Genomic DNA, 72,089 nt, shown 5'->3' on the forward strand with positions numbered 1-72,089 from the left:
TTTTCAATGGGGTTGAGATCTGGAGACTGGCTAGGCCACTCCAGGACCTTGAAATGCTTCTTACGAAGCCACTCCTTCGTTGCCCAGGCGGTGTGTTTGGGATCATTGTCATGCTGAAAGACCCAGCCACGTTTCATCTTCAATGCCCTTGCTGATGGAAGGAGGTTTTCACTCAAAATCTCACGATACATGGCCCCATTCATTCTTTCCTTTACACGGATCAGTCGTCCTGGTCCCTTTGCAGAAAAACAGCCCCAAAGCATGATGTTTCCACCCCCATGCTTCACAGTAGGTATGGTGTTCTTTGGATGCAACTCAGCATTCTTTGTCCTCCAAACACGACGAGTTGAGTTTTTACCAAAAAGTTCTATTTTGGTTTCATATGACCATATGACATTCTCCCAATCCTCTTCTGGATCATCCAAATGCACTCTAGCAAACTTCAGACGGGCCTGGACATGTACTGGCTTAAGCAGGGGGACACGTCTGGCACTGCAGGATTTGAGTCCCTGGCGGCGTAGTGTGTTACTGATGGTAGGCTTTGTTACTTTGGTCCCAGCTTTCTGCAGGTCATTCACTAGGTCCCCCGTGTGGTTCTGGGATTTTTGCTCACCGTTCTTGTGATCATTTTGACCCCACGGGGTGAGATCTTGCGTGGAGCCCCAGATCGAGGGAGATTATCAGTGTGTTGTATGTCTTCCATTTCCTAATAATTGCTCCCACAGTTGATTTCTTCAAACCAAGCTGCTTACCTATTGCAGATTCAGTCTTCCCAGCATGGTGCAGGTCTACAATTTTGTTTCTGGTGTCCTTTGACAGCTCTTTGGTCTTGGCCATAGTGGAGTTTGGAGTGTGACTGTTTGAGGTTGGGGACAGGTGTCTTTTATACTGATAACAAGTTCAAACAGGTGCCATTAATACAGGTAACGAGTGGAGGACAGAGGAGCCTCTTAAGAAGAAGTTACAGGTCTGTGAGAGCCAGAAATCTTGCTTGTTTGTAGGTGACCAAATACTTATTTTCCACCATAATTTGCAAATAAATTCATTAAAAATCCTACAATGTGATTTTCTGGAAAGAAGATTCTCAGTTTGTCTGTCATAGTTGACATGTACCTATGATGAAAATTACAGGCCTCTCTCATCTTTTTAAGTGGGAGAACTTGCACAATTGGTGGCTGACTAAATACTTTTTTCCCCCACTGTATATATAGATATATATATTTCTATTATAATTTTTTTTACAAAAGTTGTTTATTGGGCCTTTACTGGTATTAGCGGATCAATATAGACTTCTGTAAGGTAGGCAAAAATGCTGGCCTCCCAAAAAATTCAGCATCTCAGCTTTGGCAAAAAAGGTAGTTGTATAATTAAGAACAGTATCTTGCAGGATTCAATAGTTGGAAATGTAAGAGTTGTTGCCCTGTCCCTTTCTCTTCAATTGTCATTCTAATGGAATCCAGAAGGAACAAAACCTTGTCCTCAAACATTTACATCAAAAGATGCAAAGTTATGGGCAAAGACACAAAACATCCACGTCAAATTAAATATTTTTGTTGATCAAATAACATGGAAAACAACCACTTTGTGCAGTATTAATTTACCATCCTTACAAACGACTTAATGTAAATGTACATTACTGTTTTCTACATAGGCTGTTCATCTAGGTTTGTACCTGTAGACTTTCCATCACCATGAAGAAAAACAATGCACTATACAGTAATTGAGTACATTGAAACATCAAGTGGTTTGTGATGATGTGATGTGATGATGTGGCTCAGTTGGTCTAGCATGACGCTTGCAATGCTAGGGTTGTGGGTTCGATTCAACAGGGGACCAGTACGAAAATGTACGCAATTCCTCAGGATAAGAGTGACTACTGAAATGGAAAAAAAATTAATAGACCATTTCAGGTTTCACAAATAAATAAGTTGCATTGCAAAGTATTTCAAGAGACTGGAAAACTCAGCAAAGAAAGAAACGTCCTCTCTGTCAACTGCATTTATTTTCAGCAAATTTAACATGTGTAAATATTTGTATGAACATAACAACATTCAACAACAGACATAAACTGAACAAGTTCCACAGACATGTGACTAACAGAAATGGAATAGTGTGTCCCTGAACAAAGTAACAGTATCTGGTGTGGCCACCAGCTGCATTAAGTACTGCAGTGCATCTCCTCCTCATGGACTGCACCAGATATGCCAGTTCTTGCTGTGAGATGTTACCTCACTCTCCCACCAAGGCACCTGCATGTTCCCAGACATTTCTGGGGGGAATGGCCCTAGCCCTCACCCTCCGATCAAACAGGTCCCAGACGTGCTCAATGGGATTGAGATCCGGGCTCTTCGCTGGCCATGGCAGAACACTGACATTTCTGTCTTGCAGGAAATCACGCACAGAACGAGCAGTATGGCTGGTGGCATTATCTTGCTGGAGGGTCATGTCAGGATGAGCCTACAGGAAGGGTACCACATGAGGGAGGAGGATGTCTTCCCTGTAACGCACAGCGTTGAGATTGCCTGCAATGACAACAAGCTCAGTCCGATGATGCTGTGACACACCGCCCCAGACCATGACAGACCCTCCACCTCCAAATCGATCCCGCTCCAGAGTACAGGCCTCGGTGTAACGCTCATTCCTTCGACGATAAACGCGAATCCGACCATCACCCCTGGTGAGACAAAACTGCGACTCGTCAGTGAAGAGCACCTTTTGCAAGTCCTGTCTGGTCCAGCGACGGTGGGTTTATGCCCATAGGCGACGTTGTTGCTGGTGATGTCTGGTGAGGACCTGCCTTACAACAGGCCTACAGGCCCTCAGTCCAGCCTCTCTCAGCCTATTGCAGACAGTCAGAGCACTGATGGAGAGATTGTGCGTTCCTGGTGTAACTCGGGCAGTTGTCCCGCAGGTGTGATGTTCAGACGTAACGATCCTGTGCAGGTGTTGTTACACGTGGTCTGCCACTGCGAGGACGATCAGCTGTCCGTCCTGTCTCCCTGTAGCGCTATCTTAGGCGTCTCACAGTACGTGGCCAGTGCAATTTATTGCCATGGCCACATATGCAGTCCTCATGCCTCCTTGCAGCATGCCTAAGGCACGTTCACACAGATGTGCAGGCACCCTGGGCATCTTTCTTTTGGTGTTTTTCAGAGTCAGTAGAAAGGCCTCTTTAGTGTCCTAAGTTTTCATAACTGTGACCTTAATTGCCTACCGTCTGTAAGCTGTTAGTGTCTTAACAATCGTTCCACAGGTGCATGTTCATTAATTGTTTATGGTTCATTGAACAAGCATGGAAAACAGTGTTTAAACCCTTTACAATGAAGATCTGTGAAGTTATTTGGATTTTTACGAATTATCTTTGAAAGACAGGGTCCTGAAAAAGGAACGTTTCTTTTTTTGCTGAGTTTATATCAAGCAAGTATTTTTATATTCCACAAGTATTATCAAATGAACTGTTTTGTACAGATAATTATCATTGTGACGAGTACTGAGGATACGAAGAGGCAGGACACAGACGCAGGAATTAACAAGGTAAAGGTTTACTTAACAATGAGAAAGAGAATAACAATGCACGCGTAAACGACACGACGCTAACAATTACACATAACAATGAACAAACAGTCCAGGGCTATATAGTGGTGGTGATGAGATGATGAGGTGCAGGTGCGCTGGAGGTGATTAGGGTGCATTGGGTTTCCATTCCTGTGTTTGCCGAGGTGGTGCGCTCAGACCGGTGGCTCAGTAGACCGGCGAATCAGAGCACCGGAGGGGAGCAACGGGAGGAGACGTGACAATCAGACTCAAGTTCTATGTCATGGAGCTCCGCCCCATAGGGGAGTACAGGTGTCCCTATAAAAGGGGATGCTTCCCCTCAATCAGCCTCCCATTATCTTCAGCGACTTGGACTGGACTGAAGAAGCCGAAGAGAAGAAGAGAAGACTCAGGACGATCCCGCAGTCGATTTCCAAAGTCCGGAGATTTCCCACCCCCAAAAGCTATTTTCAGAGCTCAATGTCGCTGCTCCTCCATGGCGGCTGTGGACTCACACAACTTATGTGTCATGTGCTTAGGATCACAGCACACTAGGAGCGGCCTCATAGATCCCCCACTATGCGCCAGCTGTGCCCTCCTTTCTTTAAAGGAGAGGAAGCAGAGATGGGCATTTTTTTCAGGAGGATATCCCTCTAGAGGACGTGCTGTTGGTGTTAGCCTCAGCTTCTGAGGCATCAACTGAGGGCGCCAACTCAGGAGATGACAGGGATATTGGGGATGAAATGGATATTCCATTGGAACAATCCATTACACTGACCCAGATGTTTAAGACCCCTTTCCCTCAGGAAAGTGTGAGGTCATTTACATCCTTGGGCGATGACGACACGGGCTCTGAATTTTCAGCAGCCCCATCCTACGCCACAGCCTCTCTGCGCTCTGATTTCCCAGGGCTCATTGAGAGGGCTGCTAAGCGGCTGGAGATTAAGGTGCCCCCCATTCCCTCCAACCCGGAAGTGGACATGCCACCGCCGGCGAGAGAGGTCGTTAGAGCGTCATCCTGGCATCACCCGAAGGGCGGCCAAAAGAGACGCCGTTTATGACATGGCGAGGGGGAGAGAATGGAAGACGGCACAGCGCCTTGTTTGACTGTGCCCACTGTTCCCCCCCACCCTACTGTTGAGGGTATGGAGGAAACTGCGTGTTGTGGTTCTAATAAAGAGATGGCTCCAATTGACTTTGTCACAAGAGAGCCCCTTTTCCATGATACACCCGAGACCGTTCAGGTTCCTTTACTCTCTCTCTCTCTCTCCTCCTCACCACTCTGAGTGTAGCACAGCCCACCACGGGTGCGTAGCATACACATGAGGCAGGTGTGAATAAGGTAACGAGGCAGACATCTTTGATGAGCCGCCTTGTTATACCTCATAAAAACCTCACACCACAGACTCCTAGGAGTGTTGTGGTACAGGTTTCACATAGTAACCTGCGTACACAGCCAGTTACTGGAATGATGACGCAATCGCCATTGGGAGACGGCGCTCTGACTCAGGCGAGCGCCTCAGTCAGTTCAGACCCGTGCTGCGTTCACGGAGGGCTGGGACAACGAGATTACGAGTATAACCAACCTGTCGGCGCCCCCGTTTCTCTCAGAATGCGCTCATGTTTCCTCTCCCTTTCATGGGAGGCCCGCCTTGGGCTGTTCCACCACTTCAGTGTCGGGGAACAGCGGCGGCGAGGGCCGTAGAGGAATACAGGTCCTTCCTACTGAATGCACCACAGCTTCGCGCTCTTCCGCTTTCTCAGCATTATTGGGAGTGGCAGCGAAGCTGTACCCTCTCCCCCTGGCTAGACCGGACGCTGGAGAAGGGTTATGCCATCTAATTTCATCGGACCCCTCCCCCATTCAGGGGAAACGCAGGAAAAAGTCACCGATCTCGTTACAGAGATTACGGAACTTTTGGCGAAGGAGGCGGTCACAGTAGTTCCCTGGGAGCAAAGGAACAGGGGGCTATATTCGCCCTACTTTCTGGTGCCCAAAAAGACAGGGGGAATGAGGCCAATATTGGATCTACGCGTTCTCAACGAGAGCGTAGCCAAACGGCCCTTTCGAATGCTGACGACAAAACTTCTGCTGGAATGTGTCCAGAGGAGAGACTTTTGTACAAGCATAGACCTGAAGGACGTGTACTTTCATGTGCCGGTACATCTGCGTCACAGGAAGTTTCTGCGTTTCTTTTTTCAAGGGGCGGCGTACGAATACACGAGGATGCCATTCGGGTACACCCTGGCACCTCACACGTTTTCCAAATGTGTGGAGGCGGCAATAGCACGGTTACGTCGTCAGGGGATAATGGTTTTAGCCTACCAAGACGACTTACTGGTTCTCGCCCCATCAGCAGAGCTGGTGATCACACACACGACACAGACAGTAATTCATCTCACGCATCTGGGGGTTTGCTCTGAATTGGAAAAAGAGCGCGCCCTGGCCCAGTCATCAGATGGTCTATCTGGGGATACAGCTAGACACTGTAACGATGAGGGCTCGAATTTCGGATCCTCGATGGGCTACCCTGTTGCTAGCCCTACGAAGGTTTCATCCGAATCACACGGTAACGGCGCTTTCGGTCATGTCACTCTTGGTCTCATGTCGTCGGTCCATTCCGTGGTTCCGCTGGGACTTATGCCAGTAAATGGAACGTTTTTTCACAGTGTTGTGTCACAGAGAATGTGGACTCCGTGTGCTGTCAGGTCGAGAGCATACTCTCATTCCTACAGTTCCTATTTGATAAGCAGCACTCACCCGCCACCATTTACGTGCTTGCGGCGGCGATTTAGGCTTGTCATGAGGGTTTGGCAGAGACACTGTCTTCAGCCACGCTCTAGTGAAACGTTTCGTATTGGGAACGCGGCGGCTTAGGACAATGCCTAGAGCCACGCTTCCTCAGTGGGATTTGGCTTTGGTACTCAAGCGCTCTGCGAGCCACCGTTCGAGCCATTGAATCAAATCCCCCTTAAGATGTTATCTTTGAAGACGACACTGTTGCTTGCTTTGACCACTGCTAAACGTGTCAGTGATTTGTGCGCTCTTTCGACGAGACCCGACTGCCTTGCCATTAATGGCGATTGAGCAGGGCAGTGTTAAGTCTTAACCCGGCATTTACAGTGGGGGGAAAAAGTATTTAGTCAGCCACCAATTGTGCAAGTTCTCCCACTTAAAAAGATGAGAGAGGCCTGTAATTTTCATCATAGGTACAGGTCAACTATGACAGACAAAATGAGAAGAAAAAATCCAGAAAATCACATTGTAGGATTTTTAATGAATTTATTTGCAAATTATGGTGGAAAATAAGTATTTGGTCAATAACAAAAGTTTCTCAATACTTTGTTATATACCCTTTGTTGGCAATGACACAGGTCAAACGTTTTCTGTAAGTCTTCACAAGGTTTTCACACACTGTTGCTGGTATTTTGGCCCATTCCTCCATGCAGATCTCCTCTAGAGCAGTGATGTTTTGGGGCTGTCGCTGGGCAACACGGACTTTCAACTCCCTCCAAAGATTTTCTATGGGGTTGAGATCTGGAGACTGGCTAGGCCACTCCAGGACCTTGAAATGCTTCTTACGAAGCCACTCCTTCGTTGCCCGGGCGGTGTGTTTGGGATCATTGTCATGCTGAAAGACCCAGCCACGTTTCATCTTCAATGCCCTTGCTGATGGAAGGAGGTTTTCACTCAAAATCTCACGATACATGGCCCCATTCATTCTTTCCTTTACACGGATCAGTCGTCCTGGTCCCTTTGCAGAAAAACAGCCCCAAAGCATGATGTTTCCACCCCCATGCTTCACAGTAGGTATGGTGTTCTTTGGATGCAACTCAGCATTCTTTGTCCTCCAAACACGACGAGTTGAGTTTTTACCAAAAAGTTATATTTTGGTTTCATCTGACCATATGACATTCTCCCAATCCTCTTCTGGATCATCTAAATGCACTCTAGCAAACTTCAGACGGGCCTGGACATGTACTGGCTTAAGCAGGGGGACACGTCTTGCACTGCAGGATTTGAGTCCCTGGCGGCGTAGTGTGTTACTGATGGTAGGCTTTGTTACTTTGGTCCCAGCTCTCTGCAGGTCATTCACTAGGTCCCCCCGTGTGGTTCTGGGATTTTTGCTCACCGTTCTTGTGATCATTTTGACCCCACGGGGTGAGATCTTGCGTGGAGCCCCAGATCGAGGGAGATTATCAGTGGTCTTGTATGTCTTCCATTTCCTAATAATTGCTCCCACAGTTGATTTCTTCAAACCAAGCTGCTTACCTATTGCAGATTCAGTCTTCCCAGCCTGGTGCAGGTCTACAATTTTGTTTCTGGTGTCCTTTGACAGCTCTTTGGTCTTGGCCATAGTGGAGTTTGGAGTGTGACTGTTTGAGGTTGTGGACAGGTGTCTTTTATACTGATAACAAGTTCAAACAGGTGCCATTAATACAGGTAACGAGTGGAGGACAGAGGAGCCTCTTAAAGAAGAAGTTACAGGTCTGTGAGAGCCAGAAATCTTGCTTGTTTGTAGGTGACCAAATAATTATTTTCCACCATAATTTGCAAATAAATTCATAAAAAATCCTACAATGTGATTTTCTGGAAAAAAAATTCTCAATTTGTCTGTCATAGTTGACGTGTACCTATGATGAAAATTACAGGCCTCTCTCATCTTTTTAAGTGGGAGAACTTGCACAATTGGTGGCTGACTAAATACTTTTTTTCCCCACTGTATGCCTGAGGTTATTAAGAGCTCATATAGATCACAGATCGTAGGGCTGTGGGCCTTCTCTCCCCCTCCCCATGTTGAGAGGAGAGAGGAACGGCTCCATCGCCAGTGCCCAGTGCGCTATGTGGAGCGCAAGGCGGCGATTAGGTCATCGCCTCAGCTGTTTTTGTGTGTCACGGTGCTGCTGCACTCGGTAGACCACTTTCTAAACAGTGTCTGTCTCATTGGCTTTGTAAGGCATTGAGACGGCTTATGAGGCTGCAGGGCGGCCATTGCCTCTGGGTAGAAGAGCCCAATCCACTCTATTGCCTTTTTCAGAGGAACAGGTGTAGGGGATAATTTTGCAGCGGCGTCTTGATCGTCACCGTCTCCTTTTATCCAATTCTATCTGTTAGATATGTCTTCTAACTCTCTGTACTCAGTGTAGCTGATGGAAGGACTTGAACTAAGAGAAAAAGATGCAGGACCAAGCGGCAGGGTTCCCATTAGAGACATGACTACTGACTGACGTTATCAGTACAGTAGATGTAATGTGTTTTGACCTGCCCACCAGTGTATAACTGTGTTGGGGCGGGAGGATGAGGGAAATAGTGTTTGTAACCTTATATTGCATTACTATTAAACCGATCTTAAAATAACATTAGAGCATTATTACTGTCTGAGGGTTCAGTGCAGTGTTTGCTCATGTTTTTGTATATTCCTTTACCCATCAATCCTCAGATTGAATGTGGTGAATTGCTGAATACACAAGTTATGATAGCACCTTGGGTTATATAACTGTTGTGTCTGTGATGGAGAGGACATCATATTGTTCCCTCTGCCCACTAGTCTCTGGTTAGCCTTAGACTGAGTGAGGCGGATTTACTGATAACACGGTCTAGGGCGACACCTGTCTGAGGGATCAGAACAGTGTGGTTTCCTGTCCTTTTATCTGCCCGCTAGCCTTTGGATTATTCCTTAGGCTGGCTGCCGCGGTTTTACATCTATTCACCGATATGCAACTTTAATTACTATGTTATACTATTCGCTATGTGCTGGTAAGACAATTCCTTTCACGTAATCTTATCAATTCATCTAGTAATCTAGGTCACTAGCATCAATGTAAAAGATTTGCTTTCTGTCCCTTCCTGGGCTCGAACCAGGGACCCTCTACACATATCGACAACATTTACCATCGAAACCAGTCGCTCCACAAAATCCGCGATCCTTGCATAGCAACTACTTCCAGTTCATAGAGTAAGTGATGTCACAAATGAAACCCCACTAGCTCTCACCGCTAACTAGCTAGCCATTTCACACCGATAACATTCAACCCCCTATGACTTTGTTCTCCACAGCAACCACAGATCCCTAGTACACGTAACTTAACCCATTATGTCCCTTGCAGCTTTCTCACGTTTCAGCAAGACACAGTTGCTAACACCCGCAGACAAAACATGGAAATTCTAAAAAAATTTACTAGCAGACCAAATAACATCCATGCTCAAACCACGTTCTGCATTTACCTCTATCGTAGGGTTTAAAAACTAACGTAACAACATTAACCATCCTAAATTGCTGTAGTAACGTCATGTTTGGTTCAGTTTATCTATTACGATAGTATGTCCATAATACTTCAAACAAAGCTACATTATCCCTAGGGTTTGTTTAATATTCCTATTATTCTCTAAGTTCCCTTGCTTCACTTTTCATGAATATAAGACATTCACTTCTCCATGCGTCGTAAACTATATCCTATTTCTCTTGTAATCAACTAAAATCATAGCCACTTCTCATATGAAACCATCACTCCTCCATTATCAGAATATAGCAGATGTACAGTGGGGAAAAAAAGTATTTAGTCAGCCACCAATTGTGCAAGTTCTCCCACTTAAAAAGATGAGAGAGGCCTGTAATTTTCATCATATAATTTTTTTCTCCAGAAAATCACATTGTAGGATTTTTTATGAATTTATTTGCAAATTATGGTGGAAAATAATTATTTGGTCACCTACAAACAAGCAAGATTTCTGGCTCTCACAGACCTGTAACAACTTCTTTAAGAGGCTCCTCTGTCCTCCACTCGTTACCTGTATTAATGGCACCTGTTTGAACTTGTTATCAGTATAAAAGACACCTGTCCACAACCTCAAACAGTCACACTCCAAACTCCACTATGGCCAAGACCAAAGAGCTGTCAAAGGACACCAGAAACAAAATTGTAGACCTACACCAGGCTGGGAAGACTGAATCTGCAATAGGTAAGCAGCTTGGTTTGAAGAAATCAACTGTTGGAGCAATTATTAGGAAATGGAAGACATACAAGACCACTGATAATCTCCCTCGATCTGGGGCTCCACGCAAGATCTCACCCCGTGGGGTCAAAATGATCACAAGAACGGTGAGCAAAAATCCCAGAACCACACGGGGGGACCTAGTGAATGACCTGCAGAGAGCTGGGACCAAAGTAACAAAGCCTACCATCAGTAACACACTACGCCGCCAGGGACTCAAATCCTGCAGTGCCAGACGTGTCCCCCTGCTTAAGCCAGTACATGTCCAGGCCCGTCTGAAGTTTGCTAGAGTGCATTTAGATGATCCAGAAGAGGATTGGGAGAATGTCATATGGTCAGATGAAACCAAAATAGAACTTTTTGGTAAAAACTCAACTCGTCGTGTTTGGAGGACAAAGAATGCTGAGTTGCATCCAAAGAACACCATACCTACTGTGAAGCATGGGGGTGGAAACATCATGCTTTGGGGCTGTTTTTCTGCAAAGGGACCAGGACGACTGATCCGTGTAAAGGAAAGAATGAATGGGGCCATGTATCGTGAGATTTTGAGTGAAAACCTCCTTCCATCAGCAAGGGCATTGAAGATGAAACGTGGCTGGGTCTTTCAGCATGACAATGATCCCAAACACACCGCCCGGGCAACGAAGGAGTGGCTTCGTAAGAAGCATTTCAAGGTCCTGGAGTGGCCTAGCCAGTCTCCAGATCTCAACCCCATAGAAAATCTTTGGAGGGAGTTGAAAGTCCGTGTTGCCCAGCGACAGCCCCAAAACATCACTGCTCTAGAGGAGATCTGCATGGAGGAATGGGCCAAAATACCAGCAACAGTGTGTGAAAACCTTGTGAAGACTTACAGAAAACGTTTGACCTGTGTCATTGCCAACAAAGGGTATATAACAAAGTATTGAGAAACTTTTGTTATTGACCAAATACTTATTTTCCACCATAATTTGCAAATAAATTCATTAAAAATCCTACAATGTGATTTTCTGGATTTTTTCTTCTCATTTTGTCTGTCATAGTTGACCTGTACCTATGATGAAAATTACAGGCCTCTCTCATCTTTTTAAGTGGGAGAACTTGCACAATTGGTGGCTGACTAAATACTTTTTTTCCCCACTGTAGGTAACTATCCTTTCTACGTAGGCTACAAGTAATACCAAACACATGCCATAATTGGCCATCATATGAATTACACTCCAAAACCCAGATTTTAGTCAGTACCATGTAACCGATGCCTTTTGAAAAGACAATAAGTCCCCCAAATAGCCCAACTACAATGGTTTGTAGTCTTAACCTCTGGTACATAATAACGACACAATTACAAGAAAATATATTTCTTTGCAAAGATCTCACATGCTCAAAATGAATAAATTAGCAATCAACGAGTCAAATCCACATTCATTGATTTGGAAATAGATCTGGCGATTTTAATAAAACTGATTATGTTTCCCTTGCGACATAATGAAATTCCTCTATTACATCATATTCGCTCCATAATGAGTTTTATTTTGATGGAAAGCCTAAATTGGCTTTGTACAATATTATAACTTAAATCTTTAACCACATTACTCACGGTCAGTTTATTCCTTAAATCTTATCTCGATCACATTATCCAACTACGGTACAAACTTAGAAAACCCATATTAATTACTTTTCCACCCACGACGTACGTCTACGTTGTGGGTGAACAAGCCAATATATAATTATTATTCCAATTATTATTTTATGAAATCTCTACTAATCACCTACAGTACCCATACGTAAAATGGATCATATTTTCACATTTGTCACAAACTCCATATAGACCGTTAGAAACTTCTAGGTACTCACATCAAATAATACTTTAGTTAGTTTAACAATCCTCATTCATTCTCCCAGCGGAACAAAAAAAACAGACTGTAATTTCCAAGGACACTGCCATTCCTGTCCCAGAAAACACAGACTTTCCACTACTCTCTAAAAAACGTCAAACTCTATTTACCATTCCTTGATATTCTATGACCTTATTATGTTATATATCGTAATTTCTTATCCAAACTTATATCAAATTATCATACCCATTTTTATAACTTATTTTGCACCCTTCATATTGAAATTACCTTCTGCTCTTTGTTCATAAGATAGCCAATTTTGTCCCATTCAATTACCTAACTTTACATTACTTTTACAAAATACTTATTCTAACTGCAGATTTGCCTGTAATAATTTCATCATTTCCTGTCTCTCACTTCGAATTAAATGAAGCTCTGATTTACTCTTAATGGTGACTTTTAAAAAAATATTTGTATATACCGGTGTACTAAGCTGGCCATTCATTACTGTTATTAGTACATGCAATTATTAGTAATTAAATACTTATATCAAAATCTCCATCCTGATATGTATTAAAATGTAGTTTTCCTTTAAATGTCATTTTGGTGCTATGATTCAATATGTTACATTTCATCAGCTCCCTCTCCTGGCCGTTTTGAGTATTTCATTTTATGATGTCCTCCCACAGCTAAAAGGTCCGTAACCTATTCTTTTATAATGTCTTACACACTATGGGACTAAAAACCCACTCTATTCCATTTTATGATGTATCCTAGCTCACATCAAGGGTTCCTTGCCCACTCATTTTATAATGTACTGTTTTACATTAATGGATTAATCCACTCTCTCTTCATGATGTAATAGGTGCCCTGCGCCTATTCGTTTGTCCACTTATTGCCTTTACTCAGTATTTTAAACACACTATTTTTGAATCATAACACCATATCATAGCCAATTTGATATTCTTCTGACATCCCTTACATAACTCAACACCACTCATCGTCCCCCTTTAAAAATATTGAATTTTAAAGGTCCGTTACAGCTAAGCCTTACCACAGATAAGCAGATTTTAACATAATAAAAACATGAAAGTCTGCTTACCTGATAGTTTGGCTGTGAACTGCATCCTGTTCGTTTAGACGCCAATCTGTTATGATGATGAGTTTCTCGGGTATCAAAGAAACAAGGATGCAAGAATTTACTTAGACATTCTGTGGAGATTTTATACCAAGTATTTATTTGATCACGAGCTTGTGGATTCATCTAACAAACGGACATAGCTCTGCCCTTTGTCATTTGAACTGCCCACACACACAAATCTCACAGCTTTTATACTCTTGGTTATCCTTCCTTTCTCATACATCTGGCAACCATCATAGTCACTCCCTTTCTCTGTTGTTATTACACTTTACCCCAAGTCATTATATCCTGTCCATCAATCATACTACCATAAACATCAGTAATCTCCTTTGACATAAGGAATGTAGACTTCATGCCCCCAAACCAATTATCTCGTAACTCTACCTCAGTCCTCACAATACTATGCCCTAACATCATAACACTATACAAAAACACTGTCATGGTAAGCACAAATAAAACATCACAAATCACCCAGAAAACAGTTACATTCCTTCAAAAATAAGTTCCCAATCAATACTTTAAATTGAAATGTATTTTGAATTTTGTTCCAGCAATACGGTGCATTAAAACTAAAAGCAGATTTACCTAGGTCTGTGGAGACCCTAGGAACCTCAAGAGTTAACCAATCCTGTGAACGGGTTAGGCAACTCAGGTGTCATACTTCAACAGCAAAGTTAGATAAGAAGGAGGTTTATGAAGTAGGGCCTCGTAAACAAAAAGGGAGTAATTTAGAGATCTTTGGGTCTTTTGCGAAGTCTAGACAACCTTTAAATACAGGATACAGTGATCAGTATCAAAAATGTCGTATGTAACAAGACGAAGGGCACTATGGTAGATGGCATCCAAAGGCTTAAGAGTAGTAGCAGCTGCACTTTGATGAATAATATCACCATAATCAAGAACAGATAAAAAGGTTGACTGAATAATCTGCTCCCTACTGCTTAGAGAAAAGCACGATCTGTTTCTATAGAAAAAGCCAGCTTTAAATCTTAGCGTCTTAACCAGCTCATCTATATGTTTTTTAAATGTCAAATCCAAAATGCGTATAGGTCTATTTATATGCGGGAACACGTTTGATTGGAGAACCATCTAATGAGTGAACATGTAATTCATCTGAAACATTCTTATGAGAGTTTAAAAACAACATGAATTTAGTTTTGCCGATATTAAGCACAAGTTTTAAATCAGCAAGGATTCCTGCATAGCTATATAATCTGACTGTAGTTTTGACACAGCCAGATCAACAGTCGGGGCAATAGCATACAGTGCCTTGCAAAAGTATTCATCCCCCTTTGTGTTTTTCCTATTTTGTTGCATTACAACCTGTAATTTAAATTTAAACAATTCTAAAAAATAAATAACGGAAAAGTGGTGCGTGCATATGTATTCACCCCCTTTGCTATGAAGCCCCTAAATAAGATGTGGCGCAACCAATTACCTTCAGAAGTCACATAATTAGTTAAATAATGTCCACCTTTGTGCAATCTAAGTGTCACATGATCTCAGTATATATACACCTGTTCTGAAAGGCACTAAGCAAGGGTCACCACCAAGCAAGCGGCACCATGAAGACCAAGGAGCTCTTCAAAGTGGTAGACATGTTGTGTAAATCAAATGATACAAACCCCCCAAAAATCAATTTTAATTCCAGGTTGTAAGGCAACAAAATATGAAACATACCAAGGGGGGTGAATACTTTCGCAAGCCACTATATATACATTAACACTATGCCATCTAATTGCAGTCGCTGTGCTGATAATATACAGGATAAATATCGCCTTATGGTAAGGATAGCCGTGTTGCAAGCCCAGCTTCAGATGCAATCTTTAGGAAAGGGCAATTTAAGTGTAGGAAAGGAAGAAACAGCGTCTGTGCCACCAGTAAGTACAGATATTAGTATAAATCTCCCTTGCACAGTCCCCGCCACCAGACAATTTTCTCAAAGCTTCTGGAAAGAAATGCTGTCGGCATGCTCAACCAGTGTCGCTCATTCAGCCGACAGAAACTTTAAGCCGGTTCTCCCCATTAAGCAACGAGTCGGAGTCAGAGGCCGAGCCTTCTCAGGTCTCTCCTCCACCCGTTATGGGGTCTGAGCCACCGATGCCTCCCACCATTAGCTCTGACAAATTGAAAACCCTAGTCATTGGCGACTCCATTACCCACAATATTAGACTTTAAAATAATCATCCAGCGATCATACACTGTTTACCAGGAGGCAGGGCTACCGACGTAAAGGCTAATCTGAAGAGGCTGCTGTCTAAGGCTAAAACGTAGAGGGATATTGTTATCCACGTCGGCACCAACGATGTTAGGATGAAACAGTCAGAGGTCACCAAGCGCAATATAGCTTCAGCGTGTAAATTAGCTAGAAAGATGTGTCGGCATCAAGTAATTGTCTCTGGCCCACTCCCAGTTAGGGGGAGTGATGAGCTCTATAGCAGAGCTCACAACTCAATCGCCTCTCCCAAAATATAGAATTTGTATATAGTTTGCCCTCTTTCTGGGACTCACCCACAAACAGGACCAAGCCTGACCTACTGAGGAATGACAGACTCCATTCTAGCTGGAGGGGTGCTCTCATCTTATCTATCAACATAGACAGGGCTCTAACTCCTCTAGTATCACAATGAGATAGGGTGCAGGTCAGGCAGCAGGTTGTTAGCCAGCCTACCAGCTTAGCCGAGTCTGCCACTAGCACAGTCAGTGTAGTCAGCTCAGCTATCCCCATTGAGACAGTGTCTGTGCCTCGATCTAGGTTGGGCAAAACTAAACAAGGGGGTGTTCGCTTTAGCAATCTCACTGGAATAAAGACCTCCTCCATTCCTGTCATTATTGAAAGAGATTGTGGTATTTCACATCTCAAAATAGGACTACTTAATGTTAGATCCCTCACTTCCAAGACATTCATAGTCAGTGAACTAATCACTGATCATAATCTTGATCTGATTGGCCTGACTGAAACATGGCTCAAGCCTAATTTATTGACTGTGTTGTTTTTTTTGTTGAAAGACTGCATTTTCGTCTTTTGAGCTTCTAGTCATGAAATCATTGCCTCTTACTTAATCACTTTTTATAGCTACTGTTTCCAGGCCTCCTGGCCCATATACAGCGTTCCTCACTGAGTTCCCTGAATTCCTATCAGACCTTGTAGTCATGGCAGATTATATTCAAATTTTTGGTGACTTTAATATTCACATGGAAAAGTCCACAGACCCACTCCAACAGGCTTTCGGAGCAATCGTTGACTCAGTGGGTTTTGTCCAACATGTCTTCGGACCTATTCATTGCCACAGTTTTGTCCCGTGGAATAAATATTGTGGATCTAAATGCTTTTCCTCATAATCCTGGACTATCAGACCACCATCTTATTATGTTTGCAATCGCAACAAATAATCTGTTCAGACCCCAACCAAGGATCATCAAAAGCCGTGCTAGAAATTCCTGGACAACCCAAAGATTCCTAGATGCCCTTCCAGACTCCCTCCACCTACGCAAGGACGTTGGAGTACAAAAATTGGTTAGCCACCTAACTGAGGATCAAAATGTAACATTGTGTAATTCCCTAGATGCAGTCGCACCCCTAAAAACAAAAAACATTTGTCACAAGAAATGAGCTCCTTGGTATATGGAAAATACCCGAGCCCTGAAGCAAGCTACCAGAAAATTGGAACAGAAATGTCGCTCCACCAAACTGGAAGTCTTCCGACTAGCTTGGAAAGACAGTACCGTGCAGTATCGAAGAGCCCTCACTGCTACTCGATCATCCTATTTTTCCAACCTAATTGAGGAGAATAAGAACAATCAAAAATAAATGTTTGATACTGTCACAAAGTTAACTAAAAAGCAGAATTCCCCAAGAGAGGATGGCTTTCACTTCAGCAGTGATGAATTCATGAACTTCTTCGACGAAAAGATCATGATTATTAGAAAGCAAATTATGGACTCCTCTTTGAATCTGCGTATTTTTCCAAAGCTCAGTTGTCCTGAGTCTACACAGAACTGTCAGGACCTAGGATCAATGGAGACACTCGCATTTTTTAATCCTGTATCTCTTGACACGTTCATGAAAATAGTCATGGCCTCTAAACGTTCAAGCTGCATACTGAAACCTATTCCAACTGAACTACTGAAAGAGCTACTTCCTGTGCTTGACCCTCCTATGTTGAACATATTAAGTGGCTCCGTATTCTCCGGAAGTGTACCAAGCTCACTAAAAGTGGCAGTAATAAAGTCTCTCTTGAAAAAGCCAAACCTTGACCCGGGAAAATGTAGAAAACTATCGGCCTATATCAAATCTCCCATTCCTCTCAAAATGTTTAGAAAAAACTATTGCACAGAAACTCACTGCCTTCCTAAAGACAAATAATGTATACGAAACGCTTCAGTCTGGTTTTAGACCTCATCATAGCACTGAGACTGCACTTGTGAAAGTGGTAAATTACATTTTACTGGCATCAGACCATGGCTTTGCATCTGTCCTCGTGCTCCTAGACCTTAGTGCTGCTTTTGACACCATCGATCACCACATTCTTATGGAGAGATTGGAAGCCCTAATTGGTCTACACGGACAAGTTCTTGCCTGGTTTAGATATTTTCTGTCAGAAAGATATCAGTTTGTCTCTGTGGATGGTTTGTCCTCTGACAAATCAAGTGTAAGTTTCAATGTTCCTCAAGGTTCCGTTTTAGGACCACTATTGTTTTCACTACATATTCTACCTCTTGGTGATGTCATTCGGAAACACAATGTAAACTTTCACTGTTGGTGAACCCCAAAATTGCCTACCCTGGAAGCCTGTGTTTCAGACATAAGGAAGTGGATGGCGGCAAATGTTTTACTTTTAAACTCGGACAAAACAGAGATGATAGTTCTAGGTCCCAGGAAACAAAGAGATATGCTGTTGGATCTGACAATTAATCTTGATGGTTGTATAGTCGTCTCAAATAAAACTGTGAAGGACCTCTGCGTTACTCTGGACCCTGATCTCTCTTTTGACGAACATATCAAGAATATTGCAAGGAGATATTATTTCCATCTTCGTAACATTGCAGAAATCAGAAACTTTTTGTCCAAGAATAATGCAGAAAAGCTAATCCATGCTTTTGTCACTTCTAGATTAGACTACTGCAATGCTCTGGAGGCAGGGTTTCTCCTATGGAGCTCAATTTTTATGGAATAGTCTGCCTATCCATGTGAGAGACGCAGACTTGGTCTCAACCTTTAAGTCTTTACTGAAGACTCATCTCTTCAGTAGGTCCTATGACTGAGTGTAGTAGTCTGGCCCAGGGTTGTGAAGATGAATCTCTCCACTGGGATTATCTGCCTCTGACCCTATTACGGTGGCTGAGTCACTGGCTTCCTAGTGCTCTTCCATGCCGTCCCTAGGAGGGGTGCGTCACTTGAGTTGGTTGAGTCACTGACTTGATCTTCCTGTCTGGTTTTGCGCCCCCTTGGGCTCGTGAGGTGGAGGAGATCTTCGTGGGCTATACTCAGCCTTGTCTCAGGGTAGTAAGTTGGTGGTCTGTTGAAATCCCTCTAGTGGTGTAGGGGCTGTGCTTTGGCAAAGTGGGTGGGGTTATATCCTGCCTGGTTGGCCCTGTCCGTGGATATCGTCGGAAGGGGCCACAATGTCATTCAAGGGTTTTTCTTTATTTTTACTATATTTTTTACATTGTAGAATAATAGTGATGACATCAAAACTATGAAATAACACATATGGAATCATGTAGTAACCAAAAACATCTTCAACCAATCAAAATATATTTTATATTTGAGATTCTTCAAATAGCCACCCTTTGCCTTGATGACAGCTTTGCACACGCTTGGCATTTTCTCAACCAGCTTCACTTGGAATGCTTTTCCAACAGTCTTGAAGGAGTTCCCACATATGCTGAGCACTTGTTGGCTGCTTTTCCTTCACTATGCCGTCCGACTCATCCCAAACCATCTCAATTGGGTTGAGGTCAGGAGATTTTGGAGGCCAGGTCATCTGATGCAGCACTCCATCACTCTCATTCTTGGTAAAATAGCCCTAATTGCGTAAAAGCAACTCTGTGCAAATTGCAGTGGGTTGGTTGGCTGATTGAGCGGGACACAAGGTCAAGCAGTCTGAGTATCTCCTATCCTGTATTCCTGCCTCGTCATTGTGAGTCTGCAACGGGCTCAGGTTGTTGAGAATTTGCGCATTTACTGTATATACACCAACTGACTGCGTGGCCGGCACCGCCGGTTATGTTGGAGAGCAACAATCTGCTGAATAGCAGCCAAATGCTGTATTATTGTTGTTCCACTGACGTCTGACAATGGCTTGGCGTTTGTAGTGTTCCAGGTGTTTCCAATTTGTACCGGATAAGATTCAGCTTGGGATAAAACTAATCTTGACAAGATGTTACAAATATATATTTCAAATATTACATTAGATCCTATGAAACATTTATCATCGTATGATCATTACCATTTACATAAAAATTGTTTTAGAATGATATCCGTGCACTTTGGCTGCTCTAGGAGTGGTCTGGATCACTCGTAGATGTGCAAGGGTTTCAAGAGCCTTCGTTACGAAGGGTGTGTTCGTAAATTCACTCTGGAGTGCCAGAGTGCGCTCGTTGGTAAATTCAGAGCTGTTGTCAGATTGTCCATTCGTAAATTCAGAGCATTTCGCTATCAGAGCGTTCAGAACGCATACTGGACGCTCTGGCCGAGGAGTAGGGTTGATCTGAGTGTTCTGACCTTACAATGGCAGTCAAGCACCCAAGCTAACTGGCTAAAGTTGGCTAGCTTGCTAGCTACTTCCAGACACAAATGGGAGAACACCTCACGTTGACCATTTTACTCGCCCTAGCAGAGCTTGTTAGGGGTGTTTCCATGTTATCTAGAGCATTGGTGACTGTAACTGTGCTGCTGGCAACAATTGAATTACGCTGTTTTGCCAACCTTTACTGACATCGGTCTAAGGCACTGCATCTCAGTGCTAGAGGCGTCACTACAGAACCTGGTTCGATTCCAGGCTGTATCACAACCCGGCCGTGATTGGGAGTCCCGTAGGGCGGCGCACAATTGGCCCAGCGTCGTCCGGGTTTGGCCGGGGTAGGCTGTCATTGTAAATAAGAATGTGTTCTTAACTGACTTGCCTAGTTAAATAAAGGTTAAATAAAAATTAAATAAATACAAATATTCAACTGGTGTTGCGCATTCGTAAATTAATCAGTTATTCTGAGCTCTGGCACTCTCAGACAAGAGTGCTCTGAAATCGGAGTAGATAGCCAGAGTGAATTTACGAACACACCCGAAGGCTCTGGGAAACACCTAGGCTACTAAAGATACATCGTAAGATGGTTCTAACGATGATTTTAATGCTATTTGAATGCTCTGGGAAACGAGGCCCAGGGCCCGGTTTGCCAAAAGCATCTTAAGGCTAAGTTCATTGTTAGAACCATATCATACCTTATTGTTGTTGTAGCTTATAGGCTCATCACAAATGGCCAGATCCTGACATGGGCAAAACTAACTGTTCTCCATGGGTTATGACCACGGTATAGAGCCCCACACTGGAGGTGTCATAATACCCATAAAACCTAGCGGTCAAATAGGGAAATCATTCCAATCGTTTTTTCCACCATTCATTTTAGAAACACTAAAAATAAGGGCTATGTTTCGTGTAGATTTACCCTGGCGTGGTGTTTTGATAACCATGTAAATCTCTCTCGGACAAGATTACTTTTATCAATATATTCTGCTCTATTTACTCTCAGATTCGAATATGCTAATTAGCATCATGCAAGACTACAAATCCCTGGAAGCTCCTGCACATCATCTCTAGCTGACACCTTTGCTAACAGGTATTGTGTCAATTTAAAACTTGCACAAGATAGTTCACAGAATTGTCCATTTAAAGAAATTTAGCCAATTTATTAATGACTAAATTTTGCTAACATTAGATAGTTAATCCAAATATTCTTACCATTGCCTCGATTTGGCAGTCTCATCATGGCATTTGTAGTTATTTATGATAGCCACATTAGCATTTCATTTTTGTGGGGTAAATACAGGCAAAAATAATTGATAAAAGTGACCTTGTCCTAGAAAGATTTACACGGTTATCAAAAATCAAAGTGTTTCTAAAATCCCCTCTGGGAAAAATGTATGGTGGAAAAACAATTGGGACCATTTCCTTGTTTGTCAGCTAGGTTTCATTGGTATTATGACTCATACTGTGGTATCATTTGTCATTGGTATAGATCATTCACCTGACCATGGCTGACTGCCCATATGGTCATGTTGTCTAAGCTTGTAGGAACTGAAGCTTGTGTTGATCTGTGGCATGTTATAGAGCCTATACACAATTATATAGGCTACAGGTTAGTCGTTAAGGTTGTAAAAGTTATGGAAGTGACTGTCTCACTGACCTAGGCCAATTTGGACTGGTCATATGACCGACTACAGTGACTGTCAATCACCAAATCATTGGAATGAGAAACATAAAAACAAAAAAAACATTTATCTGTTTATTGGATTACATTTGCAGATCAAAAACATCATTTTTTGTGTTGTTGTGATGGGTTATTGTAAGGAGTCAGGCGCAGGAGGGTAAATCACTGAATAACAGGATTTATTCAGGAAAACAGAGTTACACAGTAATGTGTCAAGACAGTCCAGTGCGCTAAAGAAGCCTATAGCCACAATCCCACCATGGAAATGTGGAGGCAATTACATGGAGGCAATTACTTCCTCATATGCGTTTTCCTGTTCTATTGGTTTTCTTTCAACTTTCTTTCATTGTCTAGCAGCCAAAGGCATTTTCCTAGTCATATTAGCAACCCATGATAGTTGTTGCAACTTTAGATGTCCCCTCTTTCTACATTTCTAATGGATATTTCCACCTCTGTCCAGGAAACCGCTTGCAGGTGCATTTTGGAAAGGTGTTTTCCCACAAATTGTGTTTTGGAACATTTGCAGATAGACCTATGGCCTTGTGCACATTGCTGCGCCAAAAATTTGAATAAATAATATTTAACATTTTAAGCTAAACATTCTGATCTGTTCCATCAGCCTTATTCATTGATATGGCGTATACCTCCACTACACTACTTTGATATGTATCAGTGGGGATTAAAGCTAAGTAACATAATACAAAAAATCCCCATCAAAATCCTCCAATTAAAACTAGATATTGTTTTTTTGCACTGGCTGCGTCTCAATCCACCACATCCGCCTATGGCGTCCTTCCGCATCTGTGGTGTTTGTCAGACCTTGAGACATCCCGACCACTCTATGGAAAGGGGAGAGTCTCACGAACACAATGGTGTTCTCCGGTGTCTCCGTTTTTTCATTGCATTACATTGAGCAATTGGATGTCCCCTTTAGCCTGGTGAGGGAAATGCCCTGACGCTGCCCAAATGCTCTGTCTAAATGCAAATACACTTTGCACTCAAATACAGTTTTAGAAACATTTGGAACTTTCAAATGAATGAGAAAAAAAATTAGACTACAAAAGATACACTTACTGTATGCTGTTTAGCAAAGTTGCACCCGGCCGTGTTTTGAGTAACACCTGTTTCGGACCGGAAATGTTGAATGGAATGGTATGGTCTAATGGAAATGCCAGCGCAAGGTGAGAGGATGTGTCCGACCTTGGCCGGAGGCTGTATTACGGCCGTGTGCAACGTTGCTAAACTGTGTACAAGTAAGTATATTTTGTATTTGAATTATTCTTTCTCGCTGTTATGAAGGTTTTACGTTCCAAAGCATGCAACCCATAGATTACAAGTCATTGCGCTAACACAAGTTAGCATTGGCTCGCGAAACTAACTTCCTTCATACTGGACAGAGACATAAAATGGTATCCACGAGTTCATTTGACTCTGACTCATTGCCAAATTCCTGAAATTTAACGTTTCTAAACATTAAAACAGAGAGTCAGGATTTTAGTTAACATGGAGCCAGCTGTGGTCAATCCCTTCAACTGAGAACCCAAAATTTATGAAAATGTATGCACTTACTAACTGTAAGTCGCTCTGGATAAGAGCGTCTGCTAAATGACTAAAATGTAAATGTAAATGTACTCTACGACTCTTCTGAAGGTAACCGGTATAAGTTTAAATATATATATATATATATATATATATTTCCTGAACTTTCTTACTGTATATCTCCTAGATATAGGACAGACACTTCAAAACCTTTTTCCTTATGATTTATTTTTTGACTGTCTTTTTTGCCATTTATGAATGTGTTATTCAATGCGTTTCTATGGGCTATAGTAGTAAAGGCCAAATTCAATATTTGATCAAATAATTGTTTTATATATATTTTTTTATACCTAAAGGGGTCCTAAAATATTCAAAAATAAAATACAAAATCAAATAGCTAAATTACCATCTTAAAACAATTCCATATGTCAGCTTAGAACCCACCCCAACGGCTTAGACTCTTAAGAAACAAGCAATGCCCACTGAAAAACAAGTTGGTATACCAATACCCTCCACCACACTACTGCATAATGTCACATTCACATCTAGTCAGAAATAGGAGACTCTGAAATTTCAGACTTGCTAACTAGTTGTAGTTAATCACGTGCCGCGTTAAACAAATCAGCAAATAAAAAATTTCAGCATTTCCTAGCTCGTGAACGCGGCATAAAACCCAGCCCTGAAACAAAATGTAGGCTGTAAAGAATTTGCACGTCATCTCATAGGAAGACACATGACTCAGGGAAAATCTGAAGTCTAGCATTCGGATATGGCACTTCAAGCCCAAATATATCATACTTTGACTAAAACGATGACTTATTGACTTACATCTTTGTGCAACATCATGGGTAAACTCTGGCTATCTTCTTTCAGCTCGAAAAAGTGGATTTCTACTGGTGCGGCATTTAAAGGCCCAGCTAGTCTAAATTGTATCAGCTGATGAAACGAACACTAAGTGTGCAAAAAATGTGTTGTGTCATTTCCTGATAGTTGCTGGTTGAAAAAGCAATCTACACAGGACCTTCTAATCAGCAGGTTTGCATGGGTGGGAGTGTCGGCTTTCGATGGTGACATCAACATGCAGTAAATTGGTTAATAGACCAATAACAAAGAGAGATCCAAACCTCTGCCAATAACAGCTAGTTTTCCCCTCCCTACCAAGACAATATTCAAAAATACGCATAAAGAAAATATGCACATTTTCCCAACAGTGGTGTCTTTCCAGCAAGCTGACCTGTTGCGGATAGAAATCAGTGCGTGATGACATAGTGCACACAAAATGTACTTTTTTGCATACGGGTTCATGTACTGAATAAAAATCGAATTACATCGCATTTTCAACTCTACCGATAGTTTTGCCACAAAAACTGTTGCGTTAAATAGCAAATGTGCCTACTCTGGTCTCGGCACATGCGCTCTAGCCAACAGCTGGCAGATACAGTGTGGGTAGGCTGTGCAGGTGAACTAGCCTACATGAGAATATTTTTATTGTCAAACAGTAGTCAAGCTTCGACCATAATGCCACCAGAATAAGACCCTCGATATTTACGAACAAATTATGGCAGCATTTATAAAATTGTACCGAAACTTCCTGTTTCCATCACAGCTGTCGTGATTTGATTTTATACAGTATGACTTACTCGCATAAAAACTGGATGGAAACTTGGTTAGTCCTAGCAAAATTCTTGCTTGAGAATTATTTTTAGGCTAAACAGCTATTTCTTTCAACAATTATAATGGAAATCTATTACAGTAATATATATATTTTTAAATAGCTGCATTGGGCCTTTAACTAGTCTAGATCCACTTGTAGGTTCTTGTGATTCAGCTATATGCCTCAATCCCAGATGAATGAGAGATATTGCACCATCTTGAATGATGAAGTCCCATTTTTCCCATTCATTTGGAATTACAGGATTTAGCTGAATCTTCACAACTGAAGATGGGAGGTGGGACATGGACTCTTATCTAAATTAGGCAATTCATTCTGGAGTGAACCATCACTTTACCCTGTACACATATTTATTCACATAAGTGAGCTTTAAATGACACATTCAAGTGCTAGTCGGAAGTAGGAAACTCAAATGTTAACTGGTTGAACGCAGCATGTGTAACTGCAAACAGTTAGCAAGTCAAACATTTCTGAGTTTCCTAGTTCCGACTAGCACGTGAACGCGGCATGAGTCCAACAACAAGACTCAAAGAGTGATTTGTAAGGTTTTTAATTAGAGGTGACTATTTACATCTAAACAGAAAGTCAGTTACTAAAATTCCACATTTCATTAAAAAACAAAGTAAAACTTAACAGGTACACTTTCATATTCCCATTGTTGTAGTGTTTAATCATACAGTAATATTTTGTGCTTAAAAAAATAGCAACCTATAATACTTTATTATATTTAACATTTATTTTCAAATAATAAGGAAGAAAAATATATACACAACAGTAACCTAAATGCATCTGTACAGCAAAGGACCCTGTAATCTACTGACCAGAAGACAACGCATGATACATTTCTCCAGATAAAAAAGTATGTTCCTGCTGAAAGGATTCCCTGTCAACCGTAAAATCCACTAATTGTGTTTTTTTCATGTTTGATTATGGTAACTGCACTTTGATACATTCTGTAAAGATTTGTAACAGTTTAACTTTTGTTCTATTTAAGATGCCATGATCTTGATCTTAGCATTTTAAAACAGCTATTCATTGCAGCATTGCATGGTTTGACCTATGTAGAGAAGTACAAAAAAATCAAATAAAAAAAAGCGTAAATAAAAAATTAAAATGTGTTGATTCAATAATTGCACTGTGTGTTGGCTCATGCAGCAAATTGAAGAAATCTGCGATATGAAAAACCATCATTATACTGTCACAGCATGGAGATCAGTGTCTGGCCAAAAAAATACAAAATAAATACAAAAAAGAATAGCACACCAACAACCTCCTCATTGTTTTCTTTCCTATGACTAGTTAAAGCTCAAATGCTCACCCCACGTCACAACCAAATACAAATACAGGCAAGGCAGGCTAGCGGTAAAGAACGTTGGGCCAGTAACCGAAAGGTTGCTGGTTTGAATCCCCAAGCCGACTAGGTGAAAAATCTGTTGAAGTGCCCTTGAGCAAGGCACTTAACCCTAACTGCTCCTGTAAGTCGCTCTGGATAAGAGCGTCTGCTAAATGACTAAAATGTACAAATGCACACTATAAAACAGGTTCAAATAAAAGCGGTAATTTCTGATGTGATCAAAATATTATGCATTACAGTTGTCATTATTAGAACTCTCCAAAGTTTCAGTCTAAGAAATCACAGCAATCTATACACAAGTACACAATTATCCCAGAGCTTTTCCAGTCTTGGGAATGGCAAATCCCACAGTTTTCTTCCTCCTCGTCCTCTTCTGCAGCTTCAAGTCTCTAACATTTATTATTGTTTATTATTGTAGCCGTCTTTATTATGACTATTATTACTGTAATGTTATTACATTTACATCTCTGCAACATGGGTTAACTGTGCCATACAGAGTAAAAGCAGAAAAAAAGGCAACATCGAAAGAGGCGGCAAAATGTCGTTGTCAGTGGAACCAAGTCCCTGAGGGATAACACACGTTGGCAGAGTGTCTCCCAGTCAGCCCGATCGGTCAAGCCCCTCTGCCACCTCTCCACTTTGTTGGCACTTGGCTCCCCTACTGTCCGGGAGAAATACTGCATCTGGTCCTCAGTCCCCCTGTTTTTAGTTGAGTCAATTCCCGGGCCTTCCTTGATGATCTGTACAGTACATTCAGCAACATAAAAAGGCAGTCTGTTTAGGGAGCACCAAGACCCCGCGACTCCTCTCCAGAGACTCTGCCGGCCGCTGGTTAAGTACGTGCTTTCCAGTATGGGGTGGATGCTAAGGCCGGTGGAACCTAAAGAAAGGGACATCAATTATAAGTTGATCAATCACAACAACTCAACAAGGTATTTTCCGGCTGTGTAAGAGCCACCAATTAAAGGGACCGAAACAAATGTCTTGGTATGTTAATTCAAGATCTATATTATGTAATGGTGTATATAACTTCATGTTGTCCATAGGCTGAGGAAGTACCTTGTATAGATCCTACTGTCTTCATGAACCTCCATTTCAGAGCTCTTAAAGTCATTGAGCTCCTTCCGAATAGCAGCCTGGAGGAAGGAGGGAAAGTTAACTGTATTAAGACGCATAAGACAGCATCTAAATGCTAAAGTAAACACATAAATATATACTTCCTTTACTGGTCAATAAGACATACTGGTGTCAATAAATAAGTGCATTACAAGCCGTGATTTAGGGAGCTATGAGTGACAGCTGATTGTACCTTGTCGGCGGGTGTTAGCTTGGTCCAGGGCTTGTCCGCGCGCCGATCGTAGTCATTGGCTGTGGTGACCTCCACATACTCGTGGAAGCGCAGGATCTTTCTGGCCTGTAGCTCAGCAACCGTGGGCCTCTGACTCAGCTAGAGGAGGAGTTAAATACAGAGTTTAAAGGGATACTTCGGGATTTTGGCAATGATGCCCTTTATCTACTCTCCCAGAGTCAGATGAACTCGTGAATACCATTTGTATGTCTCTGTGTTCAGTATGAAGGAAGTTAGAGGTAGTTTTGCGAGCCAAATTGGTATCCACAAGTTCATCTGAATCTGGGGAAGTAGACAAAGGGCCTCATTGCCAGTATCCCTTGAAGAGGACTACCTTCTATCTTCTCTCAGCTCGTCTTATAACAATTCACTCTAGCTAATCCTCTGTATGTAAATGTTCTGTTAAGCGAGAGAACTAGCTTATAACAGGTAACAGTAGTGAGTGTGTGTGTCACTGGTCTTACCTTCCTGGTGAGCCTACGTTTGATCTCTCGGACCTCCGCCTGCCTGTCTACCTGGTTCTTGGCTGGAAAGGAGAGAGTGTGTCAAACCAACGTTTAGAACCCTGTGCAGACATTCACCAAATTGTGCAATTGTTGTCCATTTCACAAAAATGGGATTTTCCAATGGGATTTAATAAAAGGTACTAGGTACAAATACAAAAGTACACCGATTGAGAAATGTGTTTTCCTAATCCACATTGATAAGAAGTGGCATCATGCTCTTGGAATGTGGCCTCATTTATATAAATAACAAGAATCCTTACTGAGAGAGAAATACCAGTGGGGATTGAGCAGTGATTAGGTGAAAACCTAGGCCCCATTCCAATTCCATAAAAGTGCATTATTCCTTCCTCCCTTCCTTGAAGTTATCCCTGATCAGACGTGATCGGACAGGTGAAGGCAAGGGCTCCACGCCTCCACCACAAAGCTTTCACCTGTCGCTTCATTCCCATACTCAGGGAAGGAAAAATTGTGATGGAGAGTTGGAAAGACTTACGTTGAAGGATGTTTCTCTGCTCCAGCTCCTCTGCACTCGGTCTCTGGCTGAGACGCCTAGAGGATAAAAGTTAGAACATCAGCATCACATCAACCTTGTGTTAGATTTGGTGTATCTATGTGGAGAGAGAGAAGAGAGAGAGAGGAAAGAGCGAGAAGAAAATGATAGTGAGACTGTGTGTGTGTGTGTGGCTTTATCGATTACCTTGTGAGTGCAGAGCCTATTTGTGTGCGTATGGCCTCCCATTGCTCCCTGCTCTGCCACGTCAGCCCTGTCGACCCTTGGTGTGTGTGTCCCGGAGTGCGACCTCCCGTGTGACCGCTGGACTTGTCCTCCCGAGCATCTTTCTCTGGGGCATGTCGGTTACTCAGTTTCAAAGCTAACGTGTCCTTCCTTCTGACCCTGCTGGCCAAAGCACCTGAACAAGAACCACAGAGAGATGTAGTCAGGTATACAAAGATACATAGGTATCCTGTGTCAGGTATATACATTAGATAAGATAAAGATACATAGGTATCCTGTGTGGCTCAATTGGTAAGAGTGCAGCTCTAGCAACGCCAAATCGGGGGTAAATTCCCGCAGGGATCATAATCACATACAAAAGTTGTATGCACTCTACTGTAAGTCACGTCTTCTAGGTGGCATATTTACTTTTACAGTATTTTTAAGAAGCTGCCAATATCATATGTATATACTGTATTCTATACTATTCTACTGTATCTTAGTCTATGCCGTTCTGACATTGCTCGTCCATTAAAACTAAAAAAAAAGGAAATGTCCTCTCACTGTCAACTGCGTTTACTTTCAGCAAACTTAACATGTGTAAATATTTGTATGAACATAACAAGATTCAACAACTGAGACATAAACTGAACAAGTTCCACAGACATGTGACTAACAGAAATTGAATAATGTATTCCTGAACAAATGGGGGGTCAAAATCAAAAGTAACAGTCAGTATCTGTTGTGGCCAACAGCTGCATTAAGTACTGCGGTGCATCTCCTCATGGACTGCACCAGAATTGCCAGTTCTTGCTGTGAGATGTTACCCCACTCTTCCACCAAGGCACCTGCAAGTTCCCAGACATTTCTGGGGGGAATGGCCCTAGCCCTCACCCTCCGATCCAACAGGTCCCAGACGTGCTCAATGGGATTGAGATCCGGGCTCTTCGCTGGCCATGACAGAACACTGACATTCCTGTCTTGCTGGAAATCACTCACAGAACGAGCAGTATGGCTGGTGGCATTGTCATGCTGGAGGGTCATGTCAAGATGAGCCTGCAGGAAGGGTACCACATGAGGGAGAAGGATGTGTTCCCTGTAATGCACAGCGTTGAGATTGCCTGCAATGACAACAAGCTCAGTCCGATGATGCTGTGACACACTCCCCCAGACCATGACGGACCCTCCACCTCCAAATCGATCCCGCTCCAGAGTACAGGCCTCGGTGTAACGCTCATTCCTTCAACGATAAACGCGAATCCGACCATCATCCCTGGTGAGACAAAACCGCCACTCGTCAGTGAAGATAACTTTTTGCCAGTCCTGTCTGGTCCAGCGATGGTAGGCGACGTTTTTGCCGGTGATGTCTGGTGAGGACCTGCCTTACAACAGGCCTACAAGCCCTCAGTCCAGCCTCTCTCAGCCTATTGCGGACAGTCTGAGCACTGATGGAGGGATTGTGCGTTCCTGGTGTAACCGGGCAGTTGTTGTTGCCATCCTGTACCTGTCCCACAGGTGTGATGTTCGGATGTACCGATGGTGTTGTTACATTTACATTTTAGTCATTTAACAGACACTCTTATCCAGAGCGACTTACAGTTAGTGAGTGGATTACATTATTTAATTTTTTCAGAGTCAGTAGAAAGGCCTCTTTAGTGTCCTAAGTTTTCATAACTGTGACCTTAATTGCCTACCGTCTGTAAGCTGTTAGTGTCTTAACGACCATTCCACAGGTGCATGTTCATTAATGGTTTATGGTTCATTGAACAAGCATGGGAAACAGTGTTTAAACCCTTTACAATGAAGATCTGTGAAGTTATTTGGATTTTTACGAATTATCTTTGAAAGACAGGGTCCTGAAAAAGGGACATTTCTTTTTTTGCTGAGTTTATTTATTTATATATTCTTAATTCCATTGCTTTACTTAGATTTGTGTGTATTGGGTATATGTTGTGAAATTGTTAGATATTACTTGTTAGATATTACTGCACGGAGCTAGAAACACAAGCATTTCGCTACACCCGCAATAACATCTGCTAAACACGTATGTGACCAATACATTTGATTTGATTTTGTATCTGAGTATAAATGTTTATCCATAAACCAATTCAAGTGAGACTGAGATACATACTGGGTGGCGGCTCATCCTCCTCATCCTCATCTGAATCTTCATCCTTATAAAGCACTGGCCCGTCCGAGTCGCTGTCGTCCCTTTGCAGGTCCTGCTCTTCTTCCTCCTCCTCCTCACTGCTGTTGGATCCCTCGGGGATGACGCTGATGCCCACCATGCACCTTCTGCTCCGTGGCTCCAGCTCTGGCTGGGGGAGCTCCCCATCGTACTCCTCCTCCTCTTCTTCTTCATCATCCTCCTCAGAGTAGTCATCCTCAGCCCTGATGGAGAGAGAGGAGGGAGAGAGAGAGAGAGAGAGAAATGGAGCGATGGAGAACAGATGAGATTTCAACAGAAATAGGAAAAGCCGCCAGTCACATATAATTATTGATGGAGCTGATAATAAATCATTGGCATCACAGAAAGATTGTGTGGCTAGATCCTTTCATAAGTCCTAGACAAGGTCTTGCCAACTTTACACCTAATTTCTCAGGTGTGTGTTTTACTCAAGTCTAGAACATTGATGAAATATCCACAGTGACATATAGGACTCACAGTTTCAGAGGCTGGATGCTGACAGCTAGGGGCCGGCCACGGTCCCCCTGGTACTCGGGCGGTGTCTCGAAGAGCAGGGAGTGGGCTGAGCGCTGGGAGACGTCGGGGTGTGGCTGGGCCGGGCCGGGGCTGGACAGGGCCCTCTGGATCATGATGTGCAGGGGGACGGGGGCCGGACGCTGGGGGGGCTCACTGGTGGGGCTGGGAGGGTCAAAGAGCAAGGGCTGGGGGATGGGATGTTGGTAGGAATGCTGGTGGTGGAGGTAGTGCGTGTGCAGATGCTGGCGGGGGGGAGAAGGGGGGATGTGTGTGGGTAAGGGCGGGGACGGGGGAGGCATCTGGAAGCCCACTGAGTGGTTATGATGGTCCTCAGGAGAAAGCAGGGAGGGGGAGGAGACAGACTGAGTGGACACAGAGGGGTCCTCCGGGTTGCGCTTTGTGACAGGGGTGGTCCTCTTGGGGGGCATCGGTGGGGAGGGCTTAGTTGACACAAGGTTGGTACCGGCCTGGGTGAGGTCGCCTGTGGGGTGGAGAAACACCGTTTATTGAATGTGTCACACACACACACTGATAAACACACATGTTCACTTACTTTTTTTACCTAAATCTGGGCTTTCAACCGTGGATCAAGTGATTGCACATGCTTGTTTATGTCTCCATTTACTTGTAAGAGGAGCCCAAGTAACATGGGTGAGTGCACATGAATGGATATACACACCCAGATCACATGACTGAGTCCACATGAATGCATAGATCCACAAGCCCAGATCACATGACTGGGTCCACATAAGTGCATCCGACAGGGTCTTACACTACAAACGGGTGCATGTGGCAATCAAGGTTACAGTGAGGGTTTGAATAAGTACACATGCTCTAGAACACACACAGACCATATACAAATCCAATTGGCCAGTATGCATCCATCGCTTCTTAGCATCTCTGAACTGAGAATTATGAAAAAACCCTGTTCAACCAAGCTGGAATAGACATTTCGCGATTGCATGCAAACCTTTAAATCCGTAAGCTCAATGCAGTTGCTGATGAATGTGTCAACATGAAATAGCATTAAAATACAAAGCCATGAACACACACCGCATTGGAGTACAATAGATCACAGCAGCTGACTGATTGAGTGCCAGACATGAACCATGCAATAGACTGGACTGGATTATAACATCAAGCCCTTTATCTGCCCTTCTCTCGCTCCAGAGCAGATGTGTGGATTAGCCTTTATGGGGCAGCCCGGTCTGTGCTGCGCTGCCACAGCTAGCCATCACGGGAGACTCTGTTACTCCCCCATTCACATACCAGAGGTGGTAGTACACATATGGTGCTCAGACGCCCACGTACACCCACTTACATGCACACACACACACCCCTCACTCTCATTCAACCTTCTTACGCGCATGCAGCCTAACGTCGCATGAGCAGACGAGAGCGCTCAATCCAGGCCGTTATAGGTTAGTCCAGCCAGGTAGCGTTTGGCATGAGTCATTTCAAGTCAGGATGATGCAATATGATGACGATAACAGGGGGGGCACACAGCCACACACACAATGCAGGCTCGGGAAGACGTTAGAAAGACAGGGTGGGCACCGTTGCTGCGGCGATGCCAGTGAAGAGGGGCATTGGTGGGCATCCTTTGTTTTACCTGACCGCAGGCCTCTGCCATCCCGCCGGCACAGGTAGACAGGGAGGGACAGGTAGACGTCATAGTCGCCCTCGCGTTTCCAGCAGGACCAGTAGAGGGGCAGCTGGGAGTCATTCTGGTTCTCACCCCCCTGTAGAGTGGAGGCTGGCGAGGGGACGAGAGTCACGACACGCAGGCCTTCAGCTCTCATATAGGCTGGCTGAATGTATACACTGTGTATAGGGTAACCAGATGTCCCTGATTTCCCTCAATTTTTGTGGCCTGTCCCCGGCTAGAGCTGTCCCCAAAAATGTCCTCGATTATCCCTCAGAAAGAAAGACGCAACTGTGAAGTTTAAATTGATGTTGATATTTCAATAATCAAAACGCTGTATCCAGTCAGATTTGCATGTAAAAATTGTCTATCCCTGTACCAAACTTGTTTGACCATTTATGAGAACGTTTGATCATTGATACAAACATGTAACCACCGCATGAACAACCATGCCGACCAGGCTACTAAACAGGTGATTCTAAAATTACTAGCCTAGGAAAACTGTGGAGGGGTAATCCATTTCTGTGTTATAATTAATACAAGTATTTGAAAGGAATATAGCGAAAATTGATAGTTAACTATAGTTCCATACCATTTTTATTTTATTTAATTTTTTGCGCAGCTAGCCCCATAAAGAAAAATCCCTGATTTTCATTTCCAATATCTGGTCACCTTAACTACACTTATACCAGGGTGGTGTTCATTAGGGCACACCGTAGCACAACATTTTAAAAACAGTCCATTTAGTCCTTCCTGGTGTGGTGTCTAATGAACACGACCAAGGTGGATATGCCTACACTGAATCCACTACCAGCATCCAGAACAAGAGGGTCTGTGTAATTAGAGTACTGCGCTAAGTGTCTAAGGGGCTTGCCTGGGCTGTGAGAGGGGCACCAAGTGGGGAAAGTGAAGAGAGGTAATCAAAACTCCTACAGTTTAAGACAATAACGGAACGTATTGTAATTGTACCATATTAAGAATGCAGAATGTTTATCAGCAAAGCAACTTCCTAATGCTGTTTCTCCTTCCTGCTACATGACTACATCATGAAAAGCCCCCATTGTTCAGAGTATTCTATGCCCCATTTTTTTATCATATCCGACATGGTTTAATACATCGGAATTGTTTACATAATATGACAGCTGACATTCTAGAACGTGCATATGAAATAGCTTGACAGACTATAGATTGCGAAAAGGTGACACACAAGCGCACAGCAAATTACATCCAAGCCTACTAGCTCCAGGCTAAATTAGAGGGAATATATACAAAAAATGTGTTTAAAACAGTCCTAAGGGAATAGGCGTATCAGATCTCAAAGAGAACAGTGAATAAAGTCAGGCTCGCCTGAGGAGAAATGCCCCTGGTAAAAACAACAACAACAACATTGTCTTCGCATGGAGCTGAGCAGCAGCAGGCTCAGAGCCACCAGTCAGTGGTGTCCTGGGAGAGTACAATGCCAGGGAAAATCTGCTCTGCTGCTGCCGTCTAAAATAGTTCAGTCTTATTAAGTCATCGGCTGGGGAACAGCTGCTGGAGCCGCAGGGTTAACATAATTATTATGATGAGAGTGGCAAAGTGTATGTGTGTGTGTGTGTGTTTCATTGTGTGTGTGTGTGTGTGTGTGTGTGTGTGTGTGTGTGTGTGTGTGTGTGTCTGTGAATACGCGTGACATGCACATGTCCCTTGTAGTAATGCCTATGCATGTAACGCGAGTCTTCTGCAGGCATGTATGCATATAAAAAGTGACTACATGTTACGCGAGGAAGCTCCACTGATTGTGCATGTGTGCACGTGTACAAGTGAATATGTGTGTGTGTATCGATGCAAGCTGCACCTGGTCTCCTCTGTCATCTCATTGGCTAATTCCGCCATCCCATGATTAAATGGGCAGCTGCGGTCCCTACTACTACAACCACCACAACTAGAACTACTACTCTACTAATTTGTAAGTCGCTCTGGATAAGAGCGTCTGCTAAATGACGTAAATGTAAATGTACTCACCCAACATGGCCGCGTTGCCGCCCCTGTTGACTGGCTTGGGCGGGGGGAGGGGAGGCTGCTTGGTCACCTGGGGGGTGGAGGATGGCACAAGGGACACTATTGCTGAAGATTGGGGGTTGGCGCCTGCAGAGGAGACATTTCGGGCAGGCTTTGCAACTGCAGAGGAAGAAGAGGAGGAGGAAGAGTACGTGGTTGCAGGGTGGTTGGATGGGGTGCGGGGTGAGGGTGACCCTTCGTTGCCGGGCTCGGGGGTGGAGCTCATCAGCCACTTGGGGGGCATAACAGACTGTTTGGGGGGCAGCGGCTCTCGGAGTGTGTCCCGCAGCGAATCTGGGTCAGGAACAAAATGGCTATCTGATTCTGCAAAACACACAGCACACAAAGCACGTTACATAACATACATGTGTTAAAGAAAGAACACTTAATAACTAATCATCATCATGAGAGACACAGGGGCGCATTCGTGTCAAAGACAGTACACACAGCAACTCGCTACACACTGCTAGCCTTTTTGGAGCGTGTTTGTATCTTTTCCATTATTGAAAGAGCCAATCTCATCACATTATGCATCTCCCTAAAAAACATAAATGTTTCAGTCTTGGGTTGGAGCACTGAGCCGATTTGTGCCATTCACTTAGCCACTCTAGTGTGTGTGTGTGTGTGTGTGTGTGTGTGTGTGTGTGTGTGTGTGTGTATCAAAAAACTTGTATGAGATTGTCATTATCAGGGGATCAGTTGTGAAGATAAACAGTGCTGTAATTACCAAACCCCCTCCCCCCCTCCCCTTAGCCCCCCACCATGCTTTTTATCCCACGCCATTCCTCAAAGCTGAAGTTTGAAGTTTTTTTTAAGTCTTTATCACACGCTGATGTCACAGAGAAAATAGGAAATACAGTGCCTTCAGAAAGTATTCACAGTCCTTGACTTTTTTCACATGTTGTTGTGTTACAAAGTGGGATACTTTTTTTTATGGTCAATGATCAACACAAAATGCTCTAATGTCAAAGTGTAATATACAGTGGGGCAAAAAAGTATTTAGTCAGCCACCAATTGTGCAAGTTCTCCCACTTAAAAAGATGAGAGAGGCCTGTAATTTTCATCATAGGTACACGTCAACTATGACAGACAAATTGAGAAAAAAAAATCCAGAAAATCCCATTGTAGGATTTTTTATGAATTTATTTGCAAATTATGGTGGAAAATAAGTATTTGGTCACCTACAAACAAGCAAGATTTCTGGCTCTCACAGACCTGTAACTTCTTCTTTAAGAGGCTCCTCTGTCCTCCACTCGTTACCTGTATTAATGGCACCTGTTTGAACTTGTTATCAGTATAAAAGACACCTGTCCACAACCTCAAACAGTCACACTCCAAACTTCACAATGGCCAAGACCAAAGAGCTGTCAAAGGACACCAAAAACAAAATTGTAGACCTGCACCAGGCTGGGAAGACTGAATCTGCAACAGGTAAGCAGCTTGGTTTGAACAAATCAACTGTGGGAGCAATTATTAGGAAATGGAAGACATACAAGACCACTGATAATCTCCCTCGATCTGGGGCTCCATGCAAGATCTCACCCCGTGGGGTCAAAATGATCACAAGAGCGGTGAGCAAAAGTCCCAGAACCACACGGGGGGACCTAGTGAATGACCTACTGAGAGCTGGGACCAAAGTAACAAAGCCAACCATCAGTAACACACTACGCCGCCAGGGACTCAAATCCTGCAGTGCGAGACGTGTCCCCCTGCTTAAGCCAGTACATGTCCAGGCCCGTCTGAAGTGCATTTGGATGATCCAGAAGAGGATTGGGAGAATGTCATATGGTCAGATGAAACCAAAATATAACTTTTTGGTAAAAACTCAACTCGTCATGTTTGGAGGACAAAGAATGCTGAGTTGCATCCAAAGAACACCATACCTACTGTGAAGCATGGGGTTGGAAACATCATGCTTTGGGGCTGTTTTTCTGCAAAGGGACCAGGACGACTGATCCGTGTAAAGGAAAGAATGAATGGGGCCATGTATCGTGAGATTTTGAGTGAAACCCTCCTTCCATCAGCAAGGGCATTGAAGATGAAACGTGGCTGGGTCTTTCAACATGACAATGATCCCAAACACACCGCCCGGGCAACGAAGGAGTGGCTTCGTAAGAAGCATTTCAAGGTCCTGGAGTGGCCTAGCCAGTCTCCAGATCTCAACCCCATAGAAAATATTTGGAGGGAGTTGAAAGTCTGTGTTGCCCAGCGACAGCCCCAAAACATCACTGCTCTAGAGGAGATCTGCATGGAGGAATGGGCCAAAATACCAGCAACAGTGTGTGAAAACCTTGTGAAGACTTACAGAAAACGTTTGACCTGTGTCATTGCCAACAAAGGGTATATAACAAAGTATTGAGAAACTTTTGTTATTGACCAAATACTTATTTTCCACCATCATATGCCAATAAATTCATTAAAAATCCTACAATGTGATTTTCTGGATTTTTTTTTCTATTTTTGTCTGTCATAGTTGACGTGTACCTATGATGAAAATTACAGGCCTCTCTCATCTTTTTAAGTGGGAGAACTTGCACAATTGGTGGCTGACTAAATACTTTTTTTCCCCACTGTATATTTTTTTTTACATGGAAAATAAAACTAATATATCTTGATTAGATAAGTATTCAACCCCTTGAGTCAATACATGTTAGAATCACCTTTGGCAGCAATTACAGCTCTGAGTCTTTCTGGGTAAGTCTCTTAAGAGCTTTGCACACCTGGATGGTACAAAATTTGCCCATTATTCTTTAAAAAAATTAAGCTCTGTCAAGTTGATCATTGCTAGTCAGCCATTTTCAAGTCTTGCCATAGAGCCAATTTAAGTCAAAACTGTAACTAGGCCACTCGGGTACATTCAATGTTGTCTTGGTAAGCAACTGCAGTGTATATTTTGGCCTTCTGTTTTAGGTAATTGTCCTGTTGAAAGGAGAATTTGTCTCCCAGTTGCTGTTTGAAAGCAGACTGAACCAAGTTTTCCTCTAGGATTTTGCCTGTGCTTAGCTCTATTCCATTTATTTTCATCCTAAAAAAAAACTCTAGTCTTTGCCGATGACAAGCATACCTATAACATGATGCAGCCACCATGCTTGAAAATATGAAGAGTGGTACTCCGTGATGTGTTGTGTTAGATTACAGGCTTCCTGTACAGGCTTCCTTCTTTGCATTCTGTCATTTATGTTAGTGTGGAGTAACTACAATGTTGTTGAGCCATCCTGAGTTATCTCCTATCACCGCCATTAAACTCTGTAACATGGTGAAATCCCTGAGCAGTTTCCTTCCTCTCTGGCAACTGAGTTAGGAAGGGTGCGTGTATCTTTGTAGTGACTTATTTAGGCTTGCCATTACAAAAGGGTCGAAAATGTTTTGACGCAAGACATAATTCCACTTTGACATTATGGGGTATTGTGTGTAGATCAGTGACACAAAATCTAAATGTAATCAATTAAAAACTCAGGCTGTAACAACAAATGTGGAAAAAGTCAAGGGTTGTGAATACTTTCTGAAGGCACTGTAGGTCAAAGAAAACCAAGGGAGAGAGAAAAGGGGAGAAAAGGAGAGGGGGAGGGATGAAATGGAAGTGTCAGAAGTGAGAGAGAAAAGAGACAGAATCGAGAGAGAGAGAGAAAGCGAGGAGATGATCTAAAAGAAACAGCAGACACTAAATTCTATTTAGCTCAGTGTGTAATAGCTGGAATGGTATCAATTAGCTTTAGCTCGTCAGCAGAGTTACGGTTGAGCTGACAGGCATTAGCTTTTAAGGGCAGGAATGGTTAAAACGATAGTGCCGCATTAATTACGAAAGGAAGAGAGGATGAGCTATTCCCTTTATTCCCTTCTGTTCCTGAATAAGACGCATAGCTGGAGCAGGACTCAGGGGAGCAAAGAGGCTCTGAGACTCCTGTCTCTATCTGGGCCCAAACCAGAGTACTGAAGACGGAGAGAGGGTTGGGGGTTGGGGGGGGGGGGGGGGGGGCAGAAGTTGCCCTTATGCACAGATCTAGGATCAGCTGATCCTTTTCAAATCTTCAATTAGGGGTAAAAACACAAACCTTAGATCAGTGTCTAGGGACAGCTTCATCCTACTCCACAGAATAAGGGTATGTGTGTCAAATCAAATTTGATTGGTTGCATACACATATTTAGCAGATGTTATTCCGTGTGTAGTGAAATTCTTGTGTTCCTAGCTCCAACAGTGCAGTAATATCTTACAATTCACAACAATACACACAAATCTAAAAGTACAAGAATGTGTGTTAATAGCTCACCTCTACGGGCCCTTCCCTCCTCTGCGGATGCGTGCCGGGGAAGGGTGGGCTTCCATGCTGTCTCAGCGGGGCGACTCCTCCTACCGTCCTCTGATGGCGCCTTCTGCAGGCCCGGCCGCTTGTCTCCGTCAGAAGAGTGGAGTCTGCCCCCGCGTCTCCCCTCCTCCCCCTGGTCCTGTCCCATCCCCTGCGCCTGGCCCATCCCCTGGCCCTGCCAGGCCATGTTAGACTTCCACTCCCCCTCCCCCTCCCCCTGGGATCGTCCTCCTCCCCCTCCTCGCCGGCCCTCCTCCTGCTGTCCAGAGCCTCTGGGGCCACCCTGGTCCCCATGGCGGTCTCCGTCCGAGGGGAAGCGGACCCGGCGGTCCTCTGGCTGTGGCAGCCAGGCTGGGTTAATCTTCAAGTCTGATGGGTTCATCCCAGAGTCGGCGGTGGGTCTTGTCTGGTTATCCTGCCCTCTGCCCCCTCCACCACCTCCACCCATGGGCAGGGTGTGGCCATTCTTCACATAGGGCTGTTTGGGGCTGTGAGGATCGTCCCCTTCTGTCACAAAAATGGATACAAGCAGTGAGACTTTCCATACAGAGACAACCGTCACTCACACATGAGAAGATCTATAAACTAACACTACTTTGAGTCACCAACCAAGTGTGAGGGAGGGGTTAGTCAGAAATCTAACAAAGCCATTATCTCTACTCAAAATGTTCTGCATATTTGAGTAGAAATTGTCAAATTTATTTGGCTTGTTGAAATAGGGTACAGGATGGACTTTTGGATTGGTTCCCTCAGTGCATCTGGACATGATTTCACAGCCCCCTTCAGAATGTGAGGTTTGAGAAAGGTATCCTAACTGCCAACCCCTTTGGATCAGAGCTCTGCCCCTGGAGTGAAATATGTTTAATAAATGGACCTCTGCAACACTGACGCCGGCAGAGTGAGTAAGAGCACAGAACACACTGATTTAAAAGCTATTTCGCTGCAGGGCGCAATTCGTTCCCCTTTCCCCAGCTCAAGAAAAACACCATGTCATTTTCTTCCCAAAATATATAGTTATACTGTTGAAAAGGGAGCCTGAGAGTTGCCTTTCTTCAACTGCCATTGAGTGTGCTGAATATGAAGCTGTTACGGTCATCGACTATGCTGTCTGTGTAGGTATGATAGCCCTGGACTTTTGTCTGATACAGATAAAGCCATTTCCAATTTTCTCCCTCCCCCTTGGCTGCCCTAACCCTTAAATGTTTGCTGATCTGAAGGGTCTGGATAGGTATATGCAGGGTAGTGGTGGAGCGTCCACCATGTTGCTTACAACTTACAGATATAGAAACATTGAAAGGTTAGGGGCAAGAGGAAGGAGTAGGGAGCCAACTGGAACTGGCTGATTGAGTCATGTGGGGATCAGGTGAGTGAATGACATCAACAGTGGCTGCACTCTTACCATTCTCCGGGAGCTCCTTCAGCACTCCCTGTTCTATAAGCTCCTGCCTCGGTCGCCTCATCGACATCTTTCTCTCCAGAACTGCCGTCAACACACAGAATTTAAGTTTTTTTTCCCCAGATTTATTCCAGATAGCATATAAAACCGAAGATAATACTTCAAATTTGAGTGTGTCATATCACGTTCCAGAAGTCAAAGATGTAAGTTTACAGATCTTCAAATAAAAAGGATATTATTCTAACCACTATAACAATTGTCTTTTTTAAGCAGACTGAACTGGACACACTGGAAAAAGCCATGGCATGTACATAACATCACCAAGAGACAGGAAAAAGCACACTGAAAGGCGTTTGATAAAGATTGAATACAACACATAGAAACGAACAACCACAATGAAGCCGGAACACAAACCTTCTGAAGTTTCCGTAAACTTCTCGCTGCTTTTCTTCTTCCTCCACTTCCATGGTTTGAAGATCTTGCCAATGGTAGAGAACTTGCCCTTGCCCTTGCATGGGATAGGGGTGCCGTCCCCATCTCCCCCCGTCGTGTTGTGCAGGTGGTCAACTTCATCATCTGGAGCAATAGAGTCAGAGAGAGAAGAATGGAGAGTCAAGAAACACGGTTGAAATATGACAACCACAACTGGGCATCTACAACATAACAGCACAGAGGGCTGAGCTAACCAGAGCCCAGACATTTTCACAGTAGAGCATTAGCCTAGCTGAGCTAGCATGCACACGGAGTACAGTGCAGAAGAACATTAGCTTAGCTAGGCTAGCCTGACACCCATTTGAACCATGAGTAAAGAACATGGGAGGGCCAGGCTCATTAGGAAGGTTATTATCTTTAGCTCAGAGCTCTGGGACTGTGTGTGTTTTGGCAGGGTGATGGTCATGTACTCCTCCAAAGCTCATGTACTCCTCCACACATTCACAACCAAGTAACCAACAGTTATGTGATGGGAGAGTCCCTCTTGCACTGGCCTCCGTCCATAGCTTCCCACAGTCAAGAGTCTCACATTCCTCCCTACTGGGAGAATATTGTTATCAGCCTTTCAACACCAACAGGCTATGTGGAAGCACACAGACACACACTGCACTCTATATGCTTTTTCACTAACAATGTGGAGTCATACACCTTTAAAAATAATTTGGAGGTAGGACTCTCTCTTTGGCCTGAGTGTGTCTCTCCCCGAGACACGCATAGACATCCAGCTGCCATGGTAACAGCTCAGGTGATTGACAGGCTGACTGACAAGGTGCTGACCTTCACAAGGCCTGTCACAGAACATCTGTGGGGCCAGGTTCCTCTAAGGTTGAGGTTTTTATTCAGCAGACATAATATTTACCGTGTAGAGAGAGGCTGGGGCAAAACAACCAACAAGTCCCACAAACACAGGATGTCCTGGCAACAACACTGCCCCAGCAATTCAGTTCCCACGACAATGCATGCTTACATTTGACATTTTAGTCATTTAGCAGACGCTCTTATCCAGAGCGACTTACAGTTAGTGAGTGCATACATTTTTCATACTGACCGCCCGTGGGAATCGAACCCACAACCCTGGCATTGCAAGCGCCATGCTCTACCAACTGAGCTACAGGAGGGCTTATGGGCAGATATAATAATACTATACAATACCTTCCTTCGAAAGGCCAGAAGTGGAGGTAGAGGAAACATGCATGTCAAAAGGTGGAAATGGAGGTTATATTACTGAGCTAGTCTACCTGGGTGAGAGCTCAGGGTCCAGCTTCCACGGTGGTGGGACTTGAGGCAGCATGCCATGAGGAAGCAAAAGGTTGTGTTCAAAAACTCAAACACTCTTGTCCCTAGTCGATCCCAACACCCTAGGTAGGGCTGGGGGCGGCTGTGACAGTGCAGAGACCCACAGGCTGCTAAGCCACATGCGGACAAAACAAGTTCAGAGGCCAGGTCCAAACCATGTACATCCAGCTCCTCTGGAAGTTACAGAAACCAGTGGATTCTGTTCATGATGTCCAAAGAACGAGTTGCTAAACGCAGTGGTCTGTAACACATACACTCCCCTGGTTCTCCTACACACAGGCACAGCAGGCTCTGGCAGAGCGGTCTGCCTCTGACAAGGAGCGCGGCAGGCAGGCAGGTCAGCTAAATCCACTCAAGCAGGGTAAGTGCTGGCTGTGCTGGGCTGACACACTCCAGATCCACAGTGGGTTGACTGACTGATACTACCAGAAACACAGCAGCAGCAGCAGCACATTCACTCCATTCAGCTGGTAGCAAGAAATACAGTTTATCTTATGCCGGAGATTGGAAAGGTGACCAAATGGATCCTTCCTATACCCATTTTTTTTGTCAAAAGGGTGCCTGAAGAGTGAGTGGAGGTCCAGTGTGTGTGTAGGCTGTCTGCAGCTGTGTGACTCGGACAGAGGAAAGGGGGGAAGGTCTGGGAAACACAGGGAGGAAACGGCACTCCACCCTGATCCTAACTGTGACAGAGAACAAAGACAACCTCCACCCCTCACACATCTTACTGTACCGGACATGGAAACCGAGAGCCTGTTTCAACTGATAGCCTGTACTGTAGGCTATGAAGCACACAGGACAGAATATTAAGTGATAATGCCAGAGAAGCCGGTGTTTGGAGCATATATCGGCACGGGTGTTGTTAGAAAACCGTGCCAATATATCCTTCAAACACCGGCTTTGAGGGCATTATCACTTTTATACAACGGGTTACCAACCTATTCAAATAATGAATGACATATTTTCATTAAAAACGTTATTTTTATGAATTTATTCATACTATTTCATCCTTCAACAAGATATAGTCCCGAAACAAATCTAGGGTTGCTACCCAAGCCGGCTGGTCGTTCATTCTATCGGTTCGGTTGCTAGAGACGCGACCCAGTCGTTCGTTCTAACATTTCCATACTGGCTGGCAACGTTCTTATCCCTTGCTTGCTAGCTAGCCAACTACGGCTAACATACAGTCACGTCAAAAAGTGCAGCCAGAAGAACAGCAAAGTAGATTCATTTGCATTTGTTTAAGCTGTTTTCTAGTGACATTTATTTGTATGCATCCATAACTATGAGCTAATGAGGCGCGATTTAACCTGGCATAGAAAATGTGCTCACTCGTCAGGACACTGTCGTTCAGAGGAGCTAGACAACAACACAGCTAACACAATCACTTCAAACTGAAGCTGGAAAGACTGCAAACTAGCTGCACTTCGTTTCGTTTTAGCTTTTTTCAATTGACATTTCTTTGTATATGTCCATAAAAATGATGCCAGCTGATTCATGATTTCGACTGGCTGAGAAACGCTGCCTGCCTGTCTGTCTCATCCCGACACGTTCATTACTATGGGACAACTGGAGATCGAATTTGAATATTGAAACAATGTTGCAAATGTCAGATAGACAGACAGCAAGGTTTATACAAATCTCCGCTGTTGAAAACTAAATGTTAGTCTAAAAGAAATGTGGGATAATGTCTAGATGCTTTTTATAGTGGAGATCAAGTATATAAAGTGCCTGGCTGGGCTGATGAGACAGTGGATAGCGCAATCAGATGGAACAGAGTAAATAGGCATTTTAACGTCATAGATTTAGCCGGTGGTAATTTGTGGAATAGACACCGGCTGAAATGCGGTTTTAACCAATCAGCATTCAGGATTAGACCCACCCGTTGTATAACAATACCATAAACCCTCCATCATCATCATCACTCCCTTCTAAATCAACAATCACCCAGACCTCTTGAAGAATCCTTAGATGTTGTGTACAATGACTTTATGTAAAAACAAATGACTCAGAGAGGTCTGGATGTCAAGTTCAAAGTGAATGATGCGGTGACAGCTAGGATACCAGGCTAGACAGTGCTGTCCAAATCAGGAAGCCAGCCCACCTAGAGCTTGCCAATAAGGAAACAGGGTCAGACTGGGTCGTCACTAGTTATGTTACGTTCCCCAATAAGAAAAAAAATAAGAAAAATAATCGCTGCTCAACAGAAATAGGGAACTAACAAATGAGCCTCTGACAACCAGAACAAAACAGGTGGGGTTTTAAAATGGGTTCTGAAAGGCATCCATAGGGGTGCCTACTGACTGGGTGATGGCCAAACAAACTTGAGTAGGGTCTTAAAACACCCACCATGGACGCCCACTAGATTTGCCTTATAGCGGACAAACTAAAGGAAAAGAAAACCCACACCAACTTAGGTAATGGAGTGCAAATAAACATGGCACAAACCAAACAGGTGAGACAAGATAAATATAGATGCCCACTGAAGTGTTGGCTCTGTAGCTCTTAAATATCACCTGAAACTAACGACTGACTAATGAGGTGACAGGTGCAACACATCCTGACCAACGAGGATAATTCCAATCAGTGCGCGTCCACACCTAAATACAACCAACCTCGAAAACGAAAATCAAAGCCTGTAACAGTTACCACAGCCACAAAGTCATTAGTTCCACCTATTTCTACAATGTGATTTTAAACCTAACCTTATGCCTAATCTTAAATTAAGATCAAAAAGCATTTTTTTGTGAATTTGTACAATATTGCCAATTTTGACTTTGTGGTTTTACGATCTAGTGGAAACCGCCAGATTGGGATGACCTCAAAGCAATGCTAATAGCCATACCTGCTGTCAAACATCTTCCACACCTCAGACTAGTGATGGGAAGTTCAGCTATTTTTACTGACTACGATCTTTTCGACTCGTTTGGTCAAAATAACGAATCTCGACTCATTTCGTTCATTTGAGTCAGTAAAGCCCAGAGCATGTAGGATCCTCTACCGGCGAACGATGAACTGAAGACTTGAAAAAGTCATGATTCTACAAGCTTCTTGTTCACATGTCGTTCACCATAAGATGTTTGCTTATTGGAGCAGTCATTTGTGACTGAGACTTGTAAAAGTGTGCTTTAAACAATGTACATTTGTTGATTTCTAGGCATACAAACAATATTATTTATTGACACATTTGAAACGAGGTCTAGTTGTGGCCGCAACCGGACTAGATTGTGAACGACTCTTGGCGGAATGCATTGCTTTACTGCCGTGAGGGTGATAAGCACAATATTGTTTGCTAACTGCAGCACCTCAAACGATTTGTTCTCGAGTTCAAGTTTGTTGAGCAGAGGCGGTGTGTGTTTTGGTTCTACAAAGCTGTGCCCATCATAACATTCAATAATCAATTAATTGCACCATGCGATCAATTATCAGTTCTAAACATGTATTTTTCTTCTCTATGCTGCCTGCGCGCATTAATGACAGACAGTTGTTGGTCGGAGCACGTCTCAGGAGCCGGAGAATTAATCCTGCTGTAGAATTAATTGCGGCCAGCAGTTCAAAAGAACGACGAAAAATGAACGAGTCACTCAGAAAAACGAATCATAACTATCGAGTCAATAAAAAGAGTTGCTCAAAAAAATCATTCGAACTGCACATCACTACCTCACACCAAGTCTCCCTCCACAAAAAGAAAGAGGCCTGAGTAGTGGTCATTAGGGAACATTTTATTATAAATGTCAGTGTCTAGTTGCAGATGGTTCTGCCAAAAAACTGCAAAAAAACCTAAAAGCTATTAAATCCATGTTTTGTACCGCACGCGGAGGTTCTTCTCCACCACACATCTAGCATTTCCCAGCATCTTGGCAGGAACTAGTCCCGCAGAGAGGTCAAATACTTATTTCCCTCATTAAAATGAAAATCAATTTAGAACATTTTTGACATGCGTTCTTCTGGATTTTTTTGTTGTTATTCTGTCTCTCACTGTTCAAATAAACCTACCATTAAAATTATAGACTGATCATTTCTTTGTCAGTGGGCAAACGTACAAAATCAGCAGGGGATCAAATACTTTTTTCCCCTCACTGTAGTAGTAGATGACAGCAAGTCACACAGTGCAACTAAAACAAAGATTTACACCCATGCAAGAGGCATTTCTCACTTGATACAAAACATGGTTAAAAAATTTTTGGGGTGGAACCACCAGCAACTGGACACGGACATTTATAAGATAACCCTGTACCCGAAACGAGAACAAAGAAAGTAATCGCCAAGAGCAGGTTCGTTGAAAAATCTATGGCGCCGTTTTGTAGAAGCTAAACTGTAACGTTGAATATGGAAACATAGTTATCACATATCTCGCGTAACAAACTGTAGCTAATTATGGTTTAGCCTCAGCCCCATGACTCATTGACTCATAGCAGGAGCAGTCAGGTGAGCATGTGGTGGAGAGCAGATCGTGTTGTTTTAAGGGCCTCAGCAGCAGGCCAGCTGCCTCGAGCAGCCTGATCACTTACATAATAAGAGTCTGCTTCCGCAAGGAAAGCCCCACCCCCTCCCTCCTCATTCCTAAACTAGTCACCTTCCATGTTTTGAAATGGAGCCTAGATAAGCTTTGACTAGTGGGTGGTACAGAGAGGTAATTCCAATACCTAAAGTTGTCGGTTGAAAATATAGTTATTTCTAAACCTGGTTTTGTGTACTTGTACCTACACACAGGATCGGACTGGCCATCTGACATTTTAGCCTAGTGGGCCTGTCTAACTTTGTAATTTTTTGGCGCAATATGGTCAGTAACTGGTAACTGGCTAATAACTGGTCCAGTGTGGGGTCCTACAGAAAAAAAATTATCCAGTGTGTTAGAAATGCCAGGGCCGATTACTCGCTGGTTGCCATACTTCTCTATACAATAACCCAGCAAGACTACCCAACCTCATAGGCTTAACCTCCGTGGGATGACAGACCACAACAATACTGAGGGAAAGGGGGATGGAATGGCTCCAAAAAAAACACATAACGCCCTACACATTCACAGACAGACAATCCTATTTCCAGTAATCCCTCCGATTATTTTTTCAATATCTCAGTTTACTGCCGCAAACAGTGAGGCATGTGTTTGTGCGGCTAATCTTGTTGTTTTGCATATAGCACGTCAGAAGGGTATCCTGCACTCAGTAATGTGGGTGCACGCACACACACAACTGATTTTCATCCACCTGATCCCAGTGATTTTTAGCATTCCCTGTGGTAAAAAGACAGAGAGAGAGATAGAGAAATAAAGTGTGCAACATTGTTGATTACACAATCTCCAGCCCCCGCCTCTCCTCTGCCCTCTCTCCTTCACTCAAGCGGCGCAGCTAAGATGTGGAAAAAAACTAGAAAACAACACTAAGGATCATTTTATAAGTGAGTGAAAGTGTTTGAGTGTATTTATAAATGTGCGTGTGTGTACTTGTGAGACTGATTATTGAGCATGTGTATGTGAGTGACTGAATGAGTGAGTGAGTAAGCTAGAAACTCACTGCTGCGGTGGATGTGTTGGTGTTGGTCCTGAGCTGGGGTCTCCAGAGGAAGGCTCTGTCCCATGATCCAGCCCCAGAGGGGCCTCTCTTGCTCTTTCTACCCAGGAATAGGCACTCTGTGCTGGGCAGAGTAGGAGCACACCTGGTCCACAACTTGTTCAACCAAGTTCCCTGGTCTCCTCCTTTCCCGGACACCTCTGTCTCCTTCGCCAGCAACTCTGTGCGACTTTCTTTCCCCTCTACCTCTTTCGATATACTCCTCCCACTCTCCCTCCCACTTTCGGTCTCCGTAAGACCTACCCTCCCTGCTCCCTTGAAGTGCTCCCCTCCCTCTCCCTTTCTCACTGACCCTCCCTCCTTGGCTCTCTGGGCCGGGTCAGCATTCACCGACGGATGCCTATCATTGCTTTGAGCTGCACTGGTGGTGTATAAATATGCATTTGTATTTTAGAGTGAGTGAGTGATAAGATGGGATTTACCACAACAGAATTGACCAACATTCTCTGGCTAACCTCTCAGGCTTTAGCCCTTCATATATGCCCACCACAGTTCTCCACTGGATATCTTTCCACTTTGAAGGGGGCACTCAGCAGCTTAATAAAGCAAAACCTCCCAGTAGTAACGAAAGTAGTTTCTTGAACAGCGGTGGGCTCTGACTGCACATGTGACCTGACAGTGGCCAGATCCAGGTCAAAGGTTAAATAAGGACACCCACTGAGGTATTCATATTCTTTCTCTATGGAGCCACCATATGGATGTACAGCATGAGCAGTAGGGCTGAGAGGTGTGAGTATTCACAGAGAACTGAAAGGATGGGCAGTGGGGCCCGAGAGAGAAAACGAAAAATCTATATATAGAAAGTAGTACCTTCTATATCTCACTTCCGACATAGAAATTAAATTGTTTAAAGCCGGAAAACCAGAGCAGGTACAAAGCTACTAGCTTGTCCTTTGGGAGAGAGATCTATTTCTATCTGTGCCCTCTATCAATGGAGATGTAGTTCAGATAGAGAGAGAAGGAAGTATCTGCTCTGAGACCACACAGCATTCCAGCAGCAGAGACGTCTCTAGTACTGCGGAGTTGTAGGAATGGGGTGGCAGGTAGCCTAGCAGTTAAGAGCGTTGGGCCAATAACAGAAAGGTTGCTGGTTCGAATCCCCGAGCCAACTTGGTGAAAAATCTGTTGACATGCCCTTGAGCAAGGCACAACCCTAATTGCTCCTGTAAGTCTCTCTGGATAAGAGCGTCTGCTAAATGACTAAAATGTCAATGTGAAAAATGAATGCACAATGGCTAGCCATTCAAAATGGCCGCGTATGCTTCACAAAAGCCTTCTTAACATTCATTTCCAGTCAGCACTCATGACAGAGCTACAACTATCTACTTCACAGAGACGGTGCTGGTTAGTTCCATGTCATTTCAGCAAGCCATGACACCCATGTTTACCTGGCCACTGTTTCAAATGCTTACTTTTTAGCATGAGAATAGGATATGAAGAAACAATACTCCAAAACGCAGCTCCATACTATACTGAACAAAAATATAAACGCAACATGTAAAGTGTTGGTCCCATGTTTCATGAGCTGAAAGAGAAGATCCCAGAAATGTTCCATACGCACAAAAAGCTTATTTCTCTCAAATTTGTGTGCATCCTTGTTAGTGAGCATTTCGCCTTTGCCAAGATAATCCATCCCCCTGACAGGTGTGGCATATCAAGAAGCTGATTAAAAAACATGATCATTACACAGTTGCACCTTGTGCTGGGGACAATAAAAGGCCACTTTAAAATGTGCAGTTTTGTCACACAACACAATGCCACAGATTTTGAGGGAGCATGCAATTGGCATGCTGACTGCAGGAATGTCCACCATAACCGTTGTCAGAGAATGTAATGTTAATTTCTCTACAATAAGCCGCCTCCAAGGTCATTTTAGAGAATTTGGCAGTACGTCCAACCGGCCTCAAAACCGCAGACCACGTGTAACCACGCCAGCCCAGGACCTCCACATCCGGCTTCTTTACCTGCGGGATCGTCCGAGACCAGCCACCTGGACAGCTGATGAAACTGAGGCGTATTTCTGTCTTTTTCCCCTTTTGTGAGGAAAAACTCATTCTGATTAGCTTGGCCTGGCGTCCAAATCGGACGTTATGTACAATATTTATTGAATATTATATGAATCCTATCATTTAAAATGGCCAATTTGGGTGCAATCAATCAGCTTAATTAATTTGGGTGCAATCAATCAGCTTAATTTCTCAGAGATCAAATTATATTTAAACAAAATAATGTTGCAGGAATGCTAATCTTATCAGAAAAGATTTCAGAACAATCTGAAATGGTGGGTGTCGAAATCCTCTTTGTTGTGCGTTTTGAGGTGGAACAACCCTACTTCTCATTTTCATTCTGTGTGTGCCCCTCTCTACACAACGCTGGCTGGTTGGCTGGCTGGCTGCTGTTTTCCATTTTCTGTCTGTCCTGCGCCTGGTTCCTTATTGAAATCTGAACAGGCTCAGAGGGATTAGCATGCCTTTGAAACTTGTGTTTGCCAAGGAGAGGCGCAAACTGTTTGGGCAAAATACAGAGACAGAGGGAGAAAGAAGGGAGTGTGTCAATGAAGGTACCAACACAAACAACTCTTTCTCATAGGAGAGGGTGGAGAGAGAGATCGGCAGAAGAGGAGGAAGGCTAGCCAGCCAGGCTGTTTCGGTTAGAATGAAGGGCATGTTTAAACCCACTACCTGGGGTCACATGCAACATGCCAACACAGGGCACTGAACCGACCTGGGGTATATTCAGTGATGCGAAACGTTCTGGACGTTGCAGATAGAAATAGAGTGAATAGAGCTGGCATGATCTGACATACAATCATATCTGTTCTACACGATACATTCCTATCTGAAAGTTCTATCATGAACAGGCTCCTGGGTTTAAATCGTTGTTTTCCTTCAAATACTTTGAGCGTTTGATTGAGCCTGTCTGGAGTGCCAGGTGGGCGAGGTTTGCAATTTGGGGAATATCCTATTGGTTCCATTGTACCAGGCAAGCTCAATCAAGCACAGCTAAAGTATTTGCTGATTTGAACAGATGAGGTCTCTGCCCTTCATCTGCAGTCTTGGGCTGTGTCTCTCTCGGATAGGAGCGTTTGGCCAGTATCCGAAAGGTTGCTGGATCGAATCCCCGAGCTAACAAAGTTTTAAAAAAGTATGTCGTTCTGCCCTGAGCAAGACAGTTTACCCCACTGTTCCCCGGGTGCCGATGAAGAGGATGTCAATTAAGACAGCCCTCCGCACCTCTCTGATTCAGAGGGTTTGGGTTAAATGCGGAAGACACATTTCAGTTTTACAACTGACCAGGTATCCCCCTTTCCTTTCTCTCCCTTTGTTTCTAAAGATGGAGTCTGTAGTTGTACGGCCTTTTCTCACTGCCCCACATAAAGCCTCCAAACTGGGCTGGCTTCCAGAGTGAGGGCAAGAAAGAGAGCTGGGCCAATCCACATGAGCCCGGAACCTGTCAGCCTGACCTGGAAAACAGACCGGGCCAGGCCTCTTCAGCAGGCAGACGGAACTGAAGCTCAACACAGGACTGGTTCTAACAAGAAAGGGAGGGTGCCTGTCTCACTAGCCTACAGAGGGCGCCATTGAGTACTGAGCTGTCTATAATAATAATAATAATAATATGCCATTTAGCAGACGCTTTTATCCAAAGCGACTTACAGTCATGCGTGCATACATTTTTTTTTTTTTGTGTATGGGTGGTCCCGGGGATCGAACCCACTACCTTGGCGTTACAAGCGCCGTGCTCTACCAGCTGAGCTACAGAGGACCACACTACTGTGCGTCGAGTACTGTGTCTACTGTGCATCGAGTAGCAGCAAAAACAAACTGCCCCATAAACACACCCAGGTCTATATTGCACTACTACACAAACCACAATGAACAAGAAGCCAAACTTACCACGATTTTCCATTACAAGGTCTGAGGCGCAACAGTCAACGCTTCCTGAAAAAGAAACGGCAACATTTTGATTTATTAGCCTGCAGAGGTAAATGGCAAAATGGCAACTTTGACTTTCATGAGTAGTATTTATATAAAAACTGAAGAGATGTACACTGTAGAAGGTCATTGGTGTTGGGAGGTGGTGGTCTTCAGCAGCAGTAGGTAGTTCTGTGGGGAGAGGTTTCAGGCCTCCCTGGAGATGCCCTCTCGGCTTAGTCCCCCTGTCCAGAGACAGCACAACACACAGTCAGTCACACACAGCTGGGAGGGGAGAGCATTTAACCCGTTTTAATGGGGATCGATAAACTCAAGTGACATTCCACATAAAAGACTTAAATATTTAGAGGATTTGGAGTGAGGAGAAGGGTAATGCATCGCTATGACACCCAAACGGCATTTTTCCTCTTCAGATTTACATACAAATCTAAATTCTAAGCTAGTTAATAAAAACAATTAGCAAAGAACATATTGTGGTGTGTGGTAACTAAATATTAACTTTATAAAAGAGAGCCAAAAGACATGCTCATTTACAGTCCATCTAGACTGAAATACACACACTGACTCCAGCTGGAGCTCGGTGTAGCCAGGGGGACAATATTAAACCTTGCGAACAGAGCGTGAGCACGTTTGCAACTTATTTTTAGTGTCGTCAACTCGAGCAGATCTGCTGTAACAGGGACTTTTTCAGGGAGAATGAAGGACAAGCACAGGAATGGTGTGTGTGCGTGCGTGTCAAGGGAGAGATGGTGGTTGAGTGAGCAAATGTGTGAAAAAGTGTGGGTGCAGGTTAGGGTTGAATGGCGGGAACCCGGTTACCAAGATTTACCACCCAAAACCACTCCCTTTTCCCGGGATAAATAACTGTGAGAAACCGGTAAATTATTTATATCAATAGCATGACGTGAAATGGAACTGTTAATATGGGATTTCTAAAGCTGGCTATTCTACGGCCTTCTCTCGGCTCTCTGCATGATCAATCATCAACGCTCATGGTGGGGACAGACCATCTCGGTATGGAGTGCAGTTCACAACGCATGTAGACCTATCATCTCATCATGGTAACTTTTTTACATGTGACAGGTATGCTTACATTTGCTGCAGCATAGCCTAAGCTACAGTAATATAAGGACCGAATGCGCATCTAATTTACACATCTCCATCTGGCTTTTGGGGTTCACAATATTTTTTTTATTGTCAAGTTTTTTAAATATTTTTATTGCAGCTGCAGAGTTTTAAAAACAGCCCATCACTCGAATATCGTTGCTTTAAAATCAGAGCATGTGCGAGCTGTCTCTCTCTCTCCATCAACTCCATTCAAATTGCATCCAAAATAGATCATCCTGTTCAAGACATCCTAGCCTACCTCTTTCAGGTAATAAATAAATTCAATGCAGTATTAGCCTTATATTTAGCTAATGAATGATGGGTTATGTATATTAAGCTTCTAACTTATAGCCTCTGTCTCTTTTGCAATACGCACGCACCTGTGCTCCGCTGGCCTCTCTCCTTAAAAAAACACTCCTTAGGTCTTGGAGTCCCATGCAGGAAAAGCTAGACTAGAATAGCTTGCTGGACATTTTTTCTTTTTAGAATTTTTATACGAATATACTATTCGAAAAGGGCCGCAAGTTCCTGTTTGCTGAATGTTAAATACAGCAGCCAACAGAACTCATGGGTAGTTTGAAAGAGCGAACGCGCGATGGCAGTAGGCTATCGCACGTTCTTTGTGAAGAGAAGTGAAAGCCATCTGCATCTAATTCTAGTCCTATATTATTCAAGCATGTCATTAGAATGATAAACATAAGAACAACGAAACTCATTTCATTTAGCTTAACTGTTGAAAGCGAGGAAGGAATGAAGCGACAGGAGGTAAGACAAAGAGATAGGCTAATAACATTAGGGGAAATATTGTTAAAATGTACAGTGCCTTCAGACCCCTTGACTTTTTCCACATTGTTACTTTACACCCTTATTCTAAAATTGATAAAATTGTTTTTTTCCCCCTAAATCTACACAAAATACCCCATAATGACAAAGCGAACACAGGTTTTTAGACATGTTTGCAAATGTATTAAAAATAAAAAAGATATTTACATAAGTAATGAGACTCGAAATTGAGCTCAGGTGCATCCTGTTTCCATTCACAACTTGATTGGAGTCAACCTGTGGTGAATTCAATTGATTGGACATGATTTGGAAAATCACACACCTGTCTATATAAGGTCCCACAGTTGACAATGCATGTCAGAGAAAGAACCAAGCCATGGGGTCAAAGAAATTGTCCGTAGAGCTCAGAGACAGGATTGTGTCGAGGCACAGATCTGGGGAAGGGGTACCAAAAAATGTCTGCAGCATTGAAGGTCCCCAAGAACACAGTGTCCTCCATCATTCTAAATGGAAGAAGTTTGGAACCACCAAGACTCTTCCTAGAGCTGGCCGCCCGGCCAAACTGAGCAATTGGAGCAGATGGGAGAACCTTCCAGAAGGACAACCATCTCTGTAGCACTCCACTAATCAGGCCTTTATGGTAGAGTGGCCAGACGGAAGCCACCCCTTAGTAAAAGTCACATGACATCCTACTTGGAGTTTGCCAAAAGGCACCTAAAAGGACTCTCAGACCATGAGAAACAAGATTATCTGGTCTGATGAAACCAAGATTGAACTCTTTGGCCTGAAGCGTCACGTCTGGCGGAAAACTGGCACCATCCCTACGGTGAAGCATGGTGGTGGCAGCATCATGCTGTGGGGATGTTTTTCAGCGGCAGGGAGACGAATCAGGATAGAGGGAAAGATGAACGGCGCAAAGTACAGAGAGATCCTTGATGAAAACCTGCTCCAGAGCGCTCAGGACCTCAGACTGGGGCAAAGGTTCACCTTCCAACAGGACAATGACTCTAAGCACACAGCCAAGACAATGCAGGAGTGGCTTCAGGACAAGTCTCAATGTCCTTGAGTGGCCCAGCCAGAGCCCGGACTTGAACCTGATCGAACATCTCTGGAGAGACCTGAAAATAGTTGTGCAGCGACGCGCCCCATCCAACCTGACAGAGCTTGAGAGGATCTGCGGAGAAGAATGGGAGAAACTCCCCAAATACAGGTGTGCCAAGCTTGTAGCGTGATACCCAAGAAGACTTGAGGCTGTAATGGCTGCAAAAGGTGTTTCAACAAAGTACTGAGTGAAGGGTCTGAATACTTATGTAAAGGTAATATGAAAGTTTATTTTTAATACATTTGCCAAAATTTCCAAAAACCTGTTTTTGCTTTGTATTGTGGGTATTGATGTGTGGGGGGGGGGGAAACTATTTAATCCATTTTAGAATAAGGCTGTAACGTAACAAAACGTGGAAAAAGTCAAGGGGTCTGAATACTTTCTGAATGCACTGTATGCGTCAGCCTACTAATTATACAAATAGACCCTATTATATTGCAAAATTAAAATCAAATTCGCTAGCCTATACTTGTAACTTTGTAGGCCGCATGTGCTGCACCAGAATCGCATGTTCTCTCAGCTTTATCATGGTTTGAACGAGGTGCGTAATTCCAGTTAATATAATACAGTATAATACAATACAGTACAGTAATACAGTTCACACTGAAAAAGATTAGCCTACTGGAGCTCTTTACAGTGCATTCGGAAAGTATTCAGACCCCTTGACGTTTTACACATTTTGTTAGGTTATAGCCTTATTCTAAAATTGATAAAATACTTCATCCCCCTCATCAATCTACACACAATGCCCCATAATGACAAAGAAAAAAAAGTTTTTAAAGAATTTTTGCAAATGAATTAAAAATACAAAATGGAAATATCACATTTACATAAGTATTCATACTCTTTTACTCAGTACTTTGTTGAAGCACCTTTGGCAGCCATTACAGCCTCGAGTCTTCTTGGGTATGACGCTACAAGCTTGGCACACCTCTATTTGCGGACTTTCCCCCTTTCTTCTCTGCAGATCCTCTCAAGCTCTGTCAGGTTAGATGGGGAGCGTCACTGCACAGCTATTTTCAGGTCTCTCCAGAGATGTTCAATCGGGTTCAATTCCGGGCCACTCAAGGACATTCAGAGACTTGTCCCAAAGACACTCCTGCATTGTCTTGGCTGTGTGCTTAAGAGTCGTTGTCCTGTTGGAAGGTGAACCGTCGCCCCATTCTGAGGTCCTGAGCGCTCTGGAGCAGGTTTTCATCAAGGATCTCTGTACTTTGCTCCATTCATCTTTCCCTTGATCCTGACTAGTCTCCCAGTCCCTGCCGCAGAAAAACATCCCCACAGCATGATGCTGCAAGGACCATGCTTCACCATAGGGATGGTGCCAGGTTTCCTCCAGACGTGACGCTTGGCATTCAGGCCAAAGAGTTCAGTCTTGGATTCATCAGACCAGAGAATCTTGTTTCTCATGGTCTCAGAGTCTTTAGGTGCCTTTTGACAAACTCCAAGTGGGCTGTCATGTGCCTTTTACTTAGGAGTGGCTTCCATCTGGCCACTCTACCATAAAGGCCTGATTGGTGGAGTGCTGCAGAGATGGTTGTCCTTCTGGAAGGTTCTCCCATCTCCACAGAGGAACTCTGGAACTCAGAGTGACCATCGGGTTCTTGGTCACCTCCCTGACCAAGGCCTTTTCCCCCCCGATCGCTCAGTTTGGCCGGGCGGCCAGCTCTAGGAAGAGTCTTGGTGGTTCCAAACTTTTTCCATTTAAGAATGATGAAGGCCACTGTGTTCCTGGGGACCTTCAATGCTGAAAAATATTTTTGGTACCCTTCCCCAGATCTGTGCCTCGACACAATCAGCTTGATCCCAAATGCACATCCAACAAGTATTATGCATAATTATTGAAGAACCACGTTAATGACAGTATTGGTTTAGGTTTTAAGTATCAAGGTAAGGTGACTCTTTCGGTTAGAAGCATTCGATTTTGCAATCTCATACATCATTTTGGATTTGTGTGCTCATGAAAACGGTTTTCACCCTGTAACATAAGGAGACACAAAATGTTAGGTAGTTACACTGCATTTTTGAAATCTCTATGCAAAAAACTGTACGACAACTAGATCCAGGATTCTTACAGGGTTCAAGTTCAATGTCTAATTGAACTGATTAATGCTTAATATATGATATAACGACAACTTACACTGCCATAAATGCAAGGACAGAAAAGTTGTTTTATGTCACACGATTTTGGACAAATCCTTCAAGACACCAAAACACATGTTTTAAATCAACTCTTACATTTTATTGAATATAGCTATGATCCCGCCTTATATCTTAATGTAATGACATGAAAACATTTGGCAGATTATTATCAATGACTTATCAACAGCTGTAACAAGCTGTCTAGCATAGGAAATCCTCACTGGTACCCTAGTTTATAGAAAGACCCATAAACGGTATATCGACCAAGCCTACCACATTCCATCAAATGCCATTTCTTGCATGTCAGGGACAGAAGACTAGTGAGAGCGGGGGAAGGAAATCGATAGTTACATATCGGGATGTTATTATACGATATATCGTATCATTTTGACAATGTCGCAATATATTTTTGGAGCTAGTTTGCTTTACCTGCACCAAAACCTCATAGCTTGTTCTCAATCTTCTTTTTATAGGGAGCCAATGTGTTTTCAGCACTTTTATTCCATGACTGATCAAAACTCGTTTTCTCATGGCTCTCGTCTCTCTGCAGCAGACATGGAGAGCAATATGTTTGTAACATCGAATTGCAATAAAATCACAGTATCGAATCTCAATACATATAGAATCGTGAGAATTGCAATACATTTTGTATTGGCACCTAAGTATCGTGATAATATCATTTTGTGATGTCCCTGGCAATTCCCAGCCCTACAAAATACTATCCCTATACATTGTCTTTCTTTAATGAACAGTGTTATTAACCCATGACTATATGGGCAAAAGCCTGTGATGGCTGTCGTCCTGAGAGGCCCCATTGACCAGAGCTATAAATACACACCGTCCAATCAATGCCCTGCCGTGAGGTAATAATCTGTCCAGGACACAGCCAAGCACAGGGTTCTACTGCTCTATTACACACGCGCAATCATAAATGCATGAACACACTCACACACAGCCATTACCTAGGCTAATAGTCGGTCTAGGACACAGCTATGCACAGGGTTCTACTGCTCTCTCTCACACACACACACACACACACACACACACACACACTTCCCGTCATCAGGCTACCATTTAATATGACTGATTGCTCTGTTTCAGAAGCATCGTCACCCCTTCTGAGTTCCTCTTGTTGTATGAGCGTGGGAACAAAGCTTTTTCTTTTCAACCACAAAAGAAAGCTAAAAGGGAAAAGGAATGAAACCGAACTGAACAAGTGGCAGTGACACCAGATAAGCCACATCCTTTCCTTGAGTTCAGAGCCTGGGCTAAATGTACTGAAAGACAAGTACTGTCACTGAATTGCTGGACAAGGTGCGAGCGCACACACACACCACTGAGAGGCAGCAGATGTCAGTGTGGTTGAAGATGAAGTTTCTCACGCTCCCGACCCGCCCAGTACCACTGCTTGGTGAGTCAAGCAGAATCTGGAGCAGAGTGGCGAGCATTTCCCTATCTTAGAAAAGTGTGTGTGTGTGTGTTTGTGATCTTATACATCTCGTCATGCCCTCATCTTTATGCTCAGCCTTTGAACGCATCATTGCATGTCATTTGAAACAGACAGAAATGTGTTCTCTCCCTCCCTCCCTCGCTCACAGCACACCCTCAGGATGGTGCTCGTGAAAAAGGGATGTAAATGGCCTAGTTCCCTTTTGAGTTTTTAACCGTCTCACTGCTGGGCGATACCGCTGCGCTCAATCAATGCTTTTCAGCACTGCCACAAGACTCACTGTGTCAAAGTCAAACAGTCCAGAAACTTCAATCACTCACCTTTCCACCATAGCGATGCCAAATATACACTCCACTTGCCATTGCACATCATAACACGTCAGGCTCCAGTCCAGACCACAGCTGATAACACCTGACCACACATAACACCTCACACTGACTGTCAAGCAGGAGGGTGCGAGACCTGGCACACACCTTGGTCAGTGATAGTCCTGACTAATTAGAGACCGTAATGATTTCCACCGTGGTGAGTAGCCAATTGAATCGATCCTGATGAACTCAGAGTCAGTGGTCATCTTATAACTCATTCTGATCAGCTCCGACTGATACGAAAGATTATCTTGCCGTAGCAAACAACCTGAGGAGACCCACACAGACTAAACCCACAACAACTCTTCATCGGAGGGTACTTTTAAGTCCTGCTGTTGCCTGCACCCCCCCACACACACACACACACACAACACCTATCCCCCCCTTCCTCCCCTCCACAGTCACCAAGGACCAGGCATCACAAAGCACAGGTCAGGAGGAATCACAAACTAGTTGTTGCTAGAGTCACTACTGTATAATCATTTGTAGAGTGTACTCTCACTGGCTGGCGCACTCCACTAGCGATGATTCAATTACGATGCAAGCGGAAACGGGAGCAGCTGGCTTGGTTATGTGATCTTTAAATAGCAGCCCAGCCTGCCTCCTCTCACTGCAGGGCTGCTTGGTTTTGGGCACAAACAGCCGCCAATAAAGTGGAGGAAAAATTGTTATCCCCAGTTCTCTACGCTTCACCAAGCCAACACTGAGCTCAGCCTATGACATGCATCTAGCACTACACATCTAGAAGGTAAGGAGAGATGCATTGCAAAGCACTGCAGTTGTGCAGAACCAGAGCCTAAAGCAGGTGGACCCAGCGCCATACTCACTGCTCCGGAAGGGCCTTTATGACAGATCTCTCCCCCGCCAAAGGTGTCTTGTAGCTGGGTGCGCAGTGGCAGACCTACAGCCTCTCTGGTCCCTCTCGTGCGAATCTCTCCGATCAGCACCACTCCCCAGCCCCCCCACTCGGATACGGACAGACGATGGAGTCTGTTCTCAATCCGGGCTGGCTACACGTCATCGCCGCGCCTGCCCCAGAATAGCACCACTCACCGCAGGGACTTGTGGCCCACTTTCCCAAGGAGCCCAAAATGCTCCTCTCCTCTGAAAAACTACTTCTTCTCTCCACCTGTTTTAGAGAACCGTTCAACAGGAAGCTAGTGCAAATTGACCTTTGAAACTCACTGTCCTTCGGTCACTACGAGCAATGAGAATGTGTTTTTTATCCACTGAAGTGCAGTTCCTGATTACATACAAGATCTCTGGCTTGGACAGCTGTCAGGTATCAGCATAATCTAGCTTGAACCCACACCTTTTGCATGGTCAGTATTTTCACACACCCATCTCCCAAGCTCTCTGCATCCCATATTTCCGTCCTCGTTCTTAAATGCACTTCCACTGTTTAAAGCCATTGGTGGAAATACCAGTCGATGGAAATACATTTCACCGTCATGCTTATCGGTCTATAGGTTAATTTGAATAATTTAATGCAATTAAATTTGGCCTGTGTATTTTTGTTAGTAATCATGCATCTTATTTATCCAACAACTATCATATGCGCACAGCAAACAGAGCCTATTTTGAGCTGGATTTCTACTGCAGCTCCCCAGCTGGTTGCTGCTAGAGTAAATCGTGTTTTGATAAACCCATTCATTGCGCAACAAATCTAAATGCAAATCACATTTAAAACAGTTTTGCTGCACGATTAAAAAAGAGCTAAAAAAAAGTATATTATAAACTGGTAATTGTAGCACGACTCCCATTCAACATTCAAGTGCAGGCAACACCCTATTAGTGCATCACCCACCACTTTACAATGTGAGCTGGAGGCAGTATGCATTTTGAAAACATACTTCATTGTTTGAAACCTTTTTCAAATAGCTTACTGTGAGGAAGTTTTAATATATTATAATTCGCAATGGATGTAAAAAAAAAAACACTTCCTGTGCAGCAGGCCAGGTACTTCTATGCGTGCTCAGGCGCGCACTACCTCAACATTATCAGGAAAGAGAAACCAGACACATGCTCATTGCTCATATGGAGCATGCCAAACAAAAGATAATGAAAAAAATGGACAAATCTCAAAATGGATGGTTAGGAAATAAACCAAATCTCACAAGTGTAGCAGGTTGTGAACTCTGCAAACAACGTTTCCACTCCGAGAATGAGAAAGGAAAATGACTGTAATTAATACCAGAATTAACAGATTAAAAAAAAAACATTATGACAGGACAAGACAACCATAAGAACTGAGGACAATGTACATAACAAAACTCAGACAAACAAACACACACAATACAAAACATTTGGACAAGACAGTTATCAGCAATGCCATGGTGTAGCCTAATACAAAAAGAAATACAGTGAGGGAAAAAAGTTTTTGATCCCCTGCTGATTTTGTACGTTTGCCCACTGACAAAGACATGATCAGTCTATAATTTTAATGGTAGGTTTATTTGAACAGTGAGAGACAGAATAACAACAAAAAATCCAGAAAAACGCATGTCAAAAATGTTATTAATTGATTTGCATTTTAAAGAGGGAAATAATTCCTGTACTGTTTGTAACCACCCTGGTAGGTTGACTGATAACCTGAACCAGGTTACAGGCACTGGTTACAGTTTTAAGCTTTCTCTTGAGTTGGTGGCCTGATGAAAGCCAGTCAATATTTAAAATCACACAGAAAGTATACCTGTCTATTGATATCACATACATTAAATCAAGCATTCCACACGTTATCCAGATATTGACTGTTAGCACTTGGTGGTCTATAGCAGCTTCCCACCAGAATTGGCTTTAGGTGAGGCAGATGAACCTGTAGCCATATTACTTCAACAGTATTTAACATGAGATCCTCTCTAATCTTCACAGGAATGTGGTTCTGAATATAAACAGCAACACCTCCACCATTGGCATTTCTATATTTTCTGTAAATGCTATAACCTTGTATTGCTACCACTGTATCAAAAGGTATTATCTAAGTGAGTTGCAGAGAGTTAGAATATAAATGTAATCTGTTACTAGCAAATTATTTATTTAAATGAACCTTGTTTCTTAAGCTACATACAGTTGAAGTCGGAAGTTTACATACACCTTAGCCAAAAACATTTAAACTCAGTTTTTCACAATTCCTGACATCTTATCCTATAAAATAAAACATAAAAAATTCCCTGTCTTAGGTCAGTTAGGATCACCACTTTATTTTAAGAATGTGAAATGTCAGAATAATAGTTTGAGATAATTGTTTATTTCATCATTTGAAAAGGTGGGTCAGAAGTTTACATACACTCAATTAGTATCTGGTAGCATTGCCTTTAAATTGTTTAACTTGGGTCAAACATTTTGGGTAGCCTTCCACAAGCTTCCCACAATAAGTTGGGTGAATTTAGGCCCATTCCTCCTGACAGAGCTGGTGTAACTGAGTCAGGTTTGTAGGCCTCTTTACTCGCACACACTTTTTCAGTTCTGCCCACACATTTTCTATAGGATTGAGGTCAGGGCTTTGTGATGGCCACTCCAATACCTTGACTTTGTTGTCCTTAAGCCATTTTGCCACAACTTTGGAAGTATGCTTGGGGTCATTGTCCATTTGGAAGACCCATTTGCGACCAAGCTTTAACTTCCTGACTGAGATGTTGCTTCAATACATCCACATAATTTTCCTTCCTCATGATGCCATCTATTTTGTGAAGTGCACCAGTCCCTCCTGCAGCAAAGCACCCCCACAGCATGATGCTGCCACCCCCGTGCTTCACGGTTGGGATGGTGTTCTTCGGCTTGCAAGTCCCCCCTTTTTCCTCCAAACATAACAATGGTCATTTAGGCCAAACAGTTCTATTTTTGTTTAATCAGACCAGAGGACATTTCTCCAAAAAGTATGATCTTTGTCCCCATGTGCAGTTGCAAACCGTAGTCTGGCTTTTTTATGGCGGTTTTTATGACTCCAACCTAAGTGTATGTAAACTTCTGACTTCAACTGTATGTTAACGTGGGCTATTTTGAGCAATTTCTTCTGGGATGCTTACTTGTTGTTATTGCTTTACTGGGAAGCTTAGCAGCAGTAGATGTGCTCATGTACTTTATGTTAGTGCAGGGTGAGCTGCACACAGTGGACTGCCTCCTCGGGCACACCGGCTCAGTGCTAACAGTATAAATCTGGTTCTTAGGCACATGATTACTGCACACAATAGCTGTACGGATTCAGGAAAGTAAGGGGACATAAATTAGATTACTTATATTGTGACTACCGACGCCCCTGATATAATGTACATTTGCTGAAGCATTATGATAATTCTTAGTCACAATGGTAGGGATTAGCTGAGCTGGGTTTGGGTCATTGCTAAGTTATTGTCTCAACGCAGCCTTATAATGCTGCGAAAGGATCCAGGATCCCAAATGATTTGGGTGGATCCCATCCTCCTTATAAAACGTGTTTTGTTTCCAAAAGGTATCGAAATTGTCAACAAAAAGTTACACACATTGAGCTGCAATAATCACGTAGCCAGTTGTGAAGAGCAAGAATCCTGCTAAAGCATTCAATGCCATGATTCAGAGAGGGCACTGGGACAGATATGAGTTTTATTTTGTTAGTGTCTAGCAGAGAGTCAATCAGCTCTTTAAAATCCAGTTTCAACTGTTCAGAGCTGCCCTTCATAATGTCATTAAAACCCACATGGACTACGATAGAACCGATTTCCATGTCCTGACGTAGTACTTTCGGGAGCAGCTTAGTAATGTAATTTACTCGAGCTCCAGGATAGGACATTGTTTTTGCACCAGGAACGGTCACATTTCTTACCATGCTCAAAACCATGCTCAAAATCATGGCTGGCGAGAAGGACGAGGAAATTCGGCCACTCCCACGCTTCACAGGATGCAGGCCTCCCCGACAGATGGGAGAAGCCCGCTTGATGCAGAGCAGGGACAGAAGGTTGCTGACGTCAACTTATAAATCGTAATAGTAGGCACTGCGGCCGCACACACAGGCACCCCCAGCGATGAAGGTGCAGGAAGATCAGGCTCCAGGATGGCGAAACTATTCGTTGTTTGTATCCGCTCCGGGCCTCTCGTTGGGAGTGTATACTGCTTTGCAGAAGGCTGCTGTCTTCGGCTTCCACGGCTCGTGACCTGCGACCATCGTTGATTGCCATGGTCCTCTTGCTGTGCTCCTTCGACGGCGCTATCAGATGGTGGAGCGCCGGGCAACACCGGCCAGTCGGATAACAACAAACGACAAGGCGGAGATGCATCCAACAAGCGCGAACGCCATCCAGCCACCGGCGTAGAAAATGTAAACATTCCACTCTGCGTTTCCCCCAGTTTCTTACGTAGGCTGGCGACCTGCATGATCAAGGAAGCCACCTCAAGCCTATAATCATCGGCAAGTAAACAATTGCCCGAATCAAAGCGTAATAGATACAGCTCCTACAGTGCTTGAACCGTTCATTTAGTTCTCCAGACAAAGATGGCTCCATTGCAAAACTAATCTGGTACTAACTTCGTTAGCTTGATGGCTAGCAGCTTAGCGTCTCTGTCAAGCAGGCTTCAACCTGTTTCTTAAGCGTGATTCCGGGACAAGAAATAGCGGTCCTAGCTGTTAAAAGCTAACCGTGTCGTGGAATCCACGCAAAAACAAGTTCTGTTTTTGTATTTATGAATAGCGTTATTGTTTTAATTAAAAATAACAAACCAAGTGTTTTCCAGCATCTCCCGTGAGGATCTTCCATAGTCGCATTGATATTAGTTAATCTGATTACCAATAAGAATAAGAACCCCTCTTTTGTTGCTTAAGCCATGATTAAAGAGTGCCTTCGGAAAGTATTCAGACCCCTTGACTTTTTCCACATTTTATTACGACACACTTATTCTAAATATTATTTAATTGTTTATTCCCCTAATCAATCTACACACAACACCCCATAATGACAAAGCAGAAATATGTTTAATACATTTCCAAAAATGTCCAAAAACCTAACAAACTGAAAGTATTCAGACCCTTTACTCAGTACTTTGTCGAAGCACCTTTGGCAGCAATTACAGCCTCAACTCTTCTTGGGTATGAAGCTACAAGCTTGGCACACCTGTATTTGGAGAGTTTCTCCCATTCTTCTCTGCAGATCCTCTCAAGCTCTGTCAGGTTGGATGGGGAGCATCGCTGCACAGCTATTTTCAGGACTCTCCAGAGATGTTCAATTGGGTTCAAGTCCGGGCTCTGGCTGGGCCACTCAAGGACATTCAGAGACTTGTCCCGAAGCCACTCCTGCATTGTCTTGGCTGTGTGCTTAGGGTCGTTGTCCTGTTGGAAGGTGAACCTTTGCCCAGTCTGAGGTCCTGAGCGCTCTCGAGCAGGTTGTAATCAAGGATCTCTCTGTACTTTGCTCCGTTAATCTTTCCCTCAATCTTGACTAGTCTCCCAGTCCCTGCCGGTGAAAAACATCCCCACAGCATGATGCTGCCACCACCATACTTCACCGTAGGGATGGTGCCAGGTTTCCTCCAGAAGTGACGCTTGGCATTTAGGCCAAAGAGTTCAATCTTGGTTTCATCAGACCAGAGAATCTTGTTGCTCATGGCCTGAGAGTCATTTAGTTGCCTTTTGGCAAACTCCAAGCGGCTTGTCATGTGCCTTTTACTGAGGAGTGGCTTCCATCTGGCCACTCTACCATAAAGGCCTGATTGGTGGAGTGCTGCAAAGATGGTTGTCCTTGTGGAAGATTCTCCCATTTCCACAGAGGAACTCTGGAGCTCTGTCAGAGTGACCATTGGGTTCTTGGTCACCTCCCTGACCAAGGCCCTTCTCCCCCGATTGCTCGGTTTGGCCGGGGGGCGGCCAGCTCTAGGAAGAGTCTTGGTGGTTCCAAACTTCTTCCATTTAAGAATGATGGAGGCCACTGTGTTCTTCGGAACGTTCAATGCTGCAGAATTATTTTGGTACCCTTCCCCAGATCTGTACCTTGCCACAATCCTGTCTCGGAGTTCTACTGACAATTCCTTAGACCTCATAGCTTGGTTTTTGCTCTGACATGCACTGTAAACTGTGGGACCTTGTATAGACAGGTGTGTGCCTTTCCAAATCATGTCCAATCAATTCAATTTACTACAGGTGGACTCCAATCAAGTTGTAGAAGCATCTCAAGGATGATCAATGGAAACAGGATGCACCTGAGCTCCATTTCGAGTCTCATTGCAAAGGGTCTGAATACTTATGTAAATAAGGTACTTCTGTTATTTATTTTCTATAAATTTGCAAACATTTCTAAAAACCTGTTTTTGTTTTTTGTCATTAAGGGGTATTGTGTGTAAATTGATGAGGAAAAACAATGATTTTAAAATAAGGCTGTAACGTAACAAAATGTGGAAAAAGGGAAGGGGTCTTCCATTTTTCTTCCTCAGCTATAGAGTGACAACCAAATTAATGCAACCAAATGACGGGGATTAACGGTACATTTACTACTAGTGACATGTAATGGGGAATCAAAAGGGCAAACAATTCACACAATAAAACAATGAATGCGCAAGAATTGGCAGGATACAGATAAGCCATTCTGGAGAGACACTCGCCTATATCTTCGCCACACACCCCTCCCCTTCTTCTTGTCTTAACATTTTAAATGATAATCAAGGCACATTATCTTCACACATATTTGAGATGCTTTTCAATGACAGCTGCAATTCAATAATCAGCTATGCCTATTGCCACGAGCACTTCCCAAATTGCGGGCTTCCCAAATTGCCATAGGCCTACGAGCTTCTACTTTGAAACAATCAACAGCAAAATATTTCAAAAACCTAATGATCCTCAATTATTCTGGCTAAGTCATGCTTTCTGGTGTAGTATTTTGAATGATTTTATTTATTTCTGTATAGACAGGAGAAATTATCCAATTTTGGCAAATGTATTTTCATTTACTTCCCCATTGGACCCACCACTATGCCATTTCTCTCCTGTTCTATTGGTTTTCATATCATCTTTATTTTGTTGTCCAGAAGCCAAAAGGCACAATCCTAGTCATATTAGCAACCCATCCTAGTTGTTCTCTCTTTAGATTCCCCCTCTTTCGAAGTTTCTGACAGAGATTTTCATCTCTGTCACATGGAACCACTATCAGGTGCGCTGTTTAAAATGGTGTTTTCCCGCTAATTGCATTGTGGCCAATTTTTGAAAAGGACGTTTTATTGGCTGCTTCATTACATGAGTTGCATGTTCTGTTAAGATACATTACCATAACCTAAATGTGATTTCTGTCATTCTGAGAACCGTGTGTGGAAGCCCTAATGGGTTACGCACCCAATGCATATTGGTCAGGTACATTTCTCAAATGGCCGGTCATGTTGTCTGGCGCAACATTTTCCTAAAGGAAACCCTGGCTGAGAGCTATTGAAGTGGCTTGTCAGAGACCTGTCTCCTCTTTGGTCTAATTGAATCCCAGCTGATGGGTTAAGCATCCTGCTCTGCTCCTAATGGCCCATTACAGTGCATTCCAATAGGATGTGGCGAGAACTGCAAGAGCACTGAGACAGCGTTTTCTCCGACAGGCAAATTAATTTCAAGACCTCTCAGGCCACAAAGAGTCAGCATCAGATAATGAGAGACAGGTTTATGGGGCAGGTATTGGAGGTGGCCAACACAGACAGTACAGTCACATAGGAACAAACCCCACTACTAGCCTAGTAATAGGTGTAGAAAAGATGAAAAAGGATTCAATCATGTGCACTGAAGAGGGATATATACACTGAACAAAAATATAAACGCAACATGTAAAGTGTTGGTCCCATGTTTCATGAGCTAAAATAAAAGATCCCAGAAATGATCCATATGCACGAAAAGCTTATTTCTCTCCAATGTTGTGTACAAATTTGTTTACATTCCTGTTAGTCAGTATTTATCCATTGCCAAGACAATCCATTCACCTGAACGGTGTGGCATATCAAGAGGTTGATTAAACAGCATGATCATTACACAGGTGCACCTTGTGCTGGGGACAATAAAAGGCCACTAAAATGTGCAGTAGTGCCACACAACACAATGCCACAGATATCTCAAGTTTAGAGGGAGCGTGCAATTGGCATGCTGACTGCAGGAATGCCCACCAGAGCTGTTGCCAAATAATTGAATGTTAATTTCTCTACCATGAGCCACCGCCAACGTTGTTTTAGAGAATTTGGCAGTACGTCCAACCAGCCTCACAACCGCAGACCACGTGTAACCATGCCAGCCCAGGACCTCCACATCTGGCTTCTGCAGGATCGTCTTAGACCAGCCACCCAGACAGCTGATGAAACTGTGGGTTTGCACAATCGAATAATTTCTGCATAAACTGTCATCTGCGTGCTCGTTGTCCTCACCAGGATCTTGACCTGACTACTCGGCTTCGTAATGGTATGGGCAGGCATAGACTACGGACAACGAATATAATTACATTTTATCGATGGAAATTTGAATGCGCAGAGATACCACGACGAGATCCTGAGACCCATTGTCGTGCCATTCATCCGCCGCCAGCACCTTATGTTTCAGCATTATAACGCATGGCCCCAAGTCACAAGGATCTGTACACAATTCATGGAAGCTGAAAAGGTCCCAGTTCTTCCATGGCCTGCATACTCACCAGACATGTCACCCATTGAGCATGTTTGGGATGCTCTGGATCGACCTGTACGACAGCGCATTCCAATTCCCGCCAATATCCAGCAACTTCGCACAAGATGAGTGGGACAACATTCCACAGGCCACAATCAACAGCTTGAGCAACTCTACGCAAGGGAGATGTGTCACGCGGCACAATCCACATTTTCTTTTAAGGTATCTGTGACCAACTGATGCATATGTGTATTCCCAGTCATGTGAAATCCATAGATTATGGCCTAATGAACTTATTTAAATTGACTGATTTCCTTATATGAACTGTAACTCAGTAAAATCTTTGAAATTGTTGCATGTTGCGTTTATATTATAGTTCTGTTATAGAACTGATTTGAGTTTAACACCCTGCAAACATACACTGTGTATCACATCTTTTTCATTCCATGTGTTATCCCATGGTATTCAGGCATAGCCCAGCAGATCCGACCCGCTTGCTTACTGCTGCACTAGGGTTTGACAGACTTCCTATGTAGATTAAGACACTGCGGAGCTGGCGCAAGATATGTCTCGGAAAACGTACCTCAATCCAGGGATGAGAAATGTGTTGTACTCCGAATTATCCCATTATCCCAACTGCTACACCGAGAAGATTGAACAACTGCTAGTTTTTCCGGAAAACTGTCCTTTTCGTCCTCATGCTAGGTAGCAGTAGCCACAACAGCCATTTTGGAATGGCAGTGTCAGCCAATCAACTCCTTTGTTGTTCAACGAGACGTGCCATTCCATAATGGCTGCAGTGGCTACTGCTAGCTAGCATGAGGACTAGCGGGTCCAAGGTTTGTTCATCAATTGCTAATAACCCATCCGCAACCACCCAACTATACTTGATAAAGTGAAAATCTGAGGCCCGCACCCAACCCTAACAAGCTAATATAGAAAATGCGCTGTAAGCTTGATTCAGATTTTTGACAGGGGGTGCAGATATTTTTTTGGCCTGATTTGAGATGTTTCTGCTTATAATTTCCGACATTTTGTTAGGCTATTTGTTAGTAAACTTGTCTATAATTAGACACATGCAGCTTCACTTATGTCATTATATGTTGCCCTATAAGACTAAGTAAACCCTTGCTAACCAAAATAATGTAATAAATCGATAGAATGAATGCTTCAACATAGTTGACATAGGTACAATTCTCTGTCATCTCTGCTTCTTTCTTTGATCAAAGACGTTTAGGGACCAAGGAGAAAATGCACCAAAAATATTTTTTTTTATAATAACGGAAACATTTTCTGTGCAAAATGTCAAAATAACATCAGTTTGATCGGTTGTAAGGAAATAGAAAGCTGTGAAAAAGACCCAACATGTTTCTGACAAGATTACAGTTCGGCATGGATGCATATTTTATGTGGTTGAAATACTATTAGCTTTTATGATGCTGATAAAGAAGGCACCTCTACAGACAGTATCTAACTGCGCATTCGCATTCTCTCAAGATGCTGACATAAATTATTTCTCCACTCCTGTTCCCGAGTCAAAATGTTGCCTACATTTGGTGTATAATTTTACTGCAAGAAATGCTTAAGTCTGCAGGAGAATTAAGGCTATGTAAGAGGTTATAGACCTACAGTCAGTGTCCAGATTTCAGTTTCCATTTAGCCAATCTGAGCAGTAGGCTACAGTTCCCTTGACCTGCCACAGGCCTATTTGAAGTCCCCGTCTTGTGACTGTCGAATTTGTATAGCGCCTCACAATCACCACACATAACATAGCTGGCACTGCTATCATCCTCTTTTACCACTTCACCAAATCGTTCATAAACATTACTTTTCTGGCCCTCCTCTTTATTTTCAACTCTTTTCTCTTATTGAATTAAACTCCGACATTGTCCTTTTTGTCTCTGTGGATCGACTAAATTTTTCTGCCCGTTCCCAAAAGCATTTTTGGTGATTGACATGTAGGCTATTTGGCACTCGTAGAGTTAGGCCCTACAGCTTAGGTTTACGCCAAATAATGAAAGAAAAACCTCAATGTAGCCTATAGATATAAATTGCACAAGAATTATACATTTATTGATTTAAGGTATTGGTTCTCTCTTTACTCAACCCACCAGCAACCCACCCGCTCTTCATCCACATAATATTTCATGACCCTAAGCCTGTCTGCGCTGCGGATATAACCGCAGGTTATGAATCAACCCGCACATCACTAATGAAAACGAAAGCGTCAGTTTACTTAAAAACTACCAGTCGTTCAATCTTCTCAGTGTAACAGTTGGGCTAATGGGACAATTCAGAGTACAACGCATTTCTCATCCCTGGATTGAGGAACTTTTTCAGAGACATATCTCGTGCCAGCTCCGCAGTCTTAATCTACACAGGAAGCCTATCCGACCCTACCCCATTCATAGACGCTAACTGCTTTAGCACCCATTAAAGATAGTATCTTCTGACGGGGGAGTTTTTTTTAAATTGACCCGACGCTTGCTCTAAATATTAACATGCATCGCTTGCGTTACGTTTTTGGAAACATAAGGAATGTATCTTTCATATCAGCGAGAAATAATTTTCAAAAAAGAAAATATAAAATTACTACACACCTTTATAGGGTTAGGGTTCCTCCACGGCTATATTGCCATGTTACATCGCTTGTTTACGGAAGAAAGACAGAAGACATAGTGGTAATTATTTATCTAGCGTGCTCCGAACACCTGTGTGTAAGCATAACTGGGGAGGAAGTGTAGTTCGTCAACTGGAGGCACACACAGCTTGTGGCTCTGTGCAAAACTGCTACTGCAGTAAGTGTATATTTTTTTATTTGAACGATTTTTCTCGACGATATTAAAAATAAGGGTTTGAAAGCGATGAGTGACTTTTCTAAAGGTTAAAACACAGCTTCGGCATTGTAGTTCACATGCATCAAACTGTATGTGTAGACAGCTTGACAGAAATGGTAGCAGAGGGTGAATGTTGAACTTTTGTTGCACACATATCCAGATGATGCTGCATACCATTTTGCACAAAAAACACTGTCGGTGTGATCGAGGCGTAAGCAAGCGGATCGGATCTGCTGGCTAGCATAAGCTATCCGACAGCTGAGTCATGATGCTGCAGGAGCGAGTAGTCTCCAT

At 43.4% G+C, this 72,089-nt stretch overlaps 1 protein-coding gene across 1 annotated transcript; it reads right to left on the reverse strand.

The window, feature by feature from the left end:
* Positions 1–25,652: 25,652 nt before the first annotated feature.
* On the reverse strand, positions 25,653–48,498 carry LOC311111666 (phosphatase and actin regulator 4B-like; the record flags this gene model as incomplete). Its single annotated transcript, XM_084154455.1, has 14 exons — positions 25,653–27,352; positions 27,532–27,608; positions 27,782–27,919; positions 28,285–28,346; positions 28,820–28,875; positions 29,024–29,237; positions 31,173–31,432; positions 31,707–32,226; positions 33,358–33,501; positions 35,395–35,754; positions 39,699–40,241; positions 41,134–41,214; positions 41,545–41,706; positions 48,435–48,498. The coding sequence occupies 14 exons, from the start codon at positions 48,496–48,498 to the stop codon at positions 27,337–27,339; spliced, it is 2,697 nt and encodes an 898-aa protein (XP_084010581.1). The 3' UTR covers positions 25,653–27,336.
* Between the last annotated feature and the right edge of the window lie 23,591 nt (positions 48,499–72,089).

This window comes from Coregonus lavaretus (genome assembly GCF_964263955.1).
Source record: "Coregonus lavaretus genome assembly, chromosome: 3".
Taxonomy (NCBI): Eukaryota; Metazoa; Chordata; class Actinopteri; order Salmoniformes; family Salmonidae; genus Coregonus; species Coregonus lavaretus.